This window comes from Vombatus ursinus, unplaced genomic scaffold (assembly GCF_900497805.2).
Source record: "Vombatus ursinus unplaced genomic scaffold, bare-nosed wombat genome assembly UNPS02009132.1, whole genome shotgun sequence".
Lineage (NCBI taxonomy): Eukaryota > Metazoa > Chordata > Mammalia > Diprotodontia > Vombatidae > Vombatus > Vombatus ursinus.
In genome coordinates, this window is record NW_020948910.1 from 13,106,787 (window position 1) to 13,175,383 (window position 68,597).

The 68,597-nt window shown below is 36.5% G+C and overlaps 1 protein-coding gene across 6 annotated transcripts; it reads left to right on the forward strand.

Moving 5' to 3' along the window:
- Window positions 1–14,102: 14,102 nt before the first annotated feature.
- On the forward strand, window positions 14,103–53,587 carry BCLAF1 (BCL2 associated transcription factor 1). 6 transcript variants are annotated; one of them, XM_027850752.1, is made up of 13 exons: window positions 14,103–14,210; window positions 24,105–24,209; window positions 31,568–31,693; window positions 32,177–33,091; window positions 34,443–35,108; window positions 35,273–35,442; window positions 38,078–38,183; window positions 39,690–39,774; window positions 43,054–43,229; window positions 44,485–44,665; window positions 45,641–45,787; window positions 50,564–50,776; window positions 50,971–53,587. In XM_027850752.1, exons 3-13 carry the CDS (start codon window positions 31,590–31,592, stop codon window positions 50,974–50,976), a joined length of 2,769 nt encoding a protein of 922 aa, XP_027706553.1. In that variant the 5' UTR covers window positions 14,103–14,210; window positions 24,105–24,209; window positions 31,568–31,589; the 3' UTR covers window positions 50,977–53,587. The 6 variants fall into 6 exon arrangements, 5 of the variants coding, with proteins under 5 accessions (XP_027706553.1, XP_027706551.1, XP_027706555.1 ...); XM_027850750.1 differs by having other exon boundaries at window positions 50,564–53,587; XM_027850754.1 differs by having other exon boundaries at window positions 34,962–35,108; window positions 50,564–53,587.
- Window positions 53,588–68,597: the final 15,010 nt, after the last annotated feature.

Below are 68,597 nucleotides of genomic sequence, written 5' to 3' on the forward strand. Positions count from 1 at the left end.
TCATAGGTGTGATTGTAACATTTTGTTTGTACAGTAAAGAATTACGTGAATTGGTCACGTGAGTTACAGTTAAAAAAGGGCAGAAGTAAGAAAGGGCATATAACACAAAAACCATTCTCTTTCATAATGATTCAATGGATATAAACAACTCTTATGCCATCTCTTTTTTGTTTGGTGGTAGAATAGATGTGTCTGAGTTCTGAGTTCTTGAACTTCTAATAAGCACATTTGCTGATTAGAACAGAGGTTCTTAACCTTTTTTGTGTGATGGACCCTTTTGGCATCTATAGACTTCTTCCCAGAATAATGCTTTTAATCGCATAAAATAATATGGTAGAACTTAGAATGGAAATCAATTAGTGTGAAGTAGAGTTATCAAAATAGTTTTTAAAAGCAAGTTCACAGTCCCCAAGTTAAGGATACGTGGATTAAAGAAAATGGTCCCTTGAGATTTTATAGAAGGTTTAAGAGCATCTTCCTTGCAAGTTAGAACAAGATGTACCCTGGTCAGACTAGTACATATTTGCTAAAGAGCTGAATCATTCTTGTTGGTTGTGTTAAAAGGAGGAAGGAAAAAGGAAGAGAAAGATAAAAAACATTTTTCCTTATCTACTTCTCATTTTTTGATTGTCCAAGAGTTCAATTTACTAAAGTATTTTTTCCAGATATTAAGATAGCAAATATTTTCAATTTTACTTTTATCAAAGAAGCTTTGAGTCTAAACTAAATATAATTTTAATATTGACATATTAACCACACCTTTTATTCTCCTTTGTGAGGTGCAAGAGCTGTTCAGAGGTTGATGTATAGGAATAATTATTTTATCCTCTTAATGTAAGATAAAATAAATCAAGAAAATTAAAAACATAGAATCTGCCTTTGTTCCATGAGAATTTAGTGGAGCACAATGTAATAAAGCTTGTGAAAACCCAACAAGAAGCTCTGGGATAACAGAGAGCACTGTGTTTATAGTAGAAAGTCACATCACATTGGAAAGACAGGCACAGCCTTGCCCAAACCTCTGCTAACTACAGTGACCAATGGAAAAGAGAAACCAAAAGAAAGGAAGAAAGAAAAAAGAAAACTCTACAAGTCATAAATTAAAATAGTTTTTATATTCACTTGCCATTGGAAACAAATTTATTCTCTGGGCATTCAACTGATGGCCTTTCACAATTTTCAAAAGAAGATTCAAAGTAACAAAAATATACAGAGAAAAAAATTAGGACAAATGGGAGGGTAGGTGGGGAGAATCTGAAATCTTGGAAAATGAAACTTAGATTCTGTTTTGTCTTTATGTTCCTATTATGCAGAGAAAATGAAAAATTAAAAAATTAAAAATAAAATGAAAAAATTACAGTAGAAAATCCACTTTCATTATTGAAAATTAGCTGCATAAAAATAAATAGCTTTGAGAGAAACCATAATATGAAAAAAATGTGAAAATAAAGTTATTTAAAAGGACAGGCATGGTTAAAAAGTGTAGAATTTGTCATGAAGTGCAAAGTTAAATCTGGTAAAAATGTAAAATGATGAGTGATAACTGGAAGAAATGGAATCCTTTGCCAAAACCAACTATATATTAATGCAAAAATGAGAGTATTATGTTAAATGATACCTTCAGGATATATAATACTTAATAATACATTTATGTACAAATTTTCATTTCCTAGGCTTTGGCCAGAAGGTTTCTTCGGAAATAACAAACTTAAATTTACTTGATTTGTTTTCTAAAGCACAAGTCTGACTAAATTATTTTCTTGCTCACTGAGCTCTAGTGGCTACATATTTCCTCCAGGGGCAAATAGAAGCTCCGCTGGCATTTAAACTTCCTTACACTTAAGAACTCTGATCTGTGAAATGAATCAACCATGATTCTAAAGGTTTAATAATTCAGAATACTCCCTATACCCTGGCAGAGAAATGATGCAATAAATATGAAGAATGAGACACATTTTTTTGATATGGCCATTATGGGAATTTGTTTTACTTGACCATCTATAGTTGTTACAAGAGCTTGTTTTTTTCTTTTCTTTTTTTATGGAGTTGGGGAATGAGATGGGAGGGAGAAAAAAAAAAGCTTTAAAATTGAAAATAAAAATAAAGCTCTTTAGTACCTAGCCCCTTCCTACTTTCTGAGTCTTCTTATACTTCACTTCTCCCTTCATACTCTAGGATTAAGTCACAGTGGCCCACTTGCTATACTTCACACATGACACTCTGCCTCTCATCTCCTTGTCTTGCACTGATTGACCCTCATACCTAGAATGTTCTTCCTCCTCACCTCAGCCTCCTGGCTTCCTTGGCTTCTTTTAAGACTCAGCTCAAGGCCCACTTTCTGCTGGAGGCCTTTCCTAGTCCCTTCAACTGCTAGTATCTTCCCACTAAGATTATACCATAAAGCAAATGCTATGGAACACTTAGTGCTTGGTTAGACATCAAAGACCCCACTTTATCTACTGCATCCTGGGTTATCCCCAGTCGCCTTGACTTTTGTCTTGCCACTGGACTTTGATGATTCTGGAAGAGTGAATAAGACTGTCAACTTTGCGCAACTCTGCCTCACTTAAATCCAATTCACCTACAAGTCAGGACATCACTGTGTGATGTCATTGGTTCTCATCGAAAATAAAGGACAAACAACAACAACCTTGCATATACTTTGTATCTATTTTATATGGTTATTTATAGTTGTCTCCCCCTTTAGAATGTAAGCTCTTTGAGGGAAGGGACTGTATTTATGTCTTTCTTAGTTAATCCATTTTCCCAAAATTACACAGCCAGTGTGTAGCTGGGTAGGACTTGGAACTAGGTCTTTCTGACTCTGAAGACAGCTCTCTAACCACTAAGTTAAGTGGTTAGACACTTAAGAGAATTACATAGATAATTTAGGCAAAAGAATTGCATATACCAGAACAGCACAGAAAGTTCATGTGTATAAATATTAGTTACTAGCAATTATAGGAAGAAAGATAAGATAAATGTCATTAGTTCATGTTTCTTTCAATTCAAGAATCTCATAATTAGATAGATAAGTATATAGAGTTTTTGTTAAGCATATACTATGTGCCTGGCAGTGCTGAGTGCTGGGAGTGCAAAAACAAGCAAAAAGAATGAAAGCCCCCATCTTCAAGGAATTTACATTTAAATGGGGGAAGACAACATACAAAAGGGAGCTGAAAAGTAGGGACAGGAAGAAGGTATATTTGGGGCCTCAGGAGGAAAGGTCTAGAGAAAGAAAAGTGAAGCTAGAAGAGAAGTAAGCAGGGTTAGCCTGGGCACTTCCTCATCTGGAAGTTCTGGGCTAGAACTCACCAATCAGCTGAGGGGCCAGAGGGGTGAAAATATCCCTAGGGTGAAAAGGCACCTGAGGCAGTGGTGGAAAAGTCCTGAGAATCATATATAGGCCAAAGAAAAACAAAAATACTTTTCTGAGCAGTCATATACTGATTTAATATTTTGCTGTCAGTATGTCCTATACTGGTTTACCTATATTAGCATGTTAATCTTAAATTGTCAGAATTTTAATTTAAAATTTAAATTGTCAAAATTTAAAATGTCAAAAATTAGCTGGTTTTTTTTGGTTCTTTTTTCAGTGTCTAGCTTAGTACCAAACTCAACTGGATACAGTACTTACAGATTCCTTTGGAGCATCAATCCATGATGGCAAACCATTTACAAAGATGGCTTCAAAGATCATATGCTTTTATTTTATAAAACTCTATACTGCTTAATACCCACATTTATTCCAAGCTAGAAGAGAGTAGATAATGGCTTCATGCATTATTCAGAATGGTAGACACCTCTACCAGAGACTTCTTTTCCCTTATTTTCAGTAGTACTTCCTTATTTCTCCCCAGTCCTTACTACCCTACTATTCATTGACCATGGAAGCTGATATAATCACAGATTCCTTCAGTGTTCAGGTGCAGCTGGCTGAACAAGAGTCTCTAGGCAGTCTCCAGACTCCAGGAGCATGCCAGCTAAGGTGGGCAGAGGTCCAAGTGTAGCTCAGCAAGTCAATGAATGAGGTGACTGAATGGGTCAGCTCTGGAAATTACAAAGAAATGGTGTGTGTGTGTGTGTGTGTGTGTGTGTGTGTGTGTGTGTGTGTCCCAGAGACACTTTACTTTATCAGGACAAAATAATTATTAAAACTTTGTATATTTTCATATATATCTATATATACATACATACATACATATACATACATGCATACATACATACAAATTGAAGCAACAGAGGACTGTTGAGAGAGGCAGGAAGCAAACAAAAGACAGGGCCCAAACAATGACCAAATGGGGCTTGGCCTTGGACCTATTGTTGGCCAATCAACAACCCAACAACCCAAGTGATTTGGGTTTAAGGCATGATCCTTAAGAAAGAAATCTAGCCCATAAACCCTAACATATCTTTCTGAGGTTTCAGAGATCAAAATTTACTTTCCTTTGGACAGAGAACTGGCAGGTAAGGGTATGATGCCTTATGCGGACAGAAGCAAGGGAAAGAAAGGAAGGAAGGAAGGAAGGGAGGGAGGGAGAAAGAGAAAGAAAGACAGAGAGGAAGGAGGAAGAAAGAAAGGAAGGAAGGAGGGAAGAAGTAGGAAGAAAGACAGACAGAAAGAAAAAAAGAAAGAAAGAAAGAATGAAGGAGCTATGTTGCCCAACTGGTGCTATAGCCATATCAAAAAAGACCCAGAAAAGAAAGTTTTTGTCACCAAATTCTTTGCCACTGTCGAATGGTTTAATATCAGAACATTCCACTGATATGATTTTATCAGTGGAAATTATATTAAAGAAGAAACATTGCCATCTCCTTTGCCATTGCACTCTAAAAATCATGGGACCTTTCCATCTGACTTGGAGCTGAAACCTTTTTGTCTTCTATATAAGAATGTGAGCTCCTTAAGAGCAGGGATTTTCTTAGTTTTCTATTTATACCCAATATGATGAATATTTATTAAATGCCTATTATGTGCCAGGCACTGTATTAAATGCTGGGGATAACAACAACGACAACAAATAAAAATAAAAAAAACCCAGCAACAACAGTCCCTGCCCTCAAGAAGGTTGTAATCTAATGAGGTAAGACAATACACAAAAGGAAGCTGAGGGAACCTGGCAGAGAGGGTATGATGTTGATGCCAAGCAGGAAAGGTGCAACACATACTCAGACAAGTAAATATAAATGTACTAGGGACATGTTACATCATGTTTTCTTTCTTTTCCATAATACTTGAAGCCCAGGGAGCATCAATCATTGGGAGAACTTTTCAGGACTCCATTTCCTGGAGACTATATACTTGGGTTGTAGCAGCTGCATCACAAGGCAAGGACTCTGATGGATGGGAAGTCTACTGAGACATGAGGAGAGTTAAGGTAGCTAGTTCATGGGGGGTTGATCAGCAGAGACAATTAGAAGCAAGCCACTAGCTATTGTCAGACCAGGAAAATGTAAAAGTAGATTATGGAGTAGCATTACCAAAATGTCCCTAAATTTGGAGTGCCATAAAGATCCTGAAGTACTGTAAAAAGACTAGGGTGGAGTAACCCATAGAACAGTAATTAAATTACTGTCTTCTAAGAACAGACTTTTGGCAAGGAGAAGGGTCATTACTTCAGAGTGGAGAGGGTACACTGTTGAGGTGTAGAATAGGGAAGAAGAGAAACTTCATAATGAAAGGCATCAACTTTTTCTCAGTAAAGTAGAAGGTAAGATCTTTAGCTGAGATAGAGTAGGAAGAGGACTTGAGGAGAAAGAAGGTTTGGAATTGTTCTTGTGGGAATATAATATTTATTCAATAAAGAAAGAAGAAAAGGAGGCCCCAGCTGATATCAGATAATGTTCATCTTTAGTCAAGATGGCACAATTGACTTTCTTCAACCATATTCATCAGTGTGGAAAGAACAGCAGGGAAGGTAGTTTGTGGGGATAATAGGCTTCATAGGATCATAGGAACCATATATTTAAAGCTGGAAGGGGCCTTAAAGTTCATCTAATCCAACCCTATCTTTTTACAGGTAAGGAAACTGAGACCAAAGAAGTTAAGTGACTTTCCTAAGGTCAGTAAGTAGCATAACAGGGGTTCACATCTAGGTTTTTCAAGTCTAAATTCAGTGTTCTTTCCAGTATATCCAAGGCCCAATTGACTATAAGACAAGAAACAAGGGATTATGGGCAGAGGATAGGGCATGGTTGAACTGTTTAACTCTAGGATCAAGACCTTGAATGGCAGAAAGCAAGGTCAGAGCAGAGGTGGACTAGAAGAACAGGGAGGAGTGGAAGAACTGAGCCTTCAGTAAATATGACTGAGATAGATTTAGGAGTGAGACAAAGGGAGACATTAAAATATAGAAGTTTATGATCAGAGAGAATGTTGAAGGAAAAAAAAACTCGGAGTTTCACAGTTCTAGATGTGTAAACATATTAAAGACCTTTTCAGTTTTCTCTGTATAGATCAAGAAACAATCATATTGTGGACTAAAAGCCCCTTTTCAGATGCTCCCCTCCCCAACTAAGAGAGGTAGTTTGGGTCAAAGACAAAATACTAAAACTTATTTTCTTGTTTAGATAAAATTATAATCTCTTCATTGCCCCACTTCCGAGTTATTGGTCCCATGACACACAAATTATTGACTTCAGGAAGAAAAGAAAAATTATTAAGTGTCTACTATATGCCAGACACTGTGCAAAGTGCTTTACAAATATTACCCCAGTTGATTCTCACAACCTTGGGAGTTAGGTATAATTATTTTCCCCATTTTTGACAATTGAGGAAACTGAGGTTAAATGACTTGCCTAGGTCACACAGCTGAGGCTGAATTTGAACTCAGGTCTTCTTGACTCCAGGCACAGTACTCTGTCCACTGTACTACCTAGCTGCTTCTATCAATACCTTTCAGTCCTTGAGGGGAGTGATCAAGAAGGAACTGAGTTATATTCTATTCTGGACCCAAATTGTAAATTCTCACCCAACCTCCATTCAGCTTTCAAACTGATCTTTCTAAAGCAAATATCTGACCACAACACCCTCCCTCACATCCCCCCTTCAATAAACTCCAGTGGTTGCACCTCCAAGATGAAATATAAAACCCAGTGTGGCTTTTAAAATCCTTCATAACCAGGTCCCTTCCTCCTTTTCTAGTCTTTTTATACCTTACTCCCCTCCAACGACTCTGCAGTCCAGTGACTCTGGCCTCTTTGTTTCTGAAACCCAATACTCGGTCTCTTTCCATGTATTTTCACTGGCTGTCCTCCGTGTCTGAAATACTCTCCTTTCCTCATAGGTTCTCTGACTTCCTTTAAGTTTCAGCTAAAATTCCACCTTCTACAAGAAACCTTTCTTGATCCCCCTTAATGCTAGAGATTATTTTTAATTTATCCTGTACAGATATTTTTGGTATATAGTTGTTTGCATGTTGTTTTTCTCATTAAACTAAGAAGTTCTTGAGAGTAGGGATTTTTTTTATTTTGAAATTAATTTATTTTTAGTTTTCAACATTCACTTCCATAAGCTTTTGAGTTTTAAATTTTCTCTGCCTCCTTCACTTCCCCCCTCCGCAAGACAGTGGGCAATCTGATATAGGCTTTACATATACATTCCTATTAAACATGTTTTCACATTAGTCATATTGTAAGGAAGAATTAGAACTAATAGGAGGAACCACAAGAAAGAGGAAACAAAACAAAAGAAAAAAATAGAAAATAGTATGCTTCCATCTACATTCAGATGCCATAGTTCTTTCTTTGGATGTGGATAGCATTTTCCATCATGAGACTTTTGGAGATCCTTGAATTGCTGAGAAGGGCTAAGTCTATCAAAGTCAGTCATCGCACAACGTGGCTGTTATTGTGTACAAGTTCTCTTGGTTCTGCTTACTTCATTCAGCAGCAGTTCATATAAGTCTTTCCAGGTTTTTCTGAAGTTTGCCTGCTTACCATTTCTTATAGCACAATAGTATTCCATTACATTCATCTACCACAACTTGTTCAGCCATTCTCCAATTGATGGGCATCCCTTCAATTTCCAATTCTTGGCCACCACAAAAAGAGCTGCTATAAATATTTTTGTAAATGTGGTCTTTCCCCCATTTTTCTGATCTCTTTGGAATACAGCCCTAGAAGTGGTATTGCTGGGTCAAAAGGTATGCACATTTTTATAGCCCTTTGGTCATAGTTCCAAATTGCTCTCCAGAATGACTGGATCAGTTCACAGCTCTACCAATAATGCATTAGTGTTCCAATTTTCCCATATCTTCTCCAGCATTTATAATTTCCCTGTTTTGTCATGTTAGCCAATATGATAGGTATGATGTAGGACCTAAGAGTTGTAGGGATTGTTTTTTGCCTTTATTTGTATCATTAGTGCTTAGCATAGTACTTAGCACATACTTGGCAATAAATGCTTGTTGACAACCTGAAAAAGCTCTAAAAATTTTTAAAAATAAAAACTGAACATATATTTTGTAGGATTATATTTAGTTTTTCTAATTTTTTGAAATTATATTTTATTTTTTACAGATAGCAAAAAAATCTACTTTCTTATCCTCCAACCTTAACTAATTAAGAATAAAAGAAAAACAAAACCCCAGTTACAAATACATATAGACTAGCAAAACAAATTTCCATATTGGCCATTTCCAAATAAATATATGTATCATTCTGCATTCTGAGTCCTTCACCTCTTTATTAGGAGGTGGGTAGCATGTTTCATCATTAGTTCTTTGGAATCATTGTTGTTATTACTGATCAGAATTCCCTATTCTTTTAAAGTTGCTTATCTTTACTATATTGTGGTCAGGATGTTAATTGTTCTTCTAGTTCTGTTTACTTTGCATCAGTTCATATAAGTCTTTCAAGATTTCTCTGGAACAATCTCTTACCATTTCTTATGGAGCAATAGTATTCCATCATATTTATATTCCATAGGTTGTATTATGGGGATCCCCTCTCAGATTCCCATTCTTAGCAACCTCAAAAGGAGCTATATTTTTGTACATCCATCCTCAGAATTTGTTTCACTTAGGACTAATTGCTCTCTTAATCTACTTTCTCTCTCATTCCCTCTTTCCCTCCTAGTTCCCTATTGAATAAAGCATATTTCTGTACTCAACTCTGTTATATTCTTCCCTCCTTTGACCATATCAGATGAGAATGAGGTTCAAATGTCAATCATTCCCCAAACAACCCTTCTTCCTTGTTTGCATAGATGTACACTTATACACCCTGATTACTTGAGATAATTTTCCCTAATCTGTCTCTGTCTTTTCCTCTTTCTGTTCTTTTTTGAAGATCATCAAGACTTATCACAATCACTCTTAGGCCTTCTGTCTAATTGGACTCCCTCTATAGCCCCTAATGATGATAAAGTTCTGAGGGACATATGTAACATCTCCCTGTATTAGAATGGAAGCAGTTCATCCTTGTCTGGTCCTTTATCATCATTCAGTTGTATTTACCTTTTTAATGTTTAACTTATTGCCTTCTAGTCTTTTCATCAGTAATGATTGGAAATCCTTTATTTCATCAAAGATCCATTCCCTTCCCAGCCTCCCACCTCCAACTCCTGTAGCATTATACTCAGTTTTGCTGGGCAAATTATTCTTGGCTATAAGCACATATCCTTTGCCTTCTGAAATATAACATGCCAAGTTCTCTGCTCCTTTATAGTAGTAGCTACTAAATTGTGCACAATACTGACTGTGGCTCCTCAGCACTTGAATTATTTGTTTCTGGTTGCTTTCAGTATAATGGATGCTCAATAAATTTATTTTTGATCATTCTCCAACTGAACAAAGTCTGACCTTTTAAATCTTTCCCCCTCTTCCACCTGACTATGCAAAACTCAAAGTTCCACTACTTAGCAGCAAAATAGATGAAGGTTAGCAGAAAGTAACAAGTATTGTTAAAAATTACACTCCTCTAGACTTTAACTTACTATTGTACTCTTCATAATACATTTAAAAAGGACTTTCGAACTCTTCACCCAATTAAGACAAGATAAATACAGGACTTAGGCAATGAGTATTTTCCTATTTGATTGAAATTATTATTGATAACTAGGTCTAAGTCAGGTGTTTCTTCATACTTGGTACTCAAGAAATCTGATTAATGGAAGTAGAGGTAGAGTAGTATTACAATAAACAGATATTGGGGGGAGAAGGCTGACAACTTAAATCAATCAATCATCATTTATTAAGCACCATGCTAAGTGCTTGAGGATTCAAAAAAAGACAGTCCCTGCCTGAAAGGAGCTTACTGGTTAATGGAGGAGACAGACAACACAAACAAAGCAAGCTATATACAGGAAATAAGAGGGGGAAGGAACTAGAATTAACAGGTGTTGGGGAAGACTTTTTTATAAGGTGGCATTTTAGTTGGGAAGCCCGGAATTCAATAGTTGGAGCAGAGAAGTGAGAGCATTCTAGGCATGAGGAACAGTCAGAGAAAAATCCAGAGCCAAGAGACTGGATTATTTTGAAGGCGATCTGTATCAAACCTTCAAAGTAGCTTGTTGGAGGTGGAAGGTATGCTAAAGATAATATAAACCTTAAATTGTTTTAAATTTTAAGAGACTTAAATAAATCTCTTAAGCAGGAGACATGCAACTCCACTGAGGTCATGGTACAACCTCAAGGAGTGTGTGATCAGTCAAAAGGATAAAATTATATTGTGTTAGTGCCTCTGAGATTAATACATCTGTTTTCTATGAGTTACCTTACCAGGCAGATGCACTGAATACAGATTAAGTGGGTTTGCTGAAAGGTGTCAATTAGGAGCTTGCAGTGAGCCAAAGTCTTGTTCACTCCCAAGATGCCTTTGCTCATGTTCACTGGGTGACCTTACTGAATTGTCCACCGCCCCCCCCCCCCCACATCCACCACCAAACTGGCCCAAACCAGCCCCGTGGTCAACTCTTTCTGCAAAATATCTTGCTTCTATATCCACCTGTGCCTGGGAGACATTATCCATTCTTTCCCCCAATCCCTCCCTGAACTTCCCCTTTGCTGTTTTCGAGCATATATCAAACCTGCCTCTCCTGGGCTATGGGCTTCTTTGTACCTTCTACAGGGATGAGGAGAGTAGGGGGCTCTCGGCACTAGTGTCTGATTTTCTCCTAATAAAACTTTTCTGCTTTCAACCCAGCTTGGACTACTCTGCGTTTTGAGGGCTGAGCTTCACCCAATTGACACTATCCTTTTTGCAAGAGACAACTGGAGGCTTTTCTCCAATCAATTATACTACCTCTTCCTACACTGATTTTCACTTAACAATTCTCCACTTGGCCTTCCCTCCCACAATTAGTCTCTAGGAGCTGTGCTAGGTATAGGTCTCATAATGAAGTAGTTGTAACCTAACCTGCAGCAGCTGGCAAGCAAACTCCTTCATCCTTTTCCATCTCTGCACCCTGCCTCCCAGACTATATTCTCACAGGAGTACCTCATTAGGTCTGTTCGGTGGCCAGTAAAAACTCTATCCTCCTCTCCATTTTGGGTCAGATAGTGAATTATGAAGGATGAGCAGGTATAAATAAATTTCAGTATATATTACAGATTTTATATTATCTTTCCCTACAAATCCACTTCTCTTCCTTCCAAATATCCCTGCATAGACAGTAATTCTCTCTCTCCTTACCTCTACCTCTTAAAAGCTCTTGTTTCCTTCAAGACTCAGCTCAAATGCTACTTTCTGCAGGAGTCTTTTCACTTAAAAATCACCTTTTATCTACTCTGTGAATGTTCTATATATTCCTAATTCTATGCTTCTTGTACCCCGCCCCTGCTGCCATTAGAATATAAGCTCCTCCAGGGGCAGGCCTTTAAAAAAATTTTTTTTGTTTGCCTTTGTTAGTCTCCAAAGAACTGCATAGTACTTGACACTTAACAGCCCTTAATAAATGCTTGTTGCCTGATAGAGCCAATTTCTGAATTTTACGGAAGAGGAAAATGAAGTTTAAGAAAGGGAATATAATTGGACTTTACAGAGAGGAAGGCTTATTCAACTCTTACTGAAACCTCGGCTGAGCTTAAGTGGGGTAGAATAGAATCCAAATATTAGACTTACAGATTGTTAAAGCTGGAATAGAACATGGAACCAATCTTCATCTTTCGAGGGAATTTGTTCACTGTCAGTTTCCTTCACCAGTGAAATCATCACTTGAGAACAATAACACAAACTAAAAAAGGTGTTTGAGGGAGGGAGAGAGATAGGAGGAAGGAAGGATGAGAGAGAATTCTTGCTTCCTTTTTTTTTTTAAACTCTAGTCTCTTGTCCCAGATAAGATTTAGTTCAGAATCCTTCCTGCCCACAAATAGTTATAATACGAAATAGAACCTGATAATTGCACACAAGAGGTAAACAGATTCTTTTGGGCAAGGGTGGGGATTCAGGATTTTTACAAAGATGGGAATGGACATAATAGAAATAGGGATCTGGGGAATCAAAGGCATGAGAATAGGAAAAATGGACTTAAAGATTCCCACAGGTTTTAAAATGGCATTGGTATTTATAGTTCAATGCTGGCTTAATTATGATAAATGACATTGAGCCCTTGTTCTTTATCCACTGATAGAAAGGAATGATGATTAGATAGAAATTTCTTCTATTTACTCTAAACTCCATGGGTACTAAAAACCAAAGAAAAAAATAATTAGAAATTGGGCCCGAACAGAATGCAAAAAAAGGTGATAAGACTTAATAGAAAATGTTTCAGCCTGTAACTGAATCCATGAAATTTGTCCAAATGCAGAATTGTTCTCTTTGGAATCCTGTCCTCTTATGTGGAATGTAGTCTATGTGAATGGTCAGCATGTTGAGAAAAATTGAATCTAGCTTAGCAAGTCAGGCTGTGGTAAACAGATGATAGGGTACCAGAGACTACAGGGATGAGCTTGCCCAATTTTTTCAGTGTAGCTTGGGAACATTAATTAGCTGAGGGTCTCTTCCTAAGAGCACCAACTGGTCACTGTGTTAAAAGCTAGTAGTATTTTCCATCCTTTGATGTATCATTTTCTCTTCTCATTGCCTTTGTTAATGCTTTGGAATGATTTGGTTGCAAGCCGACACTGTAGCAATTGAGGGGGTGGGGTGGGAGAACTCCTTAAGAAAAAACTAAAGGAAAACTCCAGCTAACCGGCATATTGCAATCTAATCTCTGAATTGAGGTTTTTCCTTTCATCAATTCTGACACCACACAGTTCTAGAGTTTAATTTAAGAGATCATATCGGTCATGAACTTGGGGCATCCGTTCCTTCTACCACATTCCCACCAATGTTCACCCAGCCCTTCCCTACCTGAAGAATGTTTCATCAGACCACAAATGCACAACCTAGATGGTGTCGGGGCAGAGATCAAGCCTTTATTAAAGGCTTACTGCGTGCTAAGCGCTGAGGATGCAAAAGAAACGCAAAACACGATCCCTGCTCTCAAGGAGCTCAACATTCTAATAAGGGAGAGAACGTTCAAATAACCAGGTACGTATAAGAGAGGAATAGGAGGTAATCTGTACTAATGCTTCAGTTTTCTGTCAATTTTTTCGGCTTTGAGTCAGCTCAGTTTAAAGGTGCCAGGGGAAAGGAGTATCATTGGATGGTTGTGCAAATGGCAACAGAAATTGCTTTCCTCCGGGCTAACAGACAAGACGGGAATGACACAGCAATCTTTCTGGTCCTCAACACGCCTGCGCATGTGCGCGTATGTATGCAATTGTTCTTCCTGCGGCATCAACATAACTAGGGTTGGGGACGGCGTCAGTAAAATATCAACAACAAAGAGTTTAAGAAGGTGGCAAAATCCATTTTTTTTCTTTTCCTTCTGCTGAGCAAAGGAAAGATCCGCCGCACTAAACAAGTCGGGGGTAACAGTCGCGCCGCACAGCGACGCCACACTGTATCCGCCTCCTCTGCTTCCCAAGAACCCAGAACGAGGGCGGGAATATAGCCCCGTGACTCACTCACGATGACGCTCACGTGACGTCCCGGAAAGCCCCTTGCAACCATCTGTGTAGAGGGCAAAGCGTTGTGGATGCTCGGCCTGAGTTTGCCCAGAAGCGTGATGGCGACCCTAGGCCCCGCCCACCCAGCGGAAGTGACGTTGTAGCTCTAGCGCGTCGAGAATGCTTCTATGGTTCTTCTCCTGTTTGTGAGAGAGGAAATGGCCGCTGTGCAGCTACAACGGAGTTAAGTGCCGGGATCCGGGTTCGGCCCGTCAGGTAAGGCCTTATGTGAGCATAAGAGGCTGGGCTAAATGTATAGAGACCCAAGGGAAGGATTGGCCTTAGGAGAAATGGTCGGGATGACGGTGTAAGTAGGATGGGGGTAACGTCGAGCCGTTATTTGTGCGTTTTAGGGCCTGAGTCACTCGGGCCCTCGAGGCGCCGGGACCGGGAGGAGGGGCGAGGGGAAGAGAGCGCGCGCGGCCGAGGACCTGGCTCCAGACCCTCTAACCGTTCCGCGCGCATGCCTGCTCCAGTCTCCCGCCCTGTGGGGCTTCGCAGGCCCCAGCGCGCTCCCCGCTGCCTCCCTCGCTCCCCCCCGCTCCCCCTCCCCCCCCCCCCTCCCGCGCGCGCGCGCCCCCCCCCCCCGCCCGTTGTCTCTCCTCCGCCTACGGCTCCTGCTGATGCCCGGCTGGCAACTTGTGTCGGACTCTCATTGGCCGAGACCCTCTCCCCGCCGTCCTTCTTCCCGCCCTCCCCCCCCCGGGGGGCTGTTCTCCCTGGATTTGTTCAGGTAGTCGCGGGGGGGGGGGGAACTTGGTGAATATTTGCGCTTGCAGCTCTTCCCCTTTACTTCGGCCCTTTCCCAGTTCTGGGCCCTGGGCTGGCCTTTCTCTCTTAATAGCTGTGCTGTGACTCTAATCTGGCACAGGGAAGTGAGGCCCTGTTGTCGCCTAGCTCTGCCTTGGAGGGAGAGCAGGTGGCAAGGTAGGAATTCTCGTCCTCGGAATCTCCGTTGACACGGGGTTCCATTTAATCTGGACGTCCTCTTGTCCATGGCTGTGGCCCCTGGGCAGATAGGCTTGGTTCGGTGTTTATTGGATCTGAGCCTGACTCCAGGCCGAGGGCTTTAGTTAATATGCCACACCTGAGCATGAGGAAATGCGTTTTCGTTGTTTGCTGAGCTACTTCCGTCTTTACGTGAGACGCCATCCCCTTAAGGTATTTCTGCTGTGGTAGACGAAATGGTGGTCTTTTTGAGGTGGAATGAGGGGGTGGGGTGGTTAGAGGTTGATAAATTGTGGTTAGTGACTCTTCTACTTATGTTAATGTATTAAATTGACTTGTTGAAGTTCTCATAGATTGATGATGTGAAAATTGACTTAACAGAATCTTAATGCTGTAGTAGGCTTCTAGATTTAGAGTTGGAAGGGACCTTAGAGCCTCACAGAGATGGAAGGGACTTTCTCTTTTATAGTTAAGGACTCTGAGTCTCAGGTGAAAAATGAGTTAAAACATATCACAGCTTTTTAGTCCACATCATAGGCCTATATTTGCCCATTTAACATCAAGGATGTGTTAAATCCTATTTTTCTAGTTTAAGCCTTGAGTGCTAGGTATTTGGTTGTTGATAATAAATCCTTTTAATTCTAAGGTTACTCCCTCAAATTTACATTGAAACCACTCACTGCCTTAGTAGCTAGTTTAATTGCTTTGGCCAAAGCAAAAAAAAGAAACGAAAAGCAAACAAACCCAATGCCCTTTAGGACAGATTTGGTAGATTATAAAATCCATGAGGGTGGAGACTATTCTCTGTTTCTCCCTGCCCCCAACCCTATCATTCTGTAGTTACTTAATAAGCGTTGGATGAATAAATGGATGGTCTCCCTCAACTGGTCCTGGGACAGGCCATAAACTTCAGATTAAGACCTATCAGGACTCTGATCCATTTTCATAGCCAGGATTACCTCTATCAGAATGAAACATTAGAAAAGAACTTAAATTGGTGACTAAAGTGAATGAATTGGAGGAAAAAAATTAGTAAAGATGGAAACAGAGGGGTCCAAAAATAGGAAAGAAAAGAACTGGTAGAATATTTGACATAAGTATTTAGACTTTGGTGTTATTTCTGTTGCTGCTTCAATATTGGGCAGATTTCTACCTTGATATATTGTTTTCGGACTATTACCAATTATAAACTAGCAGAGTAGTTCTAGTTGTTTAGTTAAAGCGTGGTGTGAGGTTATGGCTTCCTTTCCCATGAATTTGCCTTTATACAGAGAATTTTTATAATGTTATATTGTTTCCATCCTTTTCCACTCCCATTCCTTTAGAAAACTCCTCTATTGATCGAAAAGGGAGAGCAAATTAATGTGAGTGGCTCATGTAAAAACATTCCTTTTGGAATAGTCAAAATCTCTTTTAGATGGATGATAGAAAATTTTTTTTTTAGTATAGTATACATCATTTTGTGGGTAAAAGTAGATGATGACTGAGACTTGACCATCAGATTCTCCCCATTGGAAATCACACGTGTCATTCTACCTTCTTACTTTCACAGACTGCATTTTTAGTAACCAGGAAGTAATAGCAAGCAAACACTGAGATCAGAAGCTGACCTATCTAATTGTAGAGCATGTAGGTATGTAGTTTTATAAGAAAGAAAAGTGATTACCACTTACTGTGGGCTCAACAGAGTTGATTTGGGATTAGGAGACAGGTGAATTTTTCAACTTTTCAAGAAAAGGAAGCATGTTGCTAGTGCCTCAAGTAGTCTTAAGCCCTGTGGCCAAGATACCCCCCCCCCAAAAAAAGATAAGCGTGCCTCCTCCCTCAATCCATTCTTCTCCCTTCCTGATCCCCTAAGTAGATCTCTGCTCTTGCTTTCATTGAGTGGTGCTGCAGATTATTTTAAAGTTATGATTATATCAAAACATGAAAACACCTGATTGGGAAGACCATAAATTCACTTACTAGGTTAGATTGTGTTAAAGTTACTGTGTGAGGCAATCTGGTGCTTAAGATTTGATGGATACCCTGGCTGAATGCAACTATGCCTGTCATTGAGCCAAGTTAAGATAAGTATGCTTATCACTTCCTTGTTCAGATGCAATTAACTTCTTGTCTACCTGGTGGATAACACTACACTAGTATTATTGTGTAACTAGGCATACTCATTGCATCCCTGAGCCATCTCCCAGTTGTCCTGATCTTGCCACTGGACCCAGATGGTTCTGGAGGAGAAAGTTAGGCTGCTTTGCACAGCCCTCCCTCACTTAAATCTAATTCACTTGCAAGTCATGGCATCACCTTCCTGATGTCATGGTCCTCTTCAAGAATGAAGGACAAACAACAACTTGTGAGTAGTACTAGCTGCCCCACTGGGGACTCAACTGGCCAGTTCTAGTTGGGCAACACAGTTCCTTCCTCCCTTCCTCTCCCTCTATCCACATAGGGAATCATACCCTTATCTTCTGGTGCTCTGCCCAGAGGAATATAAATTTTGATCGATGAAACCTCAGCAAGATACCTTGGGGTTTATGGGCTAGATTTTTTTTCTTAAGGACCATGCCTTAAACTCAAATCACTCTGGCTCCCATTGATTGGACAACAGTAGGTCCGAGGCCAAGCCACACTTAGTGTCATTTTGGCTCAGAGTGGATGTAAATAGCAATTGTTTATGTTTTGGCCAGAAACCCTGAAGGGTCCTCCCTTCCCAGATTTTATTAATTTTTTTTTTTGGTCTAGGAATGAGATTAAGTGACTTGCTCAGGGTCACACAGCTAGTAAGTGTTATGTGTCTGAGGCCAGATTTGAACTCAGGTACTCCTGACTCCAGGGCTGGTGCTCTGTCTGCTGTGTCACCTGGCTGCCCCTTTTTTTTTTTTTTTGTGTGTGTGTGTGTGTGTGTTTTGTTTTTTTTTTTTTTTTTTGACTAGGTAAAAGAGGCCATTCTCTGCCTCATTTCTTACCTACCCTTAATCGTTGAATGGCCATTGTCTCAATCAAACTGAGACCTGGGAAGGATCTTAGCTTAAAAAGGTCAAGGTCTCCCACTGCATCCAGGACCATCTCTAGTCATCCTGATCTATATCTTGCCACTGGCCCAGAGGAGGAGAAAGTGAGGCTGATGACTTTGCACAGCCCTCCCTCACCTAAATCCAATTCACTTGCAAGTCATGGCATGACCTTCCTGATGCCATGGTCCTCTTCCAGAAGGAACGACAACCACAACAACAGTTTGTACGTAGCATTCACTTCAGCAAGTTCGCTTTGAAAAGCAGCATGAAGTACGGATGGATGAGTCCTCATATCTTAGGCTGGGATCTTTCTCCTTACCATCTGGTTTCCTGCTAATTTTGACTTGGATTCTAGCTCCCAGACTTCTTGTGATGTCATGGTCTTCTTCAAAAACTGACAAATAACAAGGCATATGGTAGATTGAACCACTTTTCAGGGTTATCATAGAAATTTGAAATGTACCATACCAGAGAAACCATTTATATGGCCAAATAGTTTCACTGGAATTCTTGAACTATCACTAAATAATAACTATCACTACTTGGAATACTTCAGTGATTTATTGAAGACTTTGTCTTTTGGAGATTGACAGAAGTTTGTAGTATTTTTATATCATATATATACATTTCAACAGTAGTTCTTCAGTACCTCTCCACTAGACAGTTCATAGGATCATGGAATTTTAGAAGGAACTTTTAAATGACATGTATGCCAGTCCTGTCATTTTATAGATGAAGAAATGGAGGCCAGAGGGCCTCTCACTTGTATAAGGTCACAAAACTAGTTAGGAGTACAGCCCAGACTAGAACTCTTGATTCGTAGTCAGACTTTTTTTTTCTTTTTGGTGAGGCAGTTGGGGTTAAGTGACTTGTCCATGGTCACACAGCTAGTAAGTGTCAAGTGTTTGTTCTGAGGACAGATTTGAACTCAGGTTCTCCCGACTCCAACGCCAGAGATCTATCCATTGCCCCACCTAGCTGCCCTCCTAGTCAGATTTTTTTATCCTCGTGATGGTAGATGATATCAAGCAGTATGGGGAACCAAAGAATTGTGACTAAACATATACCAGAGTATAATAGTGACATAATTCTTTGTTGGGTGGGATCCACCTGGCATACAGAAATTAGAATAAATGGTTCATTTTGAGCAAAAATGTATTGAATAGTTTTTTCAGTAAAGTGTCAGAATCCCTAACAAGGCCTGCCAGTGCCGGCAGCAGCCATGATTGCTTGTCCTCTATATGCACCCACATTTATGAATAGTATTAGCTAAGATAACATCGAGCTGTGCCACTAGCTAAATCTATGAGCCTCGACAAGTCACGTAACCTATCTGGACTTGAGTTTTCTTTTAAAATAAGGGAGTTGGACTAGGAATGGGGAGCTGCCTTGAGTACATTGTAGAGAAGCGTGGAGGGATACTTAATTATTTCCATGCTTATTTTTAAGGTTAGAAAACTTCTTCATGGAGTTTGGGGATTTCTAAGTAAAGTGTTAATGTATTAACTAAGTGAAGGCTTAAAATCTTTGGCATGTAGCCTGTTCAATTTCCAGATTTTGACTAGAATACATAAATACCTCATCCTGGTTCTGCTCCATTATCCCTTCGAACTCCCAACTTTTAGAACTTTTTTTTAAACAAGGTACATTTTTGTACAGAATTAACAGAAAAGAAAACAATCACCATGTAGAGAAACGAGCACATAATTAATTGAAAATATTAAACTAGATGATCTAAACTGATCAATTTTGGAGGATTTCTTAAAAAGTTAAAAAAAACACAGTTATGCTTAATTCATGTGTATCTTAGCAAGGGGATATTCAATATGTTGGGCAGCTACATGGCCTAGTAGATAGAGTGGCTGCCTGAATTCGTGAGGACTTGCTTTCTGAACTGGCCTTAGACTCAGTTACTAGTTGTGTGCAAGCCACTTAATCCTGTTTGCCTCAGTTCCTCATCTGTAAATGAACTGGAGAAGGAAAAGCCAGTATCTTAGGCAAGAAAACCCCAAATGGGGTCAGGGAGAGTTGGACTTGGACGGGACTGAAATGACTCATCCACAATTAAATATGTATGGGAGTAAAAGATAGAAATCCCTATTAAAATACTAACTCAATAAAGATGGAATACAAAGGAAGATTTGTGTTCAAGAGCTTTTTATATGAGAATGTTTTGCCCAAGTGTTGAATGAAATGTTGTTACATATTTACTCCTTGTACAATAAAAAAAAAAACGCTGGATTTGAAGTCAAATGAACGGTGTTCAAATCCCGGGCTCTGCCATTTGCCTGTGGCCTTGGTCTAGTTATTTGACTTTTCTGTATTTATTTTTGTCATCTGTAAAATGAGATTAGATGAGGTAACCTCATTAGATGAGGTCCACTCCAGTGTTAGCCAATGACTTTAAGGGGAGAAGAAGCCAATATGGCTTTTTTATTAAACTTGAAAATGAAGAAATATATTTATTGGTAAATAATCTTGATTTGACAAATGGAAATATTCTGGCATTTTGTCTTTATTCATTATTACCAAGGTCTTTATGTTGAACTTTAGCATGAACATTGTGTGTCACATAATCCATATATACTCATTAGAATTCTTCACATGAATACTTGAGGGGAATATGTAAGAGTCTCTAAGCAGGAACAAATGTCCAGCGTTTTAGTAACCTTGTTTTATTCCCCAGTCCATTTAGCCATTCCTGATATTCACTATCCTGGGCCTTCTGGATATGGGTCTAGTGTGGTTTGTATTGTATCAACTCTGCACACCAATTTTCACTTTCCTGGTCCCCCTTCATCATTTGGAATTTTAAAATGTAAAGATAATTATGGGTGTAGTTCATGATTATCTAGATATGTGGGAAACTTGATCTCAATTTTTTATTTTTCAGTTCTCTGCTTTCTGTTTAGTACTTCTGATCATTACCAGACTCATATACGTTTCTGGAAATAGAACATGAGGCGACAGTGTCTAATTGCTGTATTGATATATTCATTTTGAGGGCATTTTTAGTATCTTTTTTCTAAACTGATGCAGCTCTAATGGAAGGGAGTTAGACTTGACCTTTTAAGTGATGTTTGGTAATTTGCAACTGCAGAAGCCTACTTTATAAGCCAGAATTTGAATTGTCATTCATTTTGTGTCTTAATTCAATTCAGTAAGCATTTGTTGTCTGTTATGTGTAAGGCATTATTTTAGGAGTTGGGATACCAAGACAAAGGAAAAAGAGTTACTGTCCTCAGTGAGCTTACACTTTACTAGAGGAGATAACATACAAAACAGATTTCATACTTTTACAGAACAAGTCCTTTCATTAGGGGGATTTGTTCTGTGAAGTTTGGATTCAGTCAAAGGGCTGCATTTGAGGACCTAGAGGGCCACATATGGCCTCTAGGCCACAGATTCCTCACCCCTGAGACCAACCTTGTCATTTTAATGATGAGGCATAGAGAGGTTAAGTGAATTGCCCAAGGTGACACAGGTACTAAATGTCAGAGCAGAGACTTGAACCTCTTACTCCAGTGTGGTAGTGCTTTTTCCGTTGTTACATGCTGCTTCCCATTCATTGCCTATGTAGTAACAAGGTTTTGAAGGGCTTTAAATGCTAGGCAAAGGGTTTTATCTTCCTTGCATTTTATCCTCCAAGCAATGGGAAGCCATTGACAATTCTTGAGTTAGGGAAATGATATCAGCATTGTGCTTAGGAAGATATTTTTTTTTAAAGGAAGATTTTCTTTTCAGACAACTGTATGGAGGCAGGATTGGAAAGGAGATAATTTTAGAATATGATAAGAGACTCCAGTATAAGTAGAGAATGTGGTAGAGACATAAGGATGAAAGTGTAAGGACAACAAAGCAAAAAATGGGGAAGATCTGCACAGATACTTAAAACAAATGGTTTGTTTGAGAACTACCTCACTTAGAATGTAACATCACAGTCCTTAAGAGAACAAGGATGGGAAAAGTAGCATCATTTGACCAAGTGTATCTAGAGGAGATCTGTGTTGGTGGCTGCAGAGTTGTGAGGGTGTTTTTGAGCGCCTGACTGAATCACAAGTGGAGTAGATAAAATAGTAGGAAAAGATTTCAGATCTTATCAATACTGAAAAGTTGACTGGGAAAACATTGACTACTTTTGATCTATATGTTTACTTGATGCATACAATTTTAAAAATAGATTTTAAAAATTTTATTTTTAGTTTAGTTTTCAACATTCACTTTCATAAGCTTTTGAGTTTTAAATTTTCTCCACCTCCCTCCCCAAGATGGTGTGCAATCTGACAGAGGATCTACATATACATTCTAAAATAGATTTTTATTAATATCTCTTGTTTTTGCATTGCCTAAATTTCCCCTATATCTCTTCCCTTATCTCTTCCCAGAGAGCTGTCCCTTGTAACAAATAATTTTTTGAAAAAGAGGAGAAAAATTCAGTATCCAAAAGATCTTACATTATTTACAGTATTCCATGCCCTCCTCTAGGCATGCACCTCCTCCTCCTCCTTAAAAAACAAAAGGCACTGGGAGAAGGTATCTCATTTCTCCTTTGGGGCTAAACTTGTTCTTTGTAATTTTACGTACAATTTTTATGAAAATCATCATAATAATCATTATACACACTGAAGATATCCTTGAAGGGAGGGAATAGCAAATTTTTGCAAGTTGATGTTCCACAGTGAAACATATCTTTATCATCACATCGTGGACTAAAAGATGTAACTATATATATGTGGGATAGATAATGTAAATGGATGAGTTGGGCCTGGAGTTAAAAAATAAGAGAATATGCTAGATTATCTTCAGGAAATGTTCGCTATGTACTGGTTCTTTTCCTGCTGCCTTCAAACATGCACTTTTTCTCATCTTTAATTGATCTTCATTTAACTTTGTCATCCTCTCAGGGTGTTATTTGTCCTTCCTTTCCTGGCCGGACTCTTAGAAAAAGCTGTCTACACTTAGTACATCCACTTGTTACCTTCCATTCACTTCTCAACTCCTTTGCAATATGGCTTCCAACATCATCACTTAGCTGAAACTTCTTTCTCACAAGTTACCGACAACCATCTCTTAATTGCCAAATCCAGTGGTCTTCTCTTGTTCTTCATCCTTCTTGACTTCCTTACAGCATTTGACACTGTTGATCACCCCTTCTCTTGGTTATTTTTTTTTTTTTTAGTGAGGCAATTGGAGTTACGTGACTTGCCCAGAGTCACACAGCTAGTGTTATATGTCTGAGGCCTGATTTGAACTTAGGTACTCTTGACTCCAGGGCTGGTGCTGTATCCACTGCACAAACTAGCTGCCCCCTAGATAACTACTTTGTATATATTTATATATCCACCTGTTGTCTCCCCCAATAAAATGTAAGGTACTTGAGAGCAAGTAGGGTTTCATTTTTTCTGCTTGTATCCCCAGCACCTAGCACAATGGCTGAAACATAGTAGACACTTAAATGTATATTGATTGATATTAAGACCATATTTTAAGAATCAAAGATTCATGCCATTATAGTAGGAGACATTTAACACATATTCTTTTGTTTGCATGAATTTCTGTGGTTATCTCATGTGACCTGTATTCACAAAGTATAAACTTGATGAAACTACTTTTGCTAAAAAAAAAAAAATTAACCTAATTTCTATCTAATTCTGTGAAGGAAAATGATATTTATAACCAATTGCATGCCAGCAAAATTTAAATTAAAAAAATTTTATAAAATCTTAGAGTAGTTTGAAGTTTTAGATAAGAATTTATTAGCCATATTGCTGTGGATACTGGATGTAGATTAAGTGGTATGTGTTGATCCTCATATACTTTAACTTTGAAATTATTTTTTGGAAAGATAGAACAGGCTTTTCCTCAATGCCACATTAAATATTACTCGTTCCCCATTTCCAGTGCACAAATATTGATGCAGTTGAAAAATTCCAAGTATTTCAGCTTTATTGGGTATTATTTAATTTATTCTAATATTTCTGAAGGATGGAGGGATCTTAGGTATGTCTTTAAAGTTCTTCATTATTAAAATTTGCTATTTTTCGCCTTATGATTTAAGTTCCTTGAACAGTTAATATTTTACTATATAATCTATGTACTGTAGTACCTACTATAATGCCTAAAATTAACAAAACTTTTTTGTCATTGTTAGGAATTGGGATTTAAACTTTAAATTTCGGAGAACATTATCTCCAGGAGGAATTTTACAGTGTTTCAACGACATCACTTGACTACTTGCCACTTATCAGAACCCAAGGTGAGTGTCATTGAGTATTCTCATTTTCACATTTGTCATCGTTTGGGAATTTGTCTGACAGATTTGTCTTTTTAAACATTTGATTTTGAAAGGTTATGTGCTTTTAAAATTTTTTGGGAGTGCATATACTATATTGCGTTCAACTTCAAAAGGTAGAATTTTAAGAAAATGATTTTTTATCTTAGTTATAACGACTTTTATTCGTATACAAATTTCATCTAAGAAAAAAAGTCTCAGCTTCCACTTCCATCATTTTTTTCTAGTTGTGTAACTTCTCTCTAAACAAACAAAAGCTACTTTTGAAAGTAATACAGACACCACTACTATTGATCCTCTTTCCTAAAGCGAAACTCTTGACAGCAGGTGCGGTTCTGTGTGAATTCTTTTTTTTTCTCTTTCCCCTACATTGGGGATTAAACTATTTGTAGTTATGCAGAGAGGAAGAAATATAAAGTCAGCTTTAGCGGGAAGGTAATAACAATATATACATACATTATATATAATATATATACATACATACACTGTCTTTATTTTTTATTTTTCATTTATTTTTTGGTGAAAGTCATAACACTTGGAAGAGGGCCAAGGAGTGTGTGGTTATGCCAAGTAAAATGATAGGTTTCACAAATATCAAAAGGCTGAATTACTGTCTTACTGTTTAGGAGTATAATTTGTGGAAGAATGGCTTATTATTTTTAAACCTCATTGCCATTTGGTAGCCTTATTGAGTTTATTATAATGGGATTTTACATTTTTAACTTGTAATGACTCCTGAATTATTTTCTATTCTAAATTAAGTTCACGTTGTTGCAATTCTTCTTCTTTTCATTGTTAAAACTTTATTTTGGTCATTCTAAACTTGACAGACCTGAATATTTCCATATACAAACAACAGAAAAAGAGGATTGATTGTATGTGAAGTCATGAATCTTCTTACCTACAGCTTGTTAAAAATATATGTGTGTGCACACAGTTCAGCACTTTAGTTCCAAAGCTTGTCTGTGTTGCCCTCTGAACGTCCTTCAAATCTTTTCTTAGCATTTTAAAATGCTTTTTTGGTGCTTTTTTCCTTCCTTAAGTTATCAATATCCTCTTTCTCCAAATTCCCCTTCTCCTAAAAAATCCACTCCCTTGTAACTGATTAGCATAATCAAGGAAAACAGTTCCACACATGGACCATATCTGAAAATGTTTGATTCTGCATCTCTTAATTCATTACCTCCTTGTTAAGATGTGGGAAGCATGCTTCATCACTGGTCCTCTGCTGTCATGGCTGGTTATTGCAGTGATCATATTTCTTAAGTCTTTCAAAGCTATTTTTCTTTACAGTATTGCAGTAATAAAATTTCTATGTGCTACTCACCTTCCTCTGTAATAGTTCATAGAACTTGTTTCAGGTTGTTCTGAATCCCCCACTTCCCTCATCGTATTTTGCATATACTATAATTGGTTCAGCTGTTCTCTGATTGATGGATACTTCCTTAGTTTCCATAAAAATGCTGCTGTGACTGTTTTGGTACATATGGATTCTTTTTCCTCTTTTTTAACCTCTTTAGACTTCGGGAAAAACAGATACACATATGTAGGGAGGATAGACAATTAGGAAGGGAAAAGTAATTTTAAGCACCTATGTGCCAGGCCCAACCTGTGCCCTTTACAACTATCTCATTTGTTATATCTCATCAAGGTGGCCTAATGGAGTCAGGAAGACCTGAATTTTAATCCTATTTCAGACAAGACTCAGACAAATCACTTAGCTATGCTCAGCCTCAGTTTCCCCATCTGTAAGATGGGGGTAATAATAACATCTCTCTTTCAAGGATATTGTTAGGATCAGATGAGATAACATACAAAATGCTTTCCATACCTTAAAGAACTACATAAATGTCAGTGTCGTAAAATTTAGTTAAATCATTTGCTCTTAGGGTATGCACAATGTAGCAATTTTTGGATGTAATTCCAATTTGTTTTCCAGAATAGTTGGATGGATTCACAGCTCCATCAGCAGTGCCCAGATGTGCCTGTGCTACATCCCTTCTGGGAGCTAGCATTTTCCTTTTTTGTTATCTTTGCCAATTTGATGGGTGTAAAGTTGATCCTCAGAGCTGATTTGTGTTTCTTTTATTAGTGATTTGTAGCATATTTTTATATTATTGCTAACTAGCCTTCGAGGACTGCTTGTACGTATGTATTCTTTGTCCATTTTTCTCTTGGGAATGACATTTGTTTTTATGCATTGGAGTTATTTCTCTAAGTATTTTGGATATCAGAAACTTGCTGCAAAGATTTTTTCTTAGTTAATGGTTTTGGTACTAAATTTAGTTTTATTGATTTAATTTGTGCAAAAACTTTTTAAATTTTGAATTAAAAATGATCCATTTGATCTCTTATGATCCTCCTTGCTTAGTCAGGACCTCTCCTGATCATATATTGGAAAGATATTTGCTTCTCTCCTCCTCGGATTCATTTATGATGTGAACTTTTATTATCTAGATCTTGTATCAGTTTGGAGCTTATTGTAGTATATGGTGTAAGACAGAGCTGTCACTCTCGCAGAGACTAGCCTGTCATAGTACAACACAGATAATGTTAATTTGTGGTTTTCTAAATCATATGCATTGGTAGTAGGAATGTATTTCTATTTGAGTTTGACACCACTGGTGTAAGATACTGGTCTAAACTAATTTCTGCCAGACTGCTTTCTGGTTGTCCTAGCAGTTTTAGTTTAATACTGACACAGGTGGGGTCTGTGGGATTATTGAATACTACTAAATTGTATTCATTCCTTCTGAATCTTTTGTTCCTAATGTCTTCCACTGATCAACTTTTCTATTTTTTTAACCATTAACAAATTGTTTTTGATTACTGTTTTGTAGTTTAGTTTGATATCTGATATTGCTAGACCCTCTTCCTTCCCACTTTTTTTCATTATTTCCCTTGAGATTTTTGACCTTTTGTTCCTCCAGGTAAATTTTATTATTTTTTCTGGATCTCTAAAGAAACTCTTTAGTGTTTGCTATAAGGCTTCACTATAAAGTAAACCCTTTAATTTGTGGTACTGAATGAATGAATATAGTATTTTATGTAGTAGTATTATCATTTTTATTATAGTAGTCTGGGCCAACTCTGAGAAATTCATATATATATATAATTATTTTACAAAGTATATTTTGTATTTGCATTCATGTAATTCCTATATGGATCCTGGTAAGTCAAAAACCAGATGGTTTTTATATTCAGCAGTGTTGAATGAAATTTCATTCCTTTCTTGCTGAGTTAGAAAGGCTGATTTGTTTTGTATCCCGCTACTTTGATGAAGTTATTTGTTTCAATTTTTAGTTAAATTATAAAGTTCTATAAGTAGACCATTATTTTTGCAAAAAGGGATAGTTTTGTGTCATCTTTGTTGATGCTTATTCTCTTGATTTCTTTTTCTCCTTACAATTATCGTTTTTAGAACTTTATCACACAATAGTGGTAATAAATTCTTGCTTTACTCCATTTTTAATAGATAGGCCATTAGGGATTCTTTATTATAGATAATGCTAGCTCTTGCTTTAAAATACATACTATTATGTAAGGAAAAGATCCATTTATTCCTTTGTTTTTATTTGTTTATTTTTAAACAAGTGGATGTTGTATTTTGTTAATCTTTACTGAATGGTGTTAAGTTTACAGTTTTCTTAATATTGAACCAACCCTTCGTTCCTGGTGTAACTCCAACCTGGTCATAGTGCATAAATATGTTGCTACAGGTTCTTTGCTGATCTGAAATATTGATCTGTAGTATTCTCTGCTTTGTCTCATCCTGGTCTAGATATCATGACTATTTTTATATCATAATACAAGGATCACTTTTTTTGTTGTTGTTGCTGCCAAATGTTGTGTGATCCTCACTGTGCTTCTTTGCTACTTGAATTCTTGCTCTTGCTGCTTGTACAGTTTTTTGTTTTTGACCTGGGAATTTTGAATTTTAGCTGTGTCTTTTTTTGGGAGTTCTTATTTTGAGGATTCTTTTAGGAGGTGACAGTTTGTTTCTGATTCTATTTTGCCCTATTTCTAGTAAATCTTTTTTTCTCTTTTTGGTGAGGCAAACGGGGTTAAGTGACTTGCCCAGGGTCACACACCTAGTAAGTGTCACTAAAGTGTCTGAGGTGACATTTGAACTCAGGTCCTCCTGACTACAAGGCCAGAGCTCTATCCACTGTGCCACCTAGCTACCACTCTAATAAATTTTGGCAATTTTCATTTATGGTTTCTTGAAATATGATATCTAGGCAAGTGTGTGTGTTCAGGGAGTTTCATTCTTAGATTATCTTTTTTTGACACGTATTCTTTGTTTTTGATAGTAGATACCTTAGATTTGCTTTAATTTTTCAATATTTTAATTTTGTATTATGTTTCTTATCTCATATATCATTAAGTTCAGTTTGCTTTATTGCAATTTTCAGGTTGTTCATGACTTGGATAAGGTTTTCCACTTTCTTTTCTAACCTAGTCTTCAAATTCCTTTCTCCAGAGCTCTTGTTTTCCTTAAAAAAATTTCATTAAAAATACAAAACAAAACAAACCAAACCTTGTTTTATTTCTTCCTGGTGCTTCTGTAGTCTTTGTGGCCAAACTATGTCTCCCCTCCATGATGCTGTATTTTTTCCTGGATTTACCTCTTGGAAGTCTCTTATCTCGCAGTACTTTTTGGTGTTTTCTTTATTTCCATCTTCAGATTCTGATCCTTATATAGTTTTTAAGTCAGGATTAATGTCTGTACTGTAGGATAGGATGGTTAGGTCCTCTTTGGTCCTGATTTAGATTTGTTAGGCTCCTGGCCCTGGTTTCCACCTCCTCCATGCGTCTGTGCTCAGAGCAGCTTAGAGGTGAGTGTTCCCCACTCCCTGGTTGAGGTGCTGTCAAAGGCTTCTGGCCTATTCACCCCAAACTTGTGCTGACTTTCTTGGTGAGACACCTCTTTTAGTGCTCTCAGTTCCTCTGTTATTTTGTTCAGTCATGGGCTGAATGAAGTAGCCTACTGCTGTTTCTCTTTGGATTTGTAAATTATCATTCGTTCTGCTATTCCTAGTTCCCTGCTGAAGGAGAGCTGGGCTTTTCTATGATCTTTCCCATTGCCATTTGAACCAGATATCCTTTAAAGTCTTGTCCCAAACTCCAAACTTGGAACTCTCTGTGCCTTTTCATTTGCCCCCCCCCCCATTTAGGATCAAGGAGATTTATGGAATAAAATCTCAGCTACCTTTTTTAGGGAATAAAGTGTCTTTTAAAAATATATTTGAAAGTTAAACTTTTTTAAGTTTAAGCTGTGTGTGTGTGTGCGCGCGTGTGTATTTACGGAAGAAAGATGCAGATACCAATGATTTCCTGGGAATGCCTTCTTCTCACTCCCAAAGTATAGATAAGAGGTATACAATTTAAAATATTTGGGGCTAATGAGTTAAAAACAAACAAAAACCCCACACCATTAAGCCTTAACATCTACAAAGCACCATGCTAAGTGTTGGGAGTAGAAGTAGAAAACAAGATCTTTGTTTTTTTAAGGAACTCACCACATTCTAGTTTGGGGGAACAGTGTATATAAGAGATTTTAACTTCAAGTCAGATGTAATGGCCCTATTGCCCTTAGGGTCTAGTGGTAAGACAAAGAAAATGTTAATGTATCTTTAATGTCATTTCCATGGATTAAAAACCATGTCCATTTCTGATGTTAGATTATTTATTGATGCCAGGGACTTGGACAGCAGGAACTTTTCTTTTTGGGTGTTTGCTGTGTCTTCAGACTATGCAAAGGGCTATAGCCCTGCAGAAGCCATTGCCAAGTTACATTTCCTTAGTGTTTGCTCCTTTGGATGATGGCTTGTCTGGGGAACACTGCCATTCATAGGAGTCTGGCTTACCTGCTTATTGATAATAATGGTCAAAGGTTGGTGCTGGTTGTTGTAAGGGTGGCAGGCTTCCTCTCCTCAAGTGTTGCCCTTCTCAGTGAAGCAACAGGCTGAAGCAGCTGCAGAAACTGTTAACCAGTTCACTCTCTACAAGGATTGTTCTCCTTATGATGTCTTTGGGGGCTAGGCTATGAACTATCAGTATTGGTCTAAACTAATTTTGGTCATGAACTATCTATCAGTCAGAAGTGGTGGCAGTGGTTTGGATTGCCTGGCACGTGCTATCTCCTGTATTTCCCTCACAGTGCCTTCTTGTTTTAGCTAAGTTGGCTTTCTTGCCTCATGGGCTGGAACTATTTGGCACTTGGGAATGGCTGGCCCTTTTGTTTCATATGGTTGCCTGGCATAGACTTTCTTAAGAAGATGCTAGAGTGAATAAATTCAGTGTAAACTCTTTTAAAGAGAAATGTAGGAATTTGAGAGAGAGGGAATCAAATGGAAGCTTGTAGAAACAATTTAGTGTGGCAAAAAATGCCTGGGAGTGTGAAAAATTTTGAAATGCATGAAAGTGAATGACTTTGTACTGTTAATGAAATGCAAACAAACTTGATGTCTATTGAACTAACTGTCCAATGGCATATGAACTTATAGTTTAAATTTTAATTTTCCACTATGTAGTGTTTGGGGAAAAAAATTAAGATTGTTATCCAAGGTTTCTTTTATATTTCTATTTCTACTTTTTTTTAATTGACTTAACCAAATGCTTTGTCTCTGTTCCTTCTCAATTTTTTTTCTTACCAGTGTCATATAGTACAGAACTTCAGTATCAAACTAGACGTTGTTGGAGCATTGGACTCCAGCTGATCAGGGAATTATTTATTCCATTACTCTTCTAGGAAACTGTCCAGTTCCATTCCAGTGATTGTTGTCTGTGGAATAGCCAGTTTAGTCCAATTGCCTGATGAAAATTGGTAGTCTGGTAGGCTAATTTTTTGATATCTGGCATTGTGCCATTTACATATTCTTTGTTTCAGGTTACTTATCTGTAATTCTGATGTTATTTATCTTTTTAACTGGAGAGTTAAGGCATTTGTATTGGTCATGGAATAACATGTCCCTTGTTGCTGCAGTGTAATATAATTGCCGTTTCTGGCTTGTACAGCTATTGCTTTTTTGAATTGAGACATATAGGTGGATCCAGAACTTAGAAATGTTGCTTTTTCCTGTTATGTATAGTGCTTCTTCTCCAGGTGAAAAATTGGATTTTATTTTATTTATTTATTATCTTTTGAATTCATTCAAATTATTTGAAAAGAAAAAAAACTGAAGAATTCTGAATCGTTTTGAGATACAAAATTGTTTGTTTTGTCATTTTATTTTTATTTATTACAGAATATTTTGAAGACAATATTGTGAAGTTAAACAGATTATTTCTTGTTAACCTTTACTGCTCTTTCATTTCAGTAGGAATAATCCACTGGAAGAAATGGGTCGTTCCAACTCTAGATCACATTCTTCAAGATCAAAGTCCAGATCACAATCAAGTTCCAGGTCAAGGTCCAGATCACATTCTAGAAAGAAGAGATACAGGTGAATTCATCAATTTTTACCTCTTTAGTTCCCCTTTTATTGTCTTTATTCATTGCTTTTAGATGTTTATCAATTCGTGGTTGGTAGAAACAACATAGTTTTTTTTCACATTGCATTTTATTATTCTTTTTCATGATTTTTTGTCTTACTCATTACACCTTCACTTCTTCTTATACATCTTTATTTCTTTTCTTAACATTGACCACAAAGAAATTAGACTTTCCTATTTACCAGTAATAAGTTTTTTTATCCAGATTTAGCCTTTAAAAAATAAATTTTTCTTGATGTAGTTTATCAAACAGAATGGTAAGGAAAAGAAAAAAGTATTAAACTGACATTTCCAGTTTTGTTTTTATGAAAGATAGCAATATTTGTTTTAACTTTAATTTCATATTTGTTACATTTAATGAGAAAAATACAGAATGCTAAAATGATGTATTTCCCATTCTCATTACATTAATTGTTTTTTTTTTTCAATTTTAGTTCTAGGTCTCGTTCCAGGACATATTCACGATCTCGTAGTAGAGATCGTGTTTATTCTAGAGATTATCGTCGAGATTACAGAAATAATAGAGGAATGAGAAGGCCTTATGGGTACAGAGGAAGGGGTAGAGGGTATTATCAAGGAGGTGGTGGTAGATATCATCGAGGTGGCTATAGACCTGTCTGGAATAGAAGACACTCACGGAGCCCTAGACGGGGTCGCTCACGTTCCAGGAGTCCAAAACGAAGATCTGTGTCTTCTCAGAGATCTAGAAGCCGATCTCGCCGGTCTTACAGATCTTCCAGGTCTCCAAGGTCATCTTCATCTCGCTCATCATCCCCATATAGCAAATCACCTGTCTCTTCCAAAAGACGAGGGTCACTTGAAAAGCAGACCAAAAAAACTGAAGGGGCTCCCCAAGAAGAAAGCCCTTTGAAAAGCAAATCACAGGATGAACAGAAAGATACATTTGAGCATGACCCCTCTGAACCCATTGATGATTTTAATAAATCATCAGCAGCGTCTGGTGACATTTGGCCTGGTCTTTCAGCATATGATAATAGCCCAAGATCACCCCATAGCCCTTCTCCTATTGCTACACCACCTAGTCAGAGTTCATCTTGTTCAGATGCACCCATGCTCAGCACAGCCCACTCTGCAAAAAATACTCCTTCTCAGCATTCACATTCCATTCAGCATAGTCCTGAAAGGTCTGGATCTGGTTCCCTTGGAAATGGTTCTAGTCGCTACAGCCCTTCTCAGAATAGTCCAATTCATCATATACCTTCACGAAGAAGCCCTGCAAAGACAATCCCACCACAGAATGTTCCAAGGGAAGAAACTAGAATACGTTCTTCATTTTATCCTGATGGTGGAGATCAGGAAACTGCAAAGACTGGAAAGTTTTTAAAAAGGTAAGAAAGAACTACATTAGGGATAATTCTTGTTAAAAATAGTGTTGTTCATTTCATCTTTTAAATTCTGTTTGGCTGTGTAAGTTTGGGAATCAGGGTTACACATTTTAACTTTAGCTTGGTCATGCTAAAGCCTTATTTTGTACTTTTTGTCATAATATATTCCCAAATTATTTTTTTAATTTTTGGAATATTGGAGAATGAGCTAAATCTGAGGATAAACAAATTTATACTCTTCTTTTGGTTCTATTAATTTTCAGACCTTCCTGGCATAATTATATGTAAAAAACTAAGAAGGGTTAGAAAGTTGAACTGTTGATTAATTTCTGAAGAGTTTTAATTTTAGCCAACAAGTTAATTATGTAAATTTGGGGCATTTTTACCCTAAATAAGTGATGTTGAATTATGTAATGTTTTTCTTGGTGTAAGCCTCTCTGTTAACATAATCTGCCTGTATCATAAGAAATTTCATTTTTCCAACTGATTCATAAGCACAGTATTTTCATACAGAGCTTGAAATATGAGTTGTATGTGTTTTGTTACATAGCTTTTAATTTACAGTTTTAATTTCAAGTGTTTTAGACACTTGGCTGAGGAAGCTTACTGAAAATGTACTTTTATTGGAGTGCTTTTGATATTTTTTTTGTTAGGAAATTGAATAGGCATATTATTGACAGTGTTAGCACAGTTTTGTTTATTCAAGCTGATATGATAATTCCTATTTATGAATATGCCAGGAGTCTTTTTCCTAGAGCAAAGTAAATTTGTAAATTTGGAAGTATTTTGTGATTGAAATGAAGGTTATGATACGTAATATATATTTTTGCTGTTATTTATTCACTGATCTTGTATAAAAATGCTAGTGTTGAAAGTAATTTGCTAAGGACTAATTAAGTGAAATAGTCCGAATCTTTTGGTAGGTGGTTTTAAACAAAAAGTAAATTTATGCAAACACTTCATATCTAAGGAATAGTTCTAAGTTAGCAATTGAGAAGCTAGCTTTGTAAGTTGTAGAATTTATTTCTGAAGCTTTGTAGAAATGTATGAATTTGGCATACAGAATTATGGACTGTGGTATTAATTAGGTTGGGCTTTTGAGGAGATTTTTACTTTTGTTAACTTTTAGGAGCTTATTATGTAATTCGTATAGCCTTTAAAAGTAGCTTTATAAAGTGCCACCTATATGTGTTTAATGCTTTGCATAAAGCAGAATGTTAAATAGAAACGTTTTTCATTGTGGAATTTATTCCTTTTGTTGCTGATCCTGTGATGTTGGGCAACACATTAAGTATAAAAGTGAATGACAGTGAATGCAATCCAGAGTTACCATCCTCTTCTTTGCTATTTACAGGTACACAGATGAAGAGTCTAGAGTATACCTGCTTGATAGGGGTAATACCAGGGAGAAAGAGGCCTCAAAGGAGAAAGGAACAGAAAAAGGGAGGGCAGAGGGAGAATGGGAGGATCAGGAAGCTTTAGATTATTTCAGTGATAAAGAGGCTGGAAAACGAAAGTTTAATGATTCAGAAGGGGATGACACAGAGGAGACAGAGGATTATAGACAGTTCAGGAAGTCTGTCCTGGCAGATCAGGGTAAAAATTTTGCTACTGCATCTCACCGGAATGCTGAGGAGGAAGGAACCAAGTACAAATCTAAAGTTTCACTCAAGGGCAATAGAGAAAATGATGGATTTAGAGAAGAGAAAAATTATAAACTTAAAGAGACTGGCTATGTAGTGGAAAGGCCTAGCACTACAAAAGATAAGCACAAGGAAGACGACAAAAGTTCTGAGAGAATAATGGTGAAGAAAGAAACTCAGTCACCTGAGCAGGTAAAGTCTGAAAAGCTCAAAGAACTCTTTGATTACAGTCCCCCTCTACACAAGAATCTGGAGGCGAGAGAAAAGTCTACCTTCAGAGAGGAGAGCCCACTTAGGATCAAAATGATAGCCAGTGATTCCCATCGCCCTGAAGTCAAACTCAAAATGGCACCTGTACCTCTTGATGATTCCAACAGGTAAATGATCTGACAGAGGTGTTCAGTAAACTTTGTGCATATATGAGTTAATACTGAACTATTGTTAATCTTGTTTTTTTTCCCCATAATGTTTCTCTCCATGATATGCAAACCAATGGTGTTTTTTCTTTTGTGTGTGTGTTTTTGTTATTGACATACTCTAGACCTGCTTCCTTGACTAAAGACAGGCTGCTTGCTAGTACACTTGTCCATTCTGTCAAGAAAGAACAAGAATTCCGGTCCATCTTTGACCACATTAAGTTGCCACAGGCCAGCAAAAGCACTTCAGAGTCATTTATTCAGCACATTGTGTCCTTGGTTCATCATGTTAAAGGTAAGTTTAGGTTATATAATTGTTACATGAAAATAAAAAATTAATTTAGGAGAAATGAACAGAAACAGTCTGAACTAACTAAACTTTAAAGTCTTTGGGGAAATTTGTTTTTTGTAATCTTAGAGTGCTTAGTGTGTCAAACCCCTGAAGTATTTAATAAAAATGTGACTTAAATTTTAGATAAGTTAACAAAGAAATCCTGTCCTTAGAAATAAACTTTATGATAAATGAGAATTTGTTTATTAACGTGAAACTTTATAAAATACTTGAACCCTGCCCAATTGGGCATTTTGAAATTTTAAAATTTCATATTATAAACTTAGTTTTATCCATTGAATAGACAACATGGAGATTATTTTTATGTTTTGTTATGGTGGTACTGTTGGTATATATGAGAGCAAATTAGAATAAAGTTTCATTCTTCATCATTACTTGTCTGTAGTATATGCGTGTACTACTATGTATCTTTACTATGTTTGATTATGTAGTACTCAAGGTTTTATGATATAAATTTGGCAGCGTTTTTTGTTCCTATTTCTGAAATAAGTATTTTGAAAGTTCTAGGTAGACAGATTATTGTGCTATTGTGAAATATTGTACTATTGTACAATATTCTACTGTTGTATTGTACAGTACTCCTGTGCTAGGGAGACAGTATTGTAATTAAATAATTTAATAAATTCAACTTCCAATTTTGAATAGTGCATTTGAAGTCAAGTGAAATGTTGAATTATAACTACCTCATCTCTTGTTTTTATGATGCTTAATTTTTATGGTGATAGCTTTTATGAAATAGTGAACAAACCAAAAAGAAGTCATATATGTATTGTCATAGTACTTAAGAAGGGGAAAACCTAATCCATTTAAAAGGATATAAACTAAAAGAAGATTAGGCAATTGTTAAGTCAGTTTTTATATGTAAGAAACATAAGATTCTAAATATTTTGGAGTTTCCTATGTTTTCATCAGTATGTGAGTTTCAAAGGTTTTAAAGCTGTTCAGAAGTTTTGGGGCATTACTTTTTGGGCAGCTGCATCAGTTGAAGGCAGCTTAACTGAAATGTTTTTTTTTCCCCCCCAGAATACTTCCTGGCTGGTTAGTATTGAAACCAAACCTCTTTTTTTCTTTTTTTTGAAGAACCTTTTGACTTCTAACTCTATAAGCCTAAATTTGCCATCCACAATTTATTTCGTGCCAATATTCAAATTGCAACTGGTGGTTAGACTACTGAATTTCCCTTGAAATGTAGTACCGAAGGCAAACATTTTAGCCTTTGGCAGCGTAACTAGGTTTGAAAACCAGTTTGTGGCCGAATTATTGATGTACATGAAACATTGGAATTATTGGTTTCTTTTTTCCCCTTCCTTTTTTTCTCCTTTTTTTGGCCTTTCTCGATATTTCATGAATAATACTGAATTTTGAGATCAGATTTTAGTAAATTTTGTCCTTTTTCATTTTCTTTTTTTTTTAAACTGTAGTTATGTTTCATTATTGGTATTGTGCAACCGATCTGAACAGCTCTTTCTTCATATAGAGCTGAAAATGCCCAGTGATGTTTTCTTTTTCATTGTAACTAGGTCCTGGAATATGTTTTGAAATGGCAAAATCCATGTTTCAAAGTAAAATAGCTGTTGAAAGATACAGATGCAAAAACAGGCAAAGTTGAATCTTCTGTCTTCCTGGCAAAAATGGCATAAAAACTGAGTTGCTAGCTCAAATTCCTGGGTTTCATGGAATTATGATTGAGGCACTACCCTTGTAGTGGCCGTTTCAAGTTTTAATGATTGGTTATGAGACATGTGCTGGATATTGGGCGGTAAGTTGACACAGATGTATGTTGACCTGTTAAGCAGATAGCTTGCTTCATATGTAACATTTCATAGTTCATAACTTTTTTGCGTCTTTCTAGTTTACATTATAAAACACATTTGTTGAGCTGGTCTTTAAAAACAAAAAAGAAAATTACTGTTACTGATCTTTAAAAATTGTTTAAAGAAAAGCAAGAAAAAATCAGTTATCAAATATGCTGTCAGGTTTGCCAAGATGCCAGATTTTTTTTTTAAATAAATATTAATAATAAGGGTGTTTCCCCCCCCATTAGAACTGGCAGTGTAAAGACATTTTCTACACATAATAATTTATCATACTTCTAAATACAGAAATTATAGTTTGTGTTTATTAAAACATTTGTAGTCATTTCAGTATTGCACTAATTCAGAATATTCTCTTTGCTTCCTCCAATTAATGACTTGAAACTACGCATGGGCAAGGTGTAGAGATGCCCGTAGACTACTATTCTTTTGTTTCTTCTATTTAAGGAAAGAGTACATCAGTGAAATGGGGAAAAAAGATTCTTGACTTAATCCTACCATTATTGTGTTTGGCTTATAGGGAGTATTGATAGGGTATACTTTGAGGTAGCTTGCAATGGTTGTGTTCCGTTACTATCGCTACAAATTGAGGTACAAGAATTAAGAGAACAGGGAGGGAATTCTTTGTAATACTTGTATTTCTCCTGCTAGGTTTCTTGAGTGTTTTATTTACTTTTTCACCTGCTACATCCCCTTCTGTCAGGAATGGAAATGCCTGTGAATATAGAAATAACTAACCAAGTAGTATTTCTCCTAACCAACAGAACAATACTTCAAATCAGCTGCAATGACCCTAAATGAAAGGTTCACCTCATATCAGAAGGCTACAGAAGAACATTGCACCCGGCAAAAAAGCCCAGAAATACACAGGTATGTGGCATTGTATACGCGTTACGTAAAGATAATGACTTCATTTGGAAAGTGTAAGTTTAGAAAATTATGACACATGTACATTGATTTTGGAACCATTCCTCTCTATAGTTTCAAGTTCTATAGTTTTGGTTTAAGATAAGTAAAAAATACAATTTTTTCCATTTTATTCTTTTTATTTTTTTTTTTTTAAGGCAGTTGGTGTTAAGTGACTTGCCCAGGGTTACTCAGCTAGTAAGGTCTGAGGCCAGATTTGAACTCTGTCCTCTTGACTGCAGGGCTGGTGCTTTATTCAGTGTGCCACTTACTGCTCCTCCATTTTATTCTATAAAGACTTAGCTTTGTGTGTGAAATTTGCCAGAATTTTTCATTGAACATTCTAAGAAAGGCAAATTTATAACAGTCTGGTTTTGACTGAGATTAGAACATAACAATGCTAAATATTACTCTTTTCTTTACTAGTATCTCATTTTGGAGGAATTGCTGCATGATATATTTTGGGAGGTACTTCTGATGAAAACTCTTCCTCATTTAAAAAATTTTTAAACAATCTTAATAGTATTTTTTTCCAATTACATGTAAAGATAGTTTTTAACACTCATTTTTGTAAGATTTTAAGTTTCATCTTCCTCACTTTTTGCATAGCAATTCAAATTAGAATAAATGTGTTATTAAAAGACATTATGAAACAAGATATAAAAATTTCAGTTGCACATAGAAACTGTATTATTAGATCTCATGCTATAAGATAACTTTTGTAGAACTCTGTACATATTCTGTAGATAAGGCTGGAAACATCCTTGAGTTCTTAAGGAACCTTATTTACTTAGAATTATTTGTGAATAAGATCTTTAAGAATATTGTTATTTTACTTTTCCATTGAACACTTGAAGAACAGCTGATTATAAATTGAGGACAAAGAGGAAAATGGCTCGACATTCTTCTAGTTTCCAAAGCACTATTGTAACAGCAGTTGATGTTTATAATGATAGCACCAAGTATTAAGGTCTTAAGGTATACTGAGAATATCCTTTTTATAGAGGCAAGGCTATGTGCAATTTTCTCTTTAAATAAGCTTTCCACTGAAATTGTTTTAAGGTTTTGTCCTTAAAGGAACAAGGTTCAGTTGTCTTGACAGTTTTTTTTTGTTTTTGTTTTTGGTAGTCAATGGGGTTAAGTGGCTTGCCCAGGGTCACACAGCTAGTAAGTGTTAATGTGTCCGAGGCCAGATTTGAACTCAGGTCCTCCTGACTCCAGGGCAGGTGCTGTATCCACTTCACCACCTAACTGTCCCTAGAAAGTTTGTTCTTGTGGAATGCTTCATTCCCAACTGGTGGCAGATGAGGATGTATTATAATAGATCAATTTATTAGTAACTGTGCTAATTTTATTACTTTGCTAAGTCATTTTACTGGTTTAAAGAAATCCTACATTTTTTCTTTTACCAGACTAGGCAATATATAACCACAATGATAACAAATACACTTAATTTTAATTTATATTAAGGAGAATTGACATCTCTCCGAGTGCCCTGAGGAAGCATACCCGCTTATCAGGAGAAGAGAGAGTTTTTAAAGAAGAAAATCAAAAGGTATGGTCTTGATGACTACTTCATGTTAAGTTTAGTGTCTTGATAATCTTGCATTTAAATTTCATCTAAATGGCAAGCAAAATATATTAGTCACAGATATTTCTTCCTGTTTATAATTTTGAGGAATGTCTGGTATATGTATAGATATTTATGAAGCATGTAAAAAGATACAGCTTTAGACTTAAAATAACATAGTCTGATTTAGATATATCAAATAGACTCAACAGGCTTACTTTTTTGTAAGGAGTTAGTTTTGAGGAGGAAGATACATGTTTACAATAAGGTGTGTTTCTGAGTTTACAGTGGCAGTTAAAACTTAGAATATAAAGGGAAGAAAAGGTAAAAATAATTAAATTGTGATGGTAATCAGAACTTTGACCTGTATGATATGGATTTGTGTTTTAATTGTTGTAGATTAGTGCTCAATGAGGAAATTCCCTTTATCGAATAGATTGGCAACTTCTGCGATTTATAATTTGAGGTTTGCAAGGACAGTGAAATCTTAAGGGACTTGTTCAAGAATGCATAAGCCAGTCTATGTGAAATCTGAGACTTAACCCAGGTATTTCTTGTTATGGCTGTTTATCACTGTACCACCCTGACTGATGAAACAGGCAGAGGCAATAGAACTATGCCTTAATGTAAAAGTGGCCAGCCCAGGAAAACAAAAAGCATATTCCTTTCTTACTGGGTGACTAGTAATAACCTTTTGTGGCTTATTTAAGAGCCTAACCACCATTTTTAATGCTATTCTTACATGAGAGTTTGTTCTGAGTTCCAAACATCCGAATTAGAAATGAATCCTTGGCACATAAACCTTTTTGAAGTTAGCAACAGAAAACCTTCATGGTGGAGAAATAAGGCCTAACTGGTAAATTTGTGAGAAGTCATTGGAGCAGAGTAAGCATGAAATCAAGTGGCAAAGTGAAAGATAATTTTACTTTCTCTGCTTATATAAACCTATTTTCATGTTACTGCTGAGCCAGATGTGGTTTTGAAGAGTAGAGTGGTAGAAATGTGGCAAAGGATTGAGCTAACCTGAAATGCATTTCTTCCTTTTCAGGATATAAATTTTTATGATGTAAATTGCTTAATAGAGCATGACATTAATAATCCGCTAAAGACCTACATTGCTGGCCTCTTCATGCTCTATAAGATACCCTGGATTCTTGGAAGTCTTTGCCATCAATCAGTGACATTTCTGACAGGCACTAATAAGCTGAAAAAGATAGTTGTTTTGGGCCTAATGATGCTATGATCTGAGGACCAGCCTCATAAGTTTGGCTACGAGATGACACCGTTTTGGCCAAAAAAATTCTCTAAAATCATCACTAGTTTGTGTGGGAGTTGTAGTTTGTGTTGATAGCAGGGGAGAAATCATACTGATGAAATCAGAAATCCTTGAGAGGTTGAAGACAGTAACCTCTGTTAACGAATTTCTGGTGGCTACAATAGACTTATTGGTTTGAGAAGTTACTGAACTTGACTACTCTTATGTGGATTGGGAACATGTGGTACAATATTGTAATGAGTCTTGCTTTATTATGACACTGGTGTAACTCATTTGCCTTTGGAAGTTTCGTTATAGATGTTCAAAGTTAGTGGTAACCATGATGAATTTTGTGCATATGTGTGTGCAGATATATGAGTGACTAATGATGTGTGTGTATTGATTTATTTATACATATGTGGGAGGGTAAGGGTGTAAATTCATTTGATCAGATAGATAGAGATATTCCCCTCATTCTGTTCATTGTGTTTTGAAGTTCTTAGAGATAATGTGAACTGAAAAAGTTTGGGGGAAACATTAGTATTGTGAGGTCAAGGACTATTTCTAATTCTCTTTTGTATCTTCCACAGCACCTAGCACAGTGTCTTGAACGTAGTAGGCAGTCAATAAATATTTGTTGACTGAATGAATGAATGGATCATTTAAGATCCTGTGCTGGAAACTTAAAAGCAGTGATATTCAGACTGTGATACTCAAGCTTCATTTAGCTCTTTCAGTCAGGTACAACCTATCTTTTCTGTAGTTAGAATATTATTTTATACACACTCTAATTGGATGTACAGTAGCTTTGTGACTTTTTGTTTAATGACAAAGGTAAAAGTGGCTCCAGAATCATCTAACTGTGAGTACCACTGCTTCAAAGATTGAAAACCATGATGCCGCAGGTCATAAGAAGCAGCAGGAAGACATTGCATTGGCACCTCTCTCCTTTTCCTCCCTTCTTTTCTTTCTTTCACAGTGGGGTTTTAATTTTAGTTTTGACTCTTTGTATGAAGATGAAAAGAGCAAAAGTAAGAGGCTTACTGCTCTTCTTTTTTCCTCCATTATTCTAGGAATAAATATATACATCTTAGTGGTTTGGAGTATTTTATATTTTCAGTAAATAGTTTTTATTCTCATCACTGATTACTATCAAGGATACCCATATTGGTTTGTATTTTAGTGATTATATAATTCTACAACACCCCTCCCCCCTGCATCTCTTCATCTTCCCGAACGCCTGACAGTTTAAAGAAAAAAATCAATGGAATTGATTGCAATGAAGGAAACTTCTTTAAATTAGTGCCTTTTGCACACCTGAATTGAAAGATAGGTGATAGGATATGGTCCAGGTTACTGAGTTCAGGATTGGGAATTAACGTATTTCTGACTTTGTCTCTCCTGTATTAGAGTCAGTTTAATTGTTCACTTGCAAATTACAGAAAGTGACTTTTCTGTTATTGTTATTCATGAGGGTTAGTCAAGTTACTGTTTAGTGTAAGTGAGCCCAAGCTGCTGAGAACTGTTTTGGTATTTATATGACTATTAAGTTCACAAGAGAAGCAACTGTTCTATGGCCACAGATTGTACTTTTAATACTAGCTACTCAAAAATATGTTGGTGGAACAAGGGGCACTCAATGATATAGTGTGTACAGATCTTTGTTGTTAAGATTAAAAATAATTATACATCTTTTGCAACTGACAATAAGGAATGTGAAAAGGACAACACATTTTTTTAAAAGCTTGTAACGTTTACTGGAAAATTAGCTTTTAGACTATGCCCCTCCTCTCCATCCATATTAATATTTTCCCTTAAATTTTCAGGGAAATCATCTTCCTAAGTATATATTTATTATAAATTAGTATAGAGTATATGGTATGTAGTGTATATTATAACATTCTTTCTACCATTACAATTCCAGGTTAGATACGGGTAGATAGGTTGGCTATATTTTTCACTTTTACATATATTGTAAATGCTTTATTTCACATTTGTTCCATTCATAGGGAGATAAAAAATTAAGGTGTGATTCTGCTGATCTTCGACATGACATTGATCGTCGTAGAAAAGAAAGAAGTAAAGAACGGGGGGATTCCAAGGGCTCCAGGGAATCCAGTGGATCCAGAAAGCAAGAAAAAACTGCTAAAGATTACAAAGAATACAAATCTTACAAAGATGACAGGTAATTGTTAAAATGATCTAAGTAGGTTTTAGCTTCTAATTAGCCTTTTGTAATTGTCAGCTTAATTGCTTTCAATTTTCACTGTGTAATCGAATGTTTAAATTTAAACAATTAAAATTATTTGTTTTACAGCAAAAATGTATTTGTCTTTTACACGGCTTATGGTGGATGAGGACAAAAACTTTGGAATAGCAAGCTAACACTGAAAAAAAAAATGACAAATTAATGTGTCCTATTATCCAGGCTACATCAGGAGGTTGGACTTCAATGCAGTGCATTTCTAGAAACAGTTTGTGTAAGAACTTTGGTTCGTTATGCTTGATTCCGCACTTTTTCAACTCATAACACCCAGAGTACAAGAATTTTAAAAATGATGACCAGAGGTTTTTAACATGGGTGAGATGGGGGGAGGAAGTACTAATTTTTAAGAAATATCAATGTGTACTAGTCTTTCTTAGTAATATTTCCATGGATACTGTGTAGCAGTGGTAAGAGTTACTGCAGGTATGAACCTTTTGGGTGTTTTGTTAGGATCATGTAAATCTGATTTCCATTAGTGCCAAATGTTATTACGTATATACACACACATATACACATATGCATATATGTTTTTTATATATATATGTGTGTGTGTGTGTGTGTGTGTGTGTATATATATATATATGTTAACTAGCTAGTGAAGTTAAAGTATTGTTTAGATTTTTTTTTATTACTATTCTTTGGATCAGTGTGGATTTATTTGTGCCTCCTTATTTGACTGGTCTCTGTAGTATTATACATTTTGTACTTCTATATGGTGCTACATAGGGACCATATCTTACCAACTATTGGTCATGAGTATGTACATATTTCAATTATCGAATTAGGTAGCTACTTTGAAACTTTGCCTATGAGGCATTCTTTCTTTACCCTGCTCTTGATTTTCTTTCCCAAAGAAAAGTAAATTAAAAGAAATCAGCTAATATTTGAAATTTTAAAGTACAGAAACTTGTTCTTAGAGTTTGCTGCCTTCTGACTGGCTGGCTACAGTATGTTATTTTTTTTTTTCCACTAACAAAATAAAATCAAAATGTGGAAGGAGAATGGAAACTGAAAATGTATCCAAGTTTAACATGCAATTATTTCACTTTAACATTATTTTTAATAGGCCAGAACTTTAAAACAAAAACCCAAAGATTTCCTGTAGTTTTAAGATTCTGCAGATTGTTCATCATTTTAAAAATAGCACACAGTATTTTTTTTTCTATTTTTACAGTAAACATAAAAGCAGAGAGCAAGACCATTCTCGATCTTCATCCTCTTCATCATCCTCTTCCTCAGCAAGCTCTCGAGAAGAAAAAGAAAGTAAGAAGGAAAGAGAAGAAGAGTTTAAAACCCATCATGAACCAAAAGAATATTCAGGCTTTACAGGAGTCAGCCGACCCAGAGGAACTTTTGTAAGTTCTGAAATTCTCTGGTGCTCTCAAGAAATTGTATTACACGTAGAGTGCTATCCTTTAGGGGAAGTAATGGATCTGATCTGTGATAGTAGATGTAATTGTTTATTATTCTTAAAGTTAATTCCATTGACAGTAGAAAACCTGGCATTGGAAATGCTGTCAGTAGTGACAAGTAATTGTAACACATTTAGAGGCAGAGTGGAGAGAATGGTGGACTTGGAGTCAGGGAGACCTGGGGCAAAGCCCACCTCTGACACATAACTGTGACCATAGGCAAGTCACTTAATTCCTTTGAGCCTTAGGTAATTCTTAAGACTGTAAGTTAGACTGGTTGCTATCTGGGTCCAGGGAGGGAGTTCCCACATTGATGAAACTACAGGTCTTTGGTTTAATGATGTATATAAATTGGGCAGTTTCCCTGGCTCTGGAAGTGATTGTGACTATTGTACACATTTCCAAAGAAAGAAAGCTTATATTTTGAAGAAGCAGGGGCAGTTATTTTCCTTTGTGTGATGAAATTGATATTCCTGCCACTTCTGATTTTGATTCCTACTCTGTGTCAGAAGTTCCCTGGTAAATGAGGGTGAATGAAGACCAGAGGTTGTATTAGTACAAAGTCCTTGGCTTGTAGTAGGTCAGAGGATTCATTCATTTTGTGGCTGTACAGCAATCTCTGAAGGAAGTAGAGTACTTAGTTGGTTGTGAGAAAACAGAAACAACTGAATGTTTCTGTACTTTGAGTATAGTCCTTGAAGTCTCCCTTTTTTTTTTTAGTGTGTTTTTTTTTCCTTTATCTTGTGTATTTCCACCAACTTCCATTGGGCAGGGTTATTTTCTGATCATATAAACTTTATATTTTCACTCCTCATGAGCTTGAAAGAGGCAGGACAAATAATGCAGTGAAATGATGGTTTGCATGTAACTAAACAGCTTTTGACTGCCTAACTAAACAACTTTGTTAATGTTAATCAGTTTCGAATTAGAGGCAGAGGAAGAGCCAGAGGAGTTTTTGCTGGGACAAATACTGGTCCAAACAACTCAAATACTACTTTTCAAAAGAGACCGAAGGAAGAGGAATGGGATCCAGAATATACCCCAAAGAGCAAGAAGTACTTCTTGGTGGGTGTTAGAAATCTGTGTGTTTGGTTTGCATTATTTTTTAAAGCATACTGGGTGAATAAATTTTAGTATAGGTATCCTTCATGCTAATAAAATTTCTAGATAAAATTTCGCCATAATGTTTATAACACAAAGAATAAATATGTTGCACATTTTTAGCTAACTTGCAGTGTAGATAGTTTTCAAGGGCTTTTAATCCCGTTTCTAATATCTTAGTTCCACACTTGTGTGTTCCAATGTAGGGCGAACTACAAGTGGGTGGCAGCCATAATCAGAATGGAATATTATAACTTCTTTGTGGTTTATGTATTTATTTGAATACTGCTGTCTTGGTGCAAAGGTGGTCCTAAGACAGGCTTTACAATCTATAGTTGCATTTTTTTTTTTTAAGTAAAATAAATCCAAACAAAACCTACAGTGTATTTTAAAACAGCTCATGGAGAGACCATTGTTTTAGTACATGTGAATAGTTTAGTGGGGAATTTTTATTGGAGAAAGAGATGATCCTAGGTAGACTCCTTGGCATATTGGCCTAGACATTTCACTGGTATAGAGATGAGAATCATTTGCTAAGAAAACACCTTTCGGGGGCAGCTAGGTGGCGCAGTGGATAGAGCACTGGCCCTGAAGTCAGGAGGACCTGAGTTCAAATGCGGCCTCAGACCAAACACTTGACACTTACTAGCTGTGTGACCCTGGGCAAGTCACTTAACCCCTATTGCCTAAAAAAAAAAAAGAAAACACCTTTCCACAAAATGAATAGGGCAGGAGGGGAAAGGTTTGATTTGAGACATAAGTAATGACCTAGTGTAAGTTGAAATACCTTCAGTATGACAGAGGTGATTAGGGAGGAAAAAAAAGCCAGATTTTCAAGAAAACTAGTCAAGCTTTGGGAAGTAGCATATTGTGTAACTTGATCATTTTCTTGGGTCATTCTCAGATAGTCCACTTTTCCCTTCTTCCTTCTTTTCCCAGACTCTAAAAGAAACTATTTCAGGAAACATTTCTCTGAATATGTGAAAGTTAATGGATCACAGTGGGGAAAATAGTATTCTATTTATAAAATTTTGCTTTATATACAGCTTTTTAAGGACTGCTCTTAGTTCTTAAGCCATTTTCTCTGACATTTAGCTAATTTCACTAATGGGTGCTACAGTGGTGTTCCTTTTAAATAAGTCACTTCTTTTTTGGGGGTAGTAGTAATGGTAAGACATTTCACAAAATGTGCATATTTATTTCTCTAGTTTTAAGCATCACCCAACAAACCTGAACTGAGTTAACATAACAAACCTTATTGTGTTTGTGAGTTTGGAACCAGTCATTCTTCTACCTTGTATCTAAATAAAAATTAAGGTAACTCCCTTACTCAATATATTATCTGTTATAAAGTCTAAAGAAGATAATAATACCACCTCTGACTTAGAGCTTGCTTCAATAGTTTGGCACTGGTGGTGTTTAAAATATTTAAATTAAGCCAGATAACTTTTTTTTCCATATCACTTCCAGGTAGCATTGATACAGGCTATAGCTGTTCCTACCTCCAGAAGGAGGCAGGTTGGTATGAGCATAATTACATTGGTTTCTTGTCTACTTTTAGGTATGATTTTCATGAATAAATAATTTCATGATTAAATTGCACCTTCAAGATTTTTGAGAGTTACAATTAGATGTAACAACTTTTTTTAAGCTTTCTGGCAATCTAGTCTTTCAGGATTAAGACTTTTTATATCCTTGGAGTTTTCAGTTTGGTTAGTCCTATATTAATTACAGTGACTTTTAACGTATATTTTAGTACATATTTATTGGCTTAGCTTATAGTTATTGAAGAGCTTTACAAATCACAAAAGACAAAAAAGGACTATTTCAAGAATTAAGCAACCTGTAAATATCAGGAACAGTTTAAAAAAATATTGCCATTGTATCAGTATTAATTTATATAAGAAGCAGCTAAGTGTCTTTTACAGCACAATTTTAACCAAAACAAAAAATTTCAAGTCCATGATCTCTTCCTACCTACTGATCAATTTCCAAAGCTGACCAAACTTATGCCCTGATTTGCTGCAGTCTATTAATAAATAAATTGCTTTGGTTTTATATATAAATTTGAACTTCATATTATGAAACTAAATTTGGCTAACTGCTTTGAACAGGATACAATGATTCAAACATTTAGCTTTTTGAGAAGAACCTTAACTGGAAGGATTATTGGGAGAGGGCAGGGGAGTTAACAGATAAAGGCTAGTAAATTATTTAATGAGAAAGATCTGTAGTATGATTTTAAAATGTTTCCTGCCCCATTGAGTGGTTCTTAGGGCACTTAGAAAATGAAATGTTTAAAACTTGAAATTTGATCTGAAGTGTCAAAGTTATTTGGTATTGACACCACTGAGTCATATGATCCAGGACAAGTCAGTGAACCTCTCCATCCTCCTATAGGCAACTCTCACAACACAGGTGTAATCCATATCCCGGTGACATTGTTATGGTTTTTTCTGAAATTCTCCATAACACTCCATGGATTGAAGTACCTGTGATACTTTGGATTAAAGATCATTTAGAAATGAAATTTTTATAACATCAACTATGTGAAAATGAAAAAGGTTACAGCTGTTAAAGAGCAGAATATTGAAGAGAAGCTGCTTCAGTCACCCTAGTGCTAGGTCAGTGGTGACAGTTCAGTCTAACAGCCCCAGTGGTACTGTGTAAATTATAGAGACTCCCAGAGGGGGTAGAGGGAATTCAAGTTTTACATGTTTTACCTTTTCTTTTAAAAGGGATTCATTCACAATGTGGTAAGAATGCTTTGTGATAGAAAAGAGGACTGGGTAGAGTTGGCAGGCCTGGGTTCTAGTCTTTGTTGTGGCCCTAATTAGGTTTTCCCCCTCCTTTTAGCTAATTTGACCAGATCAGGTAATATTAGCTTTTTTGGTGTCACGGACCCCTTTGGTAGTCTGGTGAAATCTGTGGACCTCTTCTCACAATATTTTTAAATGCATAAAATACATAAGGTTACAAAGGAAAACAGTTATGGTGAAATTGAATTGTCAAAATGATTAAAAACAAAACAGTTTGTGGACCCCAGGTTAAGAACCCCTTGGTCTAGATGATCCTTAAGCTCAAGTTTAGGTCAAGGTTTAGTTCTTGGTCATGTGTAGCCAGTGTGAGAATTTGAGGGTCAAAAGCTTGTTTGGGATTTATCATCAAAAGCTTTGTTTGGTTCCTCTTATCTGGAGGAAAGAGATTGTCAAGTTTGATACCTTCCTCTCCCCCCAAGTTTTGCTGCCTCTTTTCTCTCTCTTTGAAAACATGCTTTAAATCTACTTTTAGGAGAGGATATTTCCTTTTATCTCCTATTTGGGGTCCTGAACATTAGCTCCATTTCCATTGCTTATAAAATCAGAGAAAGGAGTATAGCTTTCGCTGTGGACCTCAAGGAAATACCTTTCAAAGGTGGAAGCTTTGAGAAGGAGCTGAGGGTTAGGGGAGCATGCCCAGATGTCTCCTGCGTCCCTCCTTCCAGGCACTTTCTCTCAATTGTTAACTAGTTAATCTCTCTTCAACAACAAACCAGCAGTAACTATTCTCTCAAAATTGGTTGCTGCTCTTCTTTGTTTTAGTCTGCCCCTTCTCCTAATACCTCCTGCCAGAAAACATTTAATAGAAAGTCATGCAATGGAATTTAAAGACTTTAACTGGCATTTGCTTTAAGGCAATTTAATTGGTCTTGGAATTAGATTAAACTTCCATTATATTTAGTGGTCCACTTTCAATTTGGCAAACTGTCTCAAAATTTTTTGTACCATAAACCTGGAACTAATTCCTGGAATTAGTCAAACTAATTAAATAATCTAATATCCTGGAGTATATTCTTTTATAATTACTACATTTTTACCTCTGTAAATAAAATTCCTTATGCAGACATACATTGGAACATATTAGTAAAGGATTTGATCTTTAATTGGCAAAGTATGATTAGGACATATTGGAATCTGGCAGTGCTAATTAGGTGTCAAATACTCAAATATCTTTAGCTTCATGTACATAGAGATATATCTTGAAGTTTTCAAATGAAAAGAAAGTATTAGCATTTATTGAATAATCATTTAATGTTTTGAAGAACCCTTCAGTTTTATGAAGAAATACAAGTGGGCTAAAAATGTCTGTAATTATGCAGATGTCCCAAGGAGCCATGAATTCTCCTTGTGTCTTACAGAATTACCTTCTCAGGATTTCATTTATTTGGAATTGTTTTCTTTCCCCTCCCCTTCATCATTTAGCAGTGGGTAACAGCTCATTTACTAGTCGCTCCTGTAATTTATAAATATATAACTGTATATAACATCATTTATAGAATGCTTCAAAGAGGAGATGATAGGACGTAGAGCCAACTGTTAACCAGGTCATATGAATTATGAATGTTAAGTATTGGAAATGTAGGAAATGTATGAAAAAATGGTAATCTTTGATAGAAAATTCTGTATGTTGAAAGACTGTGACAACCTACCAGTTGTTTGTGGTTGGCTTCAAAAGAAGGAATCCTTATAAACTGGAAAAGATAACATTTAGTTATGGGCAGGAGTCTCTTCAATTTCAGCAGATCTACCTGACAAATGTACATGTTAAAAAACGAGACCTGCTAACAAAACATACTTTCTTACCACCTACCTGATACGTGTAAAAAGTTTTGAAATTAACACTTAGCTGATTATCAACATGCTTTAAATGGGGCTAAAATGTTCAAAAGCATTTCACTGATAATTTTTAAAATTTCTTTAGCATGACGACAGGGATGATGGTGTGGATTATTGGGCCAAAAGAGGAAGAGGCCGAGGCACCTTCCAACGTGGCAGAGGGCGGTTTAACTTCAAAAAATCAGGTAGCAGTCCAAAATGGACACATGACAAATACCAAGGGGATGGGATTGTTGAAGATGAAGAAGAGACCATGGAAAATAATGAAGAAAAGAAGGACAGACGCAAAGAAGAAAAGGTAGAAAATTCCAACTTGTCAGTGAATTGAAGAGCAGATTTCCGTCATTGTGGGCTAGGAGGGTGACAATTTGCTAAAACTTAGTAAATCTAATTTTGTAAACAGAGCTTGCTATGGTTTATATATGGTATGTAGTTTCTCCCCCCGCCCCCAGCTCTGTTAAATCTTCACTTTCTGTGTTTTTTTTATTATAGGAATAGTAAATCTGAAGTAAGATTGCAACTGAGAGCAGAACTTGCACCCACCATTTTTTTACGTGATTTTTTTGTTTTCAAAAACGAATGTAAGCATTTTACTTAAATTTTACTGTTTGCAAGTAGTCTGTAGAATTTTTGTTTTAAGTCTTTAAATATCTCAATAATAGTAGAGTGTATGTTGAAGATTGTACTGAAGCAAAATAGAAAGTTGCTGCGTACCATATTTGTAACTATCGACTTTTAAAAAAAAACTTTTACTGTTTTTGTTATATGCATTGTAATTCTGCTTTGTCTATAAGATATGGTCAAGTACAACTCTGTGAAAGTTCTGATTTTTGCTTCCCCGTTTGTCAGTGTTTTATTCTGAAGTAAACTTTAGCGCTATATACAAATCCCTGAACAGAAATTGTTTATACAAATATGTTAATTATTTTAACAGTACACAGCTGTTAGCATCTTCCTTAAGTAGAACACATTACACTGTAGGGTGACCAGTCTTTGAAGTGTACCACAGAACAAGTTGTGTTGCTTTGGTGAACTAATAATAAGCAAGTTCAACACTACAGTGAATATTCAAAAAGGGGGAAAATACCATTTTTGCTCAGCCTAACAGTTGAGAAGTAGAAAAGGTAAGCACTTCTCATTATATACATAATATTAAAATCAGATTCGATAGTTTGATGAAATGGTTTTCTGCTGAGAGCAAGGACTAAGTACAAATATAGGAAAGCTTTAGAGCCATTCCTCTTTTGCTTCAAAACTCACTGTTGGCACTCTTTGAGGACTGATTCATGGTCTTGGACAATCAACTATGAGGAACGAAATTAGTCTGTAACTAACAATGTTATAGTTAAAACTCCACCTAATTTGTACTAAGTTTAAAAACCCTTCAATGCTCATATGATGTGGCTGATAGCTAGGATGGGGAAGATCCTACAGAAAAACATGCAGATGCTTGCAGAGCTGAAGTATTAATGGAAAGAAAATGTTCATATTTTACATGATTTAAAAAAGTAGAATGTCTTAGATTAAAAAAGATCAGCCACAAATACCTTAGGCAGTAAGGACAAACTATTCATTAGAAGTGTTTTGAATAATTTGTTTTTCAAATGTCACCAATAAAAAGTTTTTGTCAGGAAATTTGTTGCAGCATTGACCCAACTTGCATTTGTTTCTGTTTAGTTCCAATTTGTAAAATGGCTTTATCATTTTCTTTTTGGAGTTTTCTTCAGGCAGATAGTCTGGCAACTGGAATTGTCTTCTTCATTAGTATTGGCAGCTTTAAAAGGAATAAAAATCTGAAATAGTTAAAATGAAATGTTAAATCAAGCCCTTACAACTGGGGGAAAAAAAAAAGGAAATTCCTTCTTTTTAGAGTTGAGAAGAAAGCCAAAATAGCTATGCACAAGTATAAGTACAAGTACTTGGCTATATCTGTTAAGGCTTTGAACATCTTAAAATGAAATCCTTAACTCTCTTCTGCCCTCATTTTTGATCAATATATGAGTTTCTGGTACCTTGGTGGTTGCAGCAATAGCATTTCCTAAAAGCTGGTTTAAAAATAAAGTGGGGATAAGGTGAGGGAAGAAAAGGTAAATATATTTGGAAAAGCAAAAGAAAACTTCAATTACGCATGTACTCACTTGTCACCCTTAAATTGTTTTTTAAAACAAGGAATTACTTGTCAAAGCAAAAATGCACATCATTGCCATTACTCAGGAAGTAACTCAAGCTGAGGTACCCTCTTATCAATGAGTTGATCATCTCCAAGCAAACAACACATTTTCTTAGACACTTTAGCGTTCGCTAGGTAGATAATTTATTTGAACATATTTGCTACTCTTAGAAGGGACACTCACTATACACTGCTGTACGTTTTTGTCTTTCACTGAAGAAAATGAGTGCTTTTCTGTGGTAGTAAACTAGATAGTGCCCACAGGACCTTATAGTTAAAGGCTATCCTGGGAAAGAACATCACATCAAATTTTGAAAGCAGACACACTGCTTTAACTTACTGTGTGTACAACAAATTTTTGTTAAGTTACTTCCCCAATTAAGAGGGAAGGATCCCAGATGGGATGCAAATACATATCTTTTCAGAGTCCAGGGTAAAGCACAGTGTGCATTTTTTTTTCAACCCACAATTTAGCTTCATACTTACTGACATGTACACCAAAGCTAAATTGCTCTTGTTAAGAAATTGTCTAATGTTTACAGTAGCAGGAAATATTAACCCTTTGGTACCTGCATTGACAGACTTCCTTTTGCCCAGAGAAGGGAAACAAAATGAACCAAAGGATGTTTCCAGGAAGGATTAAGAAAGCTGCTTAATCACAAGAAGGCCATGACTCAGTTCTTAGGTGTGTATACCTTCCATCATCCTAGGAGTTTTACTATTAAATGCAAAATATATTTTTTACAATATCAGACTGCTTTAAGGAGTCATTATTCCTTTTTGTCACAGTTTAAATCGGTGTTGGGCATTAATTTGAGAAAAGTCTTCCCCAGTAAGGATGGCTATATAGATGGTTAGATGACTCCATTCAGTGTGATGTATATTGCAGTAGGGACCCTTGTAAATTGTCATATGCCAATAAAATGTCGTAAGTGGTAATGTGTTATTGTTTGATTACCATAATTAAGAATTCTTCCTCCTATCAGAGTAGTTTCTATGGCCTCTTTTTAGAACTTGGATTAATTGTCTTCTAAAAACTAGTTAGTTGTATGCTGAGTTCTGCTCCAAGGATATGGAAGTACTTTACTTTCTCAAACCTCAGCTCTATTAGTTGGCCTATGGCATTATCAGTAAACCAGATTTTTAGCCATTTGTATCACTGTTTTGAGAAAGTATATGCTTAAAACGTGGGATGGAAATGCTTGTTTTTATTTAACTTTAAATCAGTATTAATGAAGGTACTGTGTCTAAGTGCTAGGAAAACAAAATGAAACCAGACTGGCTCTACTACTCAAAGAGAGCTAGTCATTAGTGGTTTAAATACTAAAAATCCATTTTGTCTCATTCTTTGCGAAAAAAGATAGGGTGGGGGGAAGGAAGAGAAAGCTACCATTACCTCTATGGTAAGATCTGATTCTGATTTAACTCTTCTACGTCTCCCAAGAACTATTGGAAATGTAAAGCTGGTGACCCCTTAATTTTTCAGCAAAACTTCTTCACATAGATGTCCTATGATCTAAGGAAAGTGGAAAATAAATGGTAATAATACAAATAATAATTTCATTGGTTCTTTGATCTCATTGATGTGAGCACTTTATCAGTGCAAACTGCCGTGCATCCTTACCTTCTCACCCTGTGAGAGACCTAGAAAGAAGAAAATAGAATAGAGGCCTTTCTTCCTTAGCAGGAAGTTTTGAACAAAAATGAGAATTTTGTCTTCTACCACATGCCTTTCATTAGCTTACACATTGATCAGATGAAGTAGTTATAACAAGTTAGTAATGCATTTTATACAGTATTGGCTGCTGGCCTACTTGCCAATTCTTAATTGTCTCCCTGAAGGAAAAAAATGATTTAACTTAGGCCCCAGCAACTAATGGCCTTTACCTTGTTATAGCCACAGACTACAGCCCATCCCTGGCCATCCAGCTTTGTAAACATATGCTACTGGTTGAAAAGGAGAATATGAGAACAGAACAAATCCATCACCACTCCTGGAAAAACAACTCAGAGTACTCACCTCATTATCTAGTCCTTGGATTTGAAGGGTAATAGTCTTTGCTCTCTTATTTGAATTAGTAAGGAAAGACTTTGTTTTAAACTTGTTTAGAAATTCTGGAGTATTTTTAAGGAAACATTCATTGCATTTTGTATCTTTTTTGTAAGAAGCTGATAGGCTTTTTATGGAGTTTTTTTTTAAACTTTAGTGATAAATTATGATTTCCTAAATGGATTGTCCTGGTAGTCCTTATGTGACAAAAAGCAACTCACTTCCCTTATGTGAAAGAAACTAAGTAAGGAACCACAATTAGATACTATTACTGAGACTGTTCCTTCATCTACCTACATTTCTTGAATTCAGAAATGGGACATTATGCTAGTGCCTGGTGCTCAATGTGAAAATTTGAGTTTCATTCCAGAACTTAATGAAAGAAAGTATTATACCCTAGGGGTAACTATACCAAATTTTGTATAGATTCTTTTTCTTCTTCTTTTTTTTTTCCAAATAATCTGCTCATTTTATCCCTGTGGTAATCCAGAGAGGTTGGGTATATACCATTTACATTTTATAGATGGTCAAATTCACAGAGCTAGTGGATAGTAGATAGGGGATTAGAATTTATGTCCCAGAACTCCATCCTTTAACATACAAACCTATTATTAAACCAGAAGGGGAGGGAGGGAAACACCTGCAGGCTTTGATAAAGAGGTACCCTGAGTTCATGGCTAAAGGTCAAACTTGTTTTACAGCATTGGGTACCAATGTTCTTTAGTCTTAGACTTACCCCATAGCCCATTCACCTGTCTGGAAAGGACTGGTAAAAATCTTATCAAAACATGAAAAAGAAAAGAACAACAAAACTCCATGTTCAGTTCCTTCATCCTTTTAGGATAAAATACAAACTATGTTTGGCACTAAATTCTCTTCAGTTTGGCTCCAGCATACCTTTCCAAGATTATTGCCTGCTACTGTCATGTACTCTCTTCCAGCCAAACTGCCCTATGTTCTTCATGCTGCTGACATCTCATTTCTCTCTCCTTGGCCCTCAGTGTTCATAGAGGAAAAGCTGCTTCTAATGCCCCCTTCCCCCCAATTACTTTGTGTGTTTCTTTAGAAAAAATAAAGGAAACCCCTGGTGAGTAAACTTTCTTTACCTTTGCAGATCACCTTCTTTGCAAACTTAAAATCTTGGAGTTGCCTGGGGCCACTGAGACATTGAGTGATTTGCCCAGATTTGTCACACAGCCAGCATGTTGGTCAGAATTTGAATCTAGATCTTCCTGGCTCAGAGGTCAGCTCTCTATCCCGTGTGTCATGCTGCTTCTCAGTATGTAGAAAATGAAATGCAGCATACTATACATACAAATCTCCCACCCCACCCCCCAGCAGAATGTAAGCTCATTGAGGGCAGAGACTTTCATTTTTGTCTTTATATCTCCAGCACTTAGGACTGTGCCTGGCACAGAGTAGGCACTTATTAAATGCCTGTGGAATGAATCGTGAGTAATATCACTTCAGTATTTCTTTTTTTTTATAGAAAGTGAAAGGAATCAATTCAACTTAATAAAATTTTTTTGAGATTAAAGTTGGGGCCTTCAGCATTTTTATATTCATTATCCAAAAAATGGGAATAGTCTTTGCTGAAGAATCACTCTGAAGCACTGAGCAAAAGCCCCGTAAAATTCTTCAACCTCAAAATTCTGTATTTCATTTTTCTGAAACCTTATGCCTGTAGGGTATGTATATATGTATAATGCCAGTTAAGGGTGGTAATGGGACAGGTTAAAGATTTAGGAATGGATGTCTTCACTTGATTTTAAAGTTCTTCAGTGCATGAAAAGGGACCATAAAAATCTCAACAAACTAAGAAAAAAGAGATTAGGGACTAGTAGTGGTAACTGATAAAAGTTTGATCATCTAAGCTCTACTTATTAGAAACCTTTGATAAGGTATAAAGGTGTAAATGCACCTTTAATGAACTAGCAGGTGGAGGGATGGGTGGGATTAGAAAGGAATTTACACAGGTATACTGTAGTACTCACTAGAAGAATCAATTATAGATGGAAGGGGCTTCAGAGATAATTTTGAATTCTAAAAATATTTCATGCAAATTAATTAGATAATTTCCATCAATTACTATATTCTTGTATAAATTTTTATATTAGGTTTTTATATTAGCTATTCAAATCTAAGAAAATAGCATTCATGTGGGGCATTTGATTTAATTAAGTATTACGTGCAAGGTTATCTGGCTTCCCTTGTCAAACTTTCAAATTTATTGAATTTAGAATGAGAAAAGTTTTACAGGATACTATGATAAAAGTTTTACAAGATGAAAGATTCAAAAGAAGCAAGCTCTACACCAGAGAATACAAAGGCATAGTAATAATAATAGATGATGATAATAAAGCTAGCCTTTATACTGAATTTAAGATTTGTAAAGTGCTTTATAAATATTCTCATTTGATCCTCACAGCAACCCTAGGGTGCTATTATCCCCATTTTACAGATGAGGAAACTGAGGTAAACAGGTTTTTAAGTGTTTTTGCCAAGGGTCAACATAGTAAGTATATGAGATAGAATTCAAACACTGGTATTCCTACATTCAAGTCCACTATGGCACTTTTTGCACGCTCTCATTTATTTATTTATTTACTTACTTACTTACTTACTTACAGTGGACTACATCTTTATAGTAAGCCCTAGCTGACATATGCAGATATAAGGTCCTTCTTGAGTTTGTTGATGTTGTGTTTGACTTAGTATAGCAAAATGTAGTCTTGAACAGTTTACAGATAATTGACAAATACAGAAAAACTTTAATCAGGGTCCACTAGACAAGAATTTTGTTCAAGACCTAATTGAAAACACAACATGCTAATTGAACATCAATTGTTAATGATATCAAATCAGGTGTAAAACAAGATTTTTAGTAAATATTTATATGTTCCATATTTTCATGAAAGCTGTTACACATAAGGTCAGAATCAAAGAATTTCATGTGACAGTTCTCCAAAAATTTCTTTTCGCGGATAAGCTAATTGCAATATACTAATTGCACCAAGCCCAGAACATTACAAAACTTTTTTAGCTATGGGAAAAGTTGAACCGTCAACACTAGAGAACAAAGTAAATGAAAAAAAAAAGCACCCATAGCCCCTCATACTAATAGTTAAATAATATCTCATTTGATCTTCCCAACAAGCTTATTAGAATGATAATGTAATTGTCCTCATTTTATAAATAAGGAAGCTGAGGAGAGAGGTTAAGTGGATTTTAACCAGGGCTACACAACTAGTGTCTTATCAAACCCAGGTCTTTTTGATTTTCAAATCCACTGTTCATTTCACCATGTCACACTGCCTCTTCAGATCTCTATCTAATAAAAATAAGCTGGGTTCAGCAATGAGTCAGAGTTGGAGATAAGCCTGGAATGCAATGAGGAAACAGCACAGGGCATTCAATGATGGCAAATGTTTACTGCCACATATGTCCATCTCTTAAATTATACTATGGTGATGCTATATTTTTATGAGTTCTTGAACCTAAAAAAAAAATTAAAAGATGCCTAGTGGATATAAGTAAATACTAGTGAAGACTTGGCATAAAATACATTACTGAGTCTATGTAAATTATTGGCCAGAAATGTAGATAGGTTGGTCAATGGTGTGACGATAGATGGTAATTCTCGTGGTACTTCTGCTGTTTGGAAGGCATCGTGAGTTTTGGGTAGATTATGGAGGATTTGTGGGAAAACTGACAAGAATAGTACAGGGTCTGAAAATAAACTGATGGCAATCACAATTGTTCACGTTTTACACATTGCCAGATAACCACATAGAATGTAAAGTGTATTTTTTACTCTGTCTCCACAAGGAGTATTTACAGTCACACTTCATAAGAATCTGATATCTTCAAAAAACTGCTTTTTATAGTTTAACACCCCATTTTATAAGGCATGACAAAAGTAAACAAAGCACCTCTGCCCCCAAAATGTTTAAAAATTATCTTAGTCCAGTCTTTGTACAAATGTATAAGACAAATGTCCTTCTCCTGTGTTTTTAATCCTTCCTGGAAGGATTCTTCTCTCAAGTAATTAAGATGTCATAGGACAAGGGTCCTAGATGGATTCACTTAAGAACTGCAGCCTCTTCTTTCCATGTCCAGAAGGAATTGAGGGTAATGATACACCTAAGAGAAAGAAGCAGCTTCTGATTACCTCACTTAGTTGAAATATCTCTTGGGTTTACTTCTGACCTGCTGGAAAGGAGAACTCCTGAAGGGGATAATTAAAAGGGGGAATGAATGGTTTTTAGGAAAATGAAAAAAAGATGTGCCAATTTAAATTAAGTAACTCTTTCTTTTTTTTTTTTTTTTGTTTTGTTTTGTTTTTGGCTAGGCAGTGGGGTTAAGTGACTTGCCCAGGGTCACACAGTAAGTGCCAGATTTGAACTCGGGTCCTTCTGAAGCAGGGCCGGTGGCTTTATCTACTGAGCCACTTAGCTGCCCCGTAACTTTTTATTTCAAGAAGCAAACTGTTAACTGTTGCCTAAACTTTGCATTCTTGTTCAAATTTGACTGAAATAACTAAGAATCTTATACATTGGGACTTTGAAGTGACTTATGTTAGATGTCTGAGAACATAAGGAAGCTGTGTTTCTAAGCTAAAAAAAGGTTAGATTTAGGATACTTAAAAATTATTTCTGCAGGCTTGTGCCTACAATATAGTTTAGAATTTTCTTCCAAAGAATGTGCATGTTCGAAGACTCTCTCCTACGAAATCAGTTATCCTTTACAGTAATTCAAATGGAGACAAGGAAGAATATCTAATTTTCCCATAGGCATTATAAAATGAAGGGAGTATGAAGAAACTGAAGCATCATGGTGGAGGGGATAGTTTAGAAGATTTGGATTCTTGCTCTGCCCTGGCACTAGCTTTGTGTCCTTGCGGGGGTTACTTACCTCACTGTCCCCAGGCAACCCGAATTAGTGGAAGGGATTTCTCCTTAACTCTCTAGGAAGTCATTGATTCAACTAATTCCCAGTTTTCCCCTTAAGAAAATTCTTTGCTATTTATGGTCATTTAAAACACAGCATGATCTTTATAAAATCGCACAAATACAGGAAAGATATATACCTTGAAGGACAGGTTAGGGACTTCCCTATGTGGTTTTTGCAAGTACAGGATCAGAATTTTCTATGACCTTAATCACAGGGTATTTCATGAGATAGAAAGAGGTTAGCTGATTCATCCAGGTCTGCACAGCTAACATCTAAAGTCAGATTTGAACCTTTGTCTTTCTTGCTGCAAGTCTAGTACTTCATCCACTATGCCATGCTGCCTGTATTTCTCCTAATATTTTAAAGACCTTTTCCCTAGATTCTCCAAGTTTGCTGTCATGCCAAACTGTGTCATTATGTCAGAATGGCATTCTAAGGGGCAGCTAGGTGGCACAGTGGATAGAGCACAGGCCCTGGATTCAGGAGGACCTGAGTTCAAATCGGCCTCAGACACATAACACTTACTAGTGTGTGACCCTGGGCAAGTCACTTAACCCTACTGCCTAGCTTAAAAAAAAAAAAAAAAGAATGGCATTCTGAAAGATAATTGAGTGCCTATACCCTGGAAAAGATTGGAAATTAGTACCAGTACTTTACACAGAAAAGGTGATTTTAGGTGATTTAGTGTTTTTTTTTTGAAAGAATACATATCATTCCAATCTAAGTTATATTTTAATATAATAAAGTAATGCTTTAGAAATAATTTACATATATTGTTAAGTCAATTCAACTTAAAACCACAGATTTCCTAGCTCCTTTCGGTGTTTACCTTTTTGGGGGCGAGGGCAAAGACATTCAACAAAACCTCTCAAACTTTGGGCTGTCTGAAGGGACCATTTCACATCTCCACTACCAAATTTGATATTCAATCCTTTCACCACTTACTTGATTTTTAATTATTATAATTTGGCTTCTTCGTGACTATTGCACTGAAACAGCTCTCAAGGGTAACTTAATTGCCGAATCCTTTTTGCGCTCCACAGTATGACACTATTGACCATTCCACTCCAGATACTCTGTCACTGCATTTGTAGTTTTCCTTCTGACTCTGAGAATCATCCAGTATCTTTACTGGCTCCTCTTCTCCTGTCTTCCAAAGTCAGGGATCCCCCAAAGGTTTGTTTTAGGTTACCTTCTTCTCCACACTTGTCCTCAATGATTAATTAGTTCCCATGGTTTCAATTATCAACTCTGTGAGTGACTCCCTAATGTAGAACTCAAGCTCCAGACTCATATTTACAACTGTCATACATGCACATATAGGCTTCTGACCAGCTCTCAAACTTGGCATATCTTAAACTGAATTCATCATCTTCCCCTCCCCTACTCCTCCCCAAACTTGTTCTACTTTTAGTTTCCTTATTTCTGATAAGGGCACCATGATTTTTCGGAATTACCCTGGCTCAAAACCCTAGATTTATCTACACTTATTCCTTATCCTACAGGTCTAATTAGGTTGTCAAATTTCATTGATTGTGCATTTACAATTTCTAATCTGCTTTCCACTATCGCTCCTTCCATCTTGACATACTTTCTTTGTAGAAGCATTCCTAAAATTCAAATCCACCCTCAAAGGATAAGAATACCACCACAGTGAACAGAATTATAGAATTTAGCACCAGGTGGTATACTAATGATCATCAGGCACAGTTCTTCCCTCTTTTCATTGATTAGGAAACAGGCCCAGAAAGGTCAAGTACCATAGGCTCAAAAGGAAGTCTCTGAAAGGAGTTAAACTGTCATTTGGAGTGGTGTATGGGCTTCCTAAAGCCTTCTCCTTTCAAGGAATGACTTATTTTGATCTATATGTTTTGCAACACAGTGCTAGGGAATTGACAGAGAGTGGACAAAACATTTATTAAATGCCTGCTATGTGCCATGAATTATGCTGAGCACTAGGGACATAAATAACAAGCAAAACACTTTTAATTTTATTCATAAACTTTATTGCTATAGTAGCTAACACATAGCTCTTAAAGTGCTTTACAACTATCTCATTTGATCCTCACAACAACTCTGGGAGATAGGTGCTATTATCACCCTCATTTTACAGATAAGGAAATTGAGGTTAAATGGCCTTTCCAGGGTCACAGAGCTAGTAAGTGTCAGAGACTAGATCTGAACTCGGGTCTTGACTCCTGCCAGTGCTTTATGCCCTTTGTTACGTAGCATTCTAAAGGTGGGATACGACATAATGTGGAGCTAGGTGGGATGGAGATCTCTTTTCATCATATTATTTCCCTGCCCCCAAATCTAAAGTCTGCCTAGGCCCTAGGCATTCAAAATCCTTTATGATCTGGTCTGACACTACCCATTTTCTCCTAGTTCCCCATCCGAGCTTTCTGCAGCATGTAGGACCGTTCTCAGTATCACAGCAACAAAATGTGCTCATTCCCACCTCATTTCCTTTGTTCATATTGTAGTTGTATTCCCCTCCCCCTTTCCAAATTCTCCAAGTTTTAGCTAAGTAAAATCTTAACTCTTCTACACTGCCTTCCTAGTTAGGAGCACAGGGTTAAGAGACTAGAAATCTAATCTAACCCTTTAATTTTGTAAATGATAAAACTGAGGTGGCCTATAGAAAAATTTTGCACAAGGTCATACAGGTAATAAAAAGCATAGCTGAGATCCCAACCTAGCTTTTAAAAACCCTGCTAGTCTAAGCTGTCTCCTAATTTTCATTGATTTCCCTTAATACAATTTAGTTATATGCTGTTTTATGTTTCTTGTTAATTGCTTCATGTATTAGTCTTTCACTTGATGGTATATTTCTTTAGTGTAGGCACAAATTTTAAATGTCTTCAGGCATTCCACAGCCTAGCATAAATCTCTGTACTTAACTAGGTGCTCAACAAATACTTATTAAATTAGTAAAGTCAAAGCTGTGGAGACTGGTTGGTTAGCTATGAAAGGTAAAGAGATATTGCAGAAATAAATTTCAGTGTTAGAACACTCCCCTCAGAACCTATTGAACTTCTTGCCCTCTCCTCTTCTCTGATGCGTGCCTTATTACAACAAGGGAACAAATGTTTTAATTGTTATAATATAAATTAGAGATTTCACTCTACTAACATAAAGAGGGCTGGTTCAATACTTTTAGGGAATAGTAAAACTGCTGTAATTTAAGATAATTTTACAATGCACAAAGCAGTGATAGGTCTGTTGAGATTAGTTTTTATTAAGCTCTTAGGCCCTTAGTGACTTTTCACTAGTTGAAAGATAGTGAGATCCAACATTCATGATTCTATATGAACAAAATTCATTTATGTTTTAAATAAGTTCTATCAAATTTTCCTAATTGCCTAAAAGGCAACACTTCTTTGTAGTAATTTTTTGAAACAAAATATTTGGATAAGAGTCATAAAAGCACAAAATAGTAAAAGCAAATAGTCTTGAATAAAAGAAACACTTATACAGTGGTAAAAATAAATATGGCTAAGCAAGATGGTGCAGGGAGGGAGGGAAAAGGCTGAATGAATTATATTAACCACACTTAAAAACACATCAAAATAGCTGTTAAATTTTTTAAGAGAATTTTTTGATACTACTTTCTTTTGACTGTTTAACTAGACTATTAAAATCATGTACAATTTTAATTTTCACTTAAGGGAAAAATAGATTAAAAACTCCTTACCTGAAGAGATGAATGAATAATTTCAGAATGATTCAGAAACATAAGACCAGGATGACGCGCTTTAACTGCTGTTTCTTCTGTGGGTCTGAAGCTAAATCTCTTAAGTGACAACTATTAACGGCATTCATGCTTGTAAATGTGTTTGAAAACACATAATAGACCCTTACCATCACATATCTCTTTAAAAATGGAAGTTGAGACAAAGAGAAGATATTTATATTTTTGGATGTTTATTCAATTTCTCCAGTTATTTGTTTAAAAGTTGTTCTTACTTGCTCTTAATGGAGTATCTGGAATTTAACCCTTAGATTATCTTTCACACTTAGTTTTTTGAATAAGCCTTTAAGTAAATTGTGCTTACTGCAGTAAACCCAGGAATAATATATGACCTCCTAAAAGAGATTAATGACCATTCAAAAGTTTCACAATTCACATAGAAAAAAATCAAATGAATGCACTTACTGTTTAGATCATGATGGCATGTCAAGGGTGTGGCCTACTTGAATTAGTCTGTCAGTGCTTCTGTCTTGGATAGGCACTTCAAATGGAAAAAGAGTTGGGTCCAGAATTAAGATGAAGAGATTATGAGATTTGGAATAATTGCACAGGTCTTTTAATATTTTCAAGCAGCTCCCTAATACAAAAGCTCATAGAATTCTTCCCCTAAATTAATAATTTGTATTTATGCCTTCAGTCATCTTCTAGCTGACACTCATCCCTGTCTCCCTAAATCTCCATATTAAAAAATATGAGTTTGGGCAAAAACTAACTAGGTCTGACAATGCAGGCAATTCCATTCTTTCATTTTCCTATTAAAATTTTTTTTTTCATTATACAAAGAATACAAAAGGATTGTTTAAAAAACTTTACTACTTTTCTCCTGAAAGGAGAGTATGCCTCTTCTTTTTTCTGGGCTGGAGATTACTCTTTGAATAGCATTTTAATGTTATTACTTTCATTATGGATATTTTCCTCTTGGTCCTACTCTTTAAGTCCCATCTCTATTTTCTATACATTGGGTGAATTGTGGAACACTACAATTTCAGAAGAATGAAAAACACAAATGACTTCAAGTCAATGGGTAAGTGCTTGGTGAGTATACGGAAGATGCAGCCTATTATCAATGTGTAAGAAATGCTGTAAAAAAGAATGGAGACATGGTGTAGTAATTGACCAATAATAATTGACGTACGTACAAAGTGTGACACTGGTAGGTATAAAAATTAGAAGATTTCAAGGAAGGATTCTAGGTTAGATGCCCTTGGGAGGACTTAAGGACATGAAATAAAAATCACATAGGATGAAAAGTCATGGATGGTGTGCTGGGAGTGTCCAGATCAATGAAATAAATCCATTAATTAGTATTTCAATAAAGTCTTAAAAGTTAATTAATGTTAAATATTGCTGATGGCTCTAAGAGGGCAAAAGAGAGGGGTAGGGATATGAGACAAACTCAGGTGACGTAAAAATAAAATATATCAATAGAATTTTTTAAACATTTAATATTGATTAGATTTCAATGTAATTCTAGAAGTAGAAGTAGTACCACCTAATAACAAAGTAGGGACTGCAACTCCATGATTTAGTTTGCTGCTTTAGTTTTTTAAATAAAAGAAACAGATAAAACAGATTTTCATAATTAGAGGCAATTTTTAAAAGAATTTGGTTTATAACATTTTAATATGAAGAAAGCCATCATTTTTATATGGAGAAGATTCTCTCATTAAACAATTTTTATAATCTTTAAAGAAGCAATCAGGCCATAAGAAAATTGTAGGTTAAGTGACTTGACCAAAGTCAGTTGGTGATTGAGTTGGGATTAGAATCCAGGCTTCTGACTTTCATACTCTGACCACTAAAGCATGCTGCAATATAGATAGCTAAGAGTGGAAAGCCAATGTATGTAGAACATTTTAGGTTTCACTTTGCACCTACATTTGTTCTAGGTTTCCAACTTCTTTTTGAGGAAGAACTACTTTTTATTTCTTTGGGAATTCCCACTTGGAGATGAAATAGACAATGGTAGAGTAGTCGAAAGCAGACCATGCACTTTATTCACTGAACCACCTAGCAGTCTAGGCATATAGTAGGCACTTAATGATTGCTGGCTGGTGTTGAAGCTTGAGGGCTGACAGATGAATCCTCCAGGGCAGTACAGTGTAATTAAAAGGACATCTTTATGACAGCATTTAGAGAACAAAGCGCATAGAGTGCTGGGCTTGGAGTTAGGAAGAGTGTGAATCCTCTTTCAGACACTTACTAGTTGTTTTACCTTGGGCCCTTAACCTCTCTGTGCCTCACTTATCGGTAAAATGGGGATACAAATAATCCCTACCTTCCAGGGTTACTGTAAAGATCAAATGAGAGAACATATAAAAGCACTGGGTAAACCTTCAAGTGCTCTGTGTTAGCTATTATTGTTATTATTATTATTAGTAATCCTAGCTGTGCCATAAGCTACCTACATGACTACAGTCAACATATTCATTTCTCTCAGCCTCAGTTTCCTAAACTGTAAGATGAAGTTGAACTATATGATCACTAAGGGCCCAACTTTGAGTATTAAAGACTTAGAGGATAACTCTAGTTATTATTACTAACTTGTAGATTGTAATGGACAAGTCAAGGAGTCCTAAATTAGCACATGTATTCCCTGACTATTGCATTCCTCACAGTAGGTACACCAAATTTTTTCTTTCTTCTAGATTCCTATACCATCCTCCTCTCCCATCTTTTCAGCCAAGGCCCTTGTTCACATTTTACTGAGAAAAGTAGTAATAGTAGATAGTAATTATATAGTGCTTTAAGGTGTGCAAAGTGCGTTACAAACATCTCATTTGATCCTCACAAGAACCCTGAGGGGGCAGCTAGGTGGAGCAGTGGATATAAAGCAGTGGCCCTGGGAGTCAGGAGGACCAGAGTTCAAATGCAGCCTCTGACCCTTACTAGCTGTGTGACCCTAGGCAAGTCACTTAACCCCACTGCCTCCAAAAACAAACCCAAGAACCCTAGAGGTAGGTGCTATGTTTATCCTCATTTTCTGATAAATTGAGGTAGACAAATTAAGTGACTTGCCTAGGATAATATTTCTAGTGAGAGTTTGAGGCTGGATTTGAACTGGGTCTTCCTCATTCCAGGACTCTATCCCCTGTGATATCCAGCTGCCCCCATTTGGCCATTAAAATACCTGTTTACATTTCAAAAACTCCTTACTTCTCTTCTCTCTGCCTTTACTCCAGTTTCTTCTGAAGAGGTGGTCCGTGGCAAGGCCAACCCCTGTTAACACATACTCTGATTCCACCTGCAGTTTTCTCCATCCACCAGCTCCCACACATCATCTGACCTTTTTAAATTTCACCATCTATATGTGATTGGCCTTCCTTGTTGCCTACGAACAAGCCCAGATCTCTCTTATGCTTAAAAACTTTGACTTGACCATACTGCTCCCTCAAATATCATCCTGCTGACTGACCACTCATTTTTGTCTTGGTATTGTCTTTGTTTTTGTGTTGTTGGTGCCTAGCACAGTGCTTCAAATAAAGTAGCTGGCTAATTGTGTATCAATGATAGATTGTTACTTTAAATTCCCTCGTTTTGGCCCTATCACATTTTTACTATCAAAAGTTGTCTACCTGGAACAGTCAGTTAATTCAAGCAGTCTATTCTGTGGAAAAGAAACATTTTAAAATCAAAGCGTACTGAGCCTTTTGACAGAATTAAAACATTTTCAGTTGATCAGGTAATTAAGCATTTATCAAATACTGTGTGCCAGGTAATGTGCTAAATGTTGAGGATACAAAGGTAAAAATAGACTCTACCTTCAGGAAGCTTACATGCTAATGGAGGATAAAACACGTAAACAAATACGTACATATAAGATACAAAAGTATAAGGAAGGTAATTTTAGAGGATAAAGTTCAACATGAATTGTAATTTCAACCACTTGGATTAGCAAAGTAGCAAATGGTATAATGGAAACAACTGTGATTTTGAAGCCAAAGGGCCTGAATTCAAATGCCGACTGCTACTTACTGCCTATCTGAATGACCTTGGGGAAAAGAAGCACTTAATCTTTAAAAAATGAGAGAGTTCTCTTCGATGATCCTTACCATCCCTTCTATCTCCAAATACATGATTATCATATAGAAATACAGCTGTATATATGATTCTTAGTGCTTTCCAAAGGTGGCCTTTGCTGGCCTTGGTAGAATAAATAACGAGAAAAATTGCTAAAAACTACTGATACATTCACATATATATGTATACACATATAGTTGTAGAAATTAACTGCTACAACTAAGAATCAGATTTACTTGATTTGATGGATAGCAGCGTTTTCCTCATGTTGACACTTGGCAAGTATAGGTTCTTTCACTGTAGGAATGGCTTAACAATTCAAAAAGCCACAAGGCTTTCCCGGCTCCAGTCAGTCTTCCACTCATTTGTGAGATTATTCTTTCTAAAGCGTATATATAAGTCACCCCCACACAAAATGGGGAAAGGGAGATTAACTTCTGCAGTGGCTCCATGTCACCTTCAGGATCAAACAGAAAATCTGTTCAAAGCCTTTCACAACCTGGCCACCTACTACAATTCCAGTCTTTTTACATCTTACTCTGGTCCCCCTCTCCCCAGATCTGATCCAGTGACGCTGACCTACTTGGTGTTCCTTACACAAGACACTCCATTTCTTAGCCTGGAGCATTTTCTCTGGCTGTGTTCCAAGCCTGGAATGCCCTCCTTCCTCATCTCTGCCTACTGGCTAAAATCCTAGCTAAAAATCTCATCCACGAGAAGCCTTTCCCGAGCCTCCTTAATGTTGGTGTCTTCCCTCTACGGAATATCTCCAATTTATCCCGTACATATTTTTTAAAATGTGATTTTTTGCATGTAGTCAACCCTTTCCCCCATTAGATTGTGAATGTCTCTTACCTTTATTTGTATCCCGAGTTTTAGCACAGTGCCTGCACATAGTAGGCGCCCAAGAAATGCTTTCTGACTTGACCTAGCAAGACCTGGATAAATTGTTGAATTAAGACCTTGATTCCCGATCCAGGTGCCTATTCCCTGCTACCTGCTGCTCACTGCAGCTTTATGTGGACTTGCGAGGGACGAGGTGGTGTGAATCGTGTGCCTCTAAAGTATTTTAAAATACTTCTTAGCCTGAAATTACTCGTCGGTTTAAATATTCTCAATGACAAGCTGCCACAAGGGTGCGGAAGGCACAATTAGGGAACTCATGGCTTTAAATG

Coding starts and splice junctions, on each gene's coding strand:
- BCLAF1 (XM_027850750.1), top strand. CDS start 31,590: ATGGGTCGTTCCAACTCTAGATCACATTCTTCAAGATCAAAGTCCAGA. Junction 39,775..43,053: donor TTAAAGAAGAAAATCAAAAG/GTATGGTCTTGA, acceptor TTCCATTCATAG/GGAGATAAAAAATTAAGGTG. Junction 45,788..50,563: donor AGAGCAAGAAGTACTTCTTG/GTGGGTGTTAGA, acceptor AAATTTCTTTAG/CATGACGACAGGGATGATGG.